Source organism: Apium graveolens, chromosome 8, assembly GCF_009905375.1.
Source record: "Apium graveolens cultivar Ventura chromosome 8, ASM990537v1, whole genome shotgun sequence".
NCBI classification, from domain to species: Eukaryota; Viridiplantae; Streptophyta; class Magnoliopsida; order Apiales; family Apiaceae; genus Apium; species Apium graveolens.
The window spans coordinates 4,384,512-4,456,600 of NC_133654.1; the positions used below are offsets into that span (position 1 = coordinate 4,384,512).

The 72,089-nt window shown below is 34.3% G+C and overlaps 5 protein-coding genes and 1 pseudogene across 10 annotated transcripts in view; 4 read left to right on the forward strand and 2 right to left on the reverse strand.

The window, feature by feature from the left end:
- Positions 1 to 11,400: 11,400 nt before the first annotated feature.
- Positions 11,401 to 15,059, reverse strand: LOC141677776 (uncharacterized). Its single transcript, XM_074483841.1, has 2 exons — positions 14,730 to 15,059; positions 11,401 to 11,818 (listed from the first exon to the last, which is right to left on the reverse strand). Exons 1-2 carry the CDS (start codon positions 14,958 to 14,960, stop codon positions 11,612 to 11,614), a joined length of 438 nt encoding a protein of 145 aa, XP_074339942.1. The 5' UTR covers positions 14,961 to 15,059; the 3' UTR covers positions 11,401 to 11,611.
- Positions 15,060 to 18,732: 3,673 nt separating this feature from the next.
- On the forward strand, positions 18,733 to 29,020 carry LOC141678257 (triacylglycerol lipase 2-like). Of its 3 annotated transcripts, XM_074484529.1 has the most exons (9): positions 18,733 to 18,903; positions 20,297 to 20,410; positions 26,426 to 26,569; positions 26,676 to 26,786; positions 26,908 to 27,051; positions 27,329 to 27,369; positions 27,496 to 27,581; positions 28,016 to 28,111; positions 28,647 to 29,020. In XM_074484529.1, exons 1-9 carry the CDS (start codon positions 18,739 to 18,741, stop codon positions 28,961 to 28,963), a joined length of 1,218 nt encoding a protein of 405 aa, XP_074340630.1. In that variant the 5' UTR covers positions 18,733 to 18,738; the 3' UTR covers positions 28,964 to 29,020. The 3 variants fall into 3 exon arrangements, with proteins under 3 accessions (XP_074340630.1, XP_074340629.1, XP_074340628.1); XM_074484528.1 differs by lacking the exon at positions 26,908 to 27,051; XM_074484527.1 differs by lacking the exon at positions 26,426 to 26,569.
- Positions 29,021 to 33,844: 4,824 nt separating this feature from the next.
- LOC141679164 (putative late blight resistance protein homolog R1A-3) lies at positions 33,845 to 42,803 on the reverse strand. The gene is made up of 6 exons (XM_074485673.1): positions 39,803 to 42,803; positions 36,892 to 37,108; positions 35,746 to 36,273; positions 35,115 to 35,185; positions 34,539 to 34,686; positions 33,845 to 33,910 (listed from the first exon to the last, which is right to left on the reverse strand). The coding sequence occupies exons 1-6, from the start codon at positions 42,679 to 42,681 to the stop codon at positions 33,845 to 33,847; spliced, it is 3,909 nt and encodes a 1,302-aa protein (XP_074341774.1). The 5' UTR covers positions 42,682 to 42,803.
- Positions 42,804 to 44,236: 1,433 nt separating this feature from the next.
- LOC141679165 (uncharacterized) lies at positions 44,237 to 46,148 on the forward strand (annotated as a pseudogene).
- Positions 46,149 to 57,396: 11,248 nt separating this feature from the next.
- LOC141680220 (uncharacterized) lies at positions 57,397 to 66,936 on the forward strand. 3 transcript variants are annotated; one of them, XR_012558288.1, is made up of 10 exons: positions 57,397 to 57,534; positions 60,755 to 60,808; positions 62,224 to 62,286; positions 62,379 to 62,485; positions 62,567 to 62,699; positions 63,104 to 63,263; positions 63,987 to 64,076; positions 64,824 to 64,972; positions 65,058 to 65,114; positions 65,193 to 66,936. XR_012558288.1 is itself a non-coding variant. In XM_074486508.1 (9 exons), exon 1 carries the CDS (start codon positions 57,726 to 57,728, stop codon positions 60,411 to 60,413), a length of 2,688 nt encoding a protein of 895 aa, XP_074342609.1. In that variant the 5' UTR covers positions 57,541 to 57,725; the 3' UTR covers positions 60,414 to 60,580; positions 60,755 to 60,808; positions 62,224 to 62,286; positions 62,379 to 62,485; positions 62,567 to 62,699; positions 63,104 to 63,263; positions 64,824 to 64,972; positions 65,058 to 65,114; positions 65,193 to 66,936. The 3 variants fall into 3 exon arrangements, 2 of the variants coding, with proteins under 2 accessions (XP_074342609.1, XP_074342608.1); XM_074486508.1 differs by lacking the exons at positions 57,397 to 57,534; positions 63,987 to 64,076 and adding an exon at positions 57,541 to 60,580; XM_074486507.1 differs by lacking the exons at positions 57,397 to 57,534; positions 64,824 to 64,972; positions 65,058 to 65,114; positions 65,193 to 66,936 and adding an exon at positions 57,541 to 60,580.
- Positions 66,937 to 68,663: 1,727 nt separating this feature from the next.
- LOC141676471 (kinesin-like protein KIN-13B) overlaps positions 68,664 to 72,089 on the forward strand; it is a 5,128-nt gene continuing 1,702 nt past the window's right edge. Inside the window, exons 1-8 of one of the 2 annotated variants that reach the window (XM_074482123.1) lie at positions 68,664 to 69,089; positions 69,576 to 69,806; positions 70,063 to 70,218; positions 70,460 to 70,567; positions 70,960 to 71,037; positions 71,133 to 71,214; positions 71,468 to 71,627; positions 71,705 to 72,007. In XM_074482123.1, coding sequence (XP_074338224.1) covers positions 68,964 to 69,089; positions 69,576 to 69,806; positions 70,063 to 70,218; positions 70,460 to 70,567; positions 70,960 to 71,037; positions 71,133 to 71,214; positions 71,468 to 71,627; positions 71,705 to 72,007 — 1,244 coding nt within the window. In that variant the 5' untranslated portion in view covers positions 68,664 to 68,963. Of the gene's footprint in view, positions 69,090 to 69,235; positions 69,479 to 69,575; positions 69,807 to 70,062; positions 70,219 to 70,459; positions 70,568 to 70,959; positions 71,038 to 71,132; positions 71,215 to 71,467; positions 71,628 to 71,704; positions 72,008 to 72,089 lie in introns of those variants that run through there. The other variant, XM_074482124.1, reaches the window with a different exon arrangement.

Genomic DNA, 72,089 nt, shown 5'->3' on the forward strand with positions numbered 1-72,089 from the left:
GAGAAATACAGAACACTTCCAGATATATCCTGATCTAGAACCCCCAAAATCCAATAAATCAACATATTGTTACACTGATCCCAAGCCTTGTATGTCGCATCAGTACTAGCTGGTTTAACAAAAGTTCCATCAACAAAATCAGTCTTATTTTTAGCAGCAAGACTAATCAACATTGATCGTTTCCGATCTCCATATTCGTTTCCATCAAATTTCAAACAAGTTTCATTCCGGGATTATCAGAAGGATGTATATAAAATGCAGAAGATGCATCTTGTGAAGGATCAATTTGTTATTGTTCAGACATAATATTTTGATAATAAGAATAAATTAATATCAAGAATGAAAGAAGAAGGATTCTGATTCTCAAAATTTATAGAAATCAAAGTTCTGGAGTAGAAATCAACATATCAATCAACAACTGGAAACAAGAAATTAGCACGAAACGATAAGCAAGAAACGATGAATTAACACAAATCGATAAGCAAGAAACGATGCTTCAAACAAAAAGAGATAATATCAATGAAAATTTGAGATGTTCATTATCAAATTGTAAACAAACTAATCAGAACTGTAACGAACTAATCGTCAGGAACAACAACAAAAATCAATCGAGTGTAACAACAAGCTAATCAATCTGTAATTAGATCTATCAGTGTGAATAATACCTCGATTGAGTAACGAAATTACATATGAGAATCATCAAGATCGTAATACGGAAGCTCTGATACCATATTAAATTTTAAATATGTAACATTCTTCACAATTTTCATTAGAACTTCATACAATCTCATCTCCAATGTTCAAGTTATTTACTGATTACAAACTTACTTGTTACCAGCACTACTTGTTTACATTTCTTGTTGAGTAAGTCTTGAGTATGAAATGACTAACTAACCAAAACTTATAATCTAGTCTGATCTTTATACGAGGCTGTAAGTTACAACTTGTGTTGAGCTGTCATTCTGTTGTAACAGAATGTTGGATGTCTGATTCTTTGCTGACAAGCGATGATGCGTTGTGAGGTCACATATATCAACAGATTACATAGTAACTCCATAAAATCTTAAACCTCTATTCCAGATTATTCGATAAATTAGTAACACTAATTAAACAATGTATATTTAATGAAAACATCGTTAGCAATCAATAATAACATTTTATTTGTACATACGTCTCCTCCAATTAATAACATAAATTAAGGTAACAAAAGATGTATTAGATTAAATGAATATATTGTTACCGAGAACGGAGCCAAAAAAGAATAATGAAGCAGGAACCCATAAATAATCATTATTTTGGATTAATAATTGTTTCAAAAGTATGAAATATTTTAATTTTAAAATTTCCATTCTGTTTGTATTTTTTTGACAAGAAATTTGGTTGTAGAAAAATGTTTTTAAAAAAATAATTAAGGGCTATAAAAAAAAGTGACCAAAATACTTATTTTAAAGTTCATACTGATTTTCAAAATTGTTGTCTTAATTGCCCACATAAATATGTTTTTTTTAAAAATTATTAAGGGATATAAAAAATAAAAAAAATGACCAAAATAACTATTTTAAAGTTTTGCTTACCCAAAATACCGATTTTCAAAATTGATGTCCTAATTGCCCACCTAATACGCCTCGTATAGAAGTGTGTCCACCATTTCTTGCAAAACTCCCTATTTCCAACTAATGTCTACACAAATAATCAACTATACATGTCGATGTCGTTGGAGTACGTCGTGAGTAAGCCGGTGGCTGTGATGTATACCATCAATAAAGTTATTGGCGAGGAGTACATGTATACAATCAAGAGTCATAATCATAAATTCTCTTCCCGTGGGATTCGAACCTGTGACCAAGATGATAGTTATCCCCTCTTTTAACCAGTTGAGCCAACCCTTGCGGACCTGTATACACGTTTTTGTCATATACATCATATTATTATTCTAATTACATCCCAGGGCAATTACAAGTGACTTCTAAACTTAAGAAATATGTATGCTAAATTCCACCCCAGCCTCCCACAGAATGATTTGGTGTACAATATCATGTATTGCATTATGAGTTTTAAGTATTCCGTCTATATTGGGAGTGGCGTATCTTTGATATACTACTTTGGCAATAGTGTGAGTTATCATATACGGCATTTTTATCGGCGTTCATGTGGGATGCTGCAGCGGCAATGACATATATTGCTAATACAGTTCAGTACCTTTCGCATATGAGTGACGCGCTTTTCAGATAGGCCCATAGTACCTTTCGCATATGAGTGACGCGCTTTTCAGATAGGCGCATAAGATGGGTAATGAGGGCGAAATCCTCAGCTCGTGGGTATTTAAGGCAGGGTTAGTGTAACTTGGCTAAAAAAAGTCCTTCATCCAAAATAAATAAGCTAGAATATTTAATTTTGATTAATAACAATGACTTCACATATTCCACAATGTACTTTTAATATACAATATTTATACAACAACAAAAACTCGAGTTACAACTTAAATATACAACGAGTATATTATTCAACAAATAGAAAATATAGCTTTTTAATTATGTGCTACGTTTAGCTTTTTTTAATACAAGAAACATGAAAATGATTTCAAGTGCATGTGCTTACCTAATTTTCATCAAAAACTCTCCTTAAATATTAGTTTACTCCACTATCTTATTACCATAATATATTTCTCATAAAAACAAGAAATACAAGTAAACAAATTTATGCTCACACTCCATATCTATTATGTGCATTCATAATATATGTTATTTATACATGTCAGTTTTTACATTCAAATTGTATTTCCATTCTAAGTTTTTTATAATATATATTGGCATTTCAATTAATTAGCATAACTTTGTAATAATTTATTCTTGTTAAAAAATAAGTTATTATAGATCATCGGGATATGAAGTATAAAAAAACATGGTAGAGAGGAAGAACCCGGCCTACTTGGCCTCACCCTCGCTTCCAAATGGAGCATGATCGCCGGACTGTTCATTTATCGCTTATAAGTTATTTATGTTTTATTAGTCTGTAATAGTTTATCGATAAGTTTTTATCGATTCAATTTATAAATCTATTTTATAATATATAAGCTGAAGTGCATTGTTGGTACAGACATACTTTTTTTTAACTTTTTTTAACTTTTTGTTTTTTTTATTAATTTTAGTTTTAAAATATATATTTTTAAATGTTATTTTAATTTAAAATTTATGAATAAAAATAATTATATTTTAAAAGAAATATTTTAGTTTATTTAAATAAAAAAATTCAGATTGATAAGTAAATTTATCTACTTATATAACTTATAAATCTTTAGTCATTTATCACTTTTAAGTTACTTATTCATTTTAAATCATAAATTACATATTTTAAAAAATTTCAAACAAATGTCAGATTTATTTTTAAATTGTTAAAGGAATATGAGAATCAGCTGCACCTCCCTAACTGCACCTCCCTACAAAGGTATGAAACTTACACCAAAATGGTGTAAAAATTACATCATTTTGATATTCAACCCCAACCCAATACACTAAATCTTGCACCATTTTTGTACTATAAATATTATTTTATTACTAGAGTATAAAATAAAATATAAAAACATTAAAGTTGGTAGGATACAAATGAAATAATTTTGTTTTATGTAAGGAATACAAGGATAATATTGAAATTAAAAAAAATCAAAAATTTGGTGTAACATTAAATTTAGTGTAATTTTTTAAAATTGAGAGTTGGGTTGGAGAAAAAATTTATATTAAAATGATGTAAAAGTATAAATTTGAAGTAGGATTGAAAATGCCCGACAAGGCAGATGTGTTGGACTAATCACGCCACTGTTAACTTTACAATTATAAGTTAAATATATATAATTTTTTTTAAAATTATAAGTTACTTTGTAATTATCAACTGATCGCATTAAGAAGGATTTTGAAACAATGTTATGTGCGATGCTTCGCTTGCACTCCCCTTTCTCAAGGATTACACGGTAAGCTGGTAACTCCGTAAAATGTTACACCTCCAATATTATCGATTATTCGATAATTCATTAACATGAATAAAAACAATGTATATTAACTAGGACACCTTACCAATCAACTATATTATTATATATATATATATATATATATATACGTCTTCCCAATTAACACAAATTCACACACTTAAGGTAATAAGATATATATATATATATATATATATATATATATATATATATAAGATTAGATGAACATATTGTTTTCCAATAAAAAACAGCAGAATAGAAACGCAATATTTTTCTAGGATTAACATGAATAAAACACAATATATATTAACTAGGACACCTTACCAATCAACTATAATGTTTTTTTATATGTATATACGTTTTCCCAATTAATAACACAAATTCACACCCTTAAGGTAATAAGAGAGAGATATATATTAGATTAGATGAACATATTGTAGAAAGATAAAAATGTGAAGAAGTAAACTAAACTTTCTTCTTGATCAATGTGAAGAGTACAGGTTTATATACAAGACAGATTCTAACTAAATTTCTATGTATAATTACCAAGATAACCTTACTGTACCCAATACTTTATATACTGCTATATTTCAACAGCCTCCCTCAAATTGGTAGTTGAAAATTTGTTAACAACTCCCAATTTGACAAGTAACTGTTTTAATCTGTGAGAAGGTAAGGCTTTGGTGAGAAGATCAGCTGGTTGTTGGCAGGAGGACAAATATGTTGGCATAATGAACCCTTCTTTCACTTTATCTCGAATTAGATGACAATCCAATTCTATATGCTTTGTACGCTCATGAAATATTGGATGATCTGCAATGTGAATTGCTGAATTATTGTCACAATACAGTACAATAGGTCTGGGTATTCTGATCTGTAATTCTGACAAGAGATTGTAGACCCACGTTACTTCACATATAGCATTAGCCATGCTTCTGTACTCTGCCTCTGCAGAAGATCTTGCCACTGTATTTTGCTTTTTATATTTCCAGGATATGAGTGAGTTTGCTAGCATAACACAATATCCAGACAAAGATCTTCTTGTCATGGGACATGATGCCCAGTCCGCATCAGTATATACTTTAAGTTCCAGAGTACTATCTGAGGAAAACAAAAGACCTTGTCCTGGAGCATTCTTGATGTATCTGACCAGTTTAAGTGCAGCATCTCTATGTGTGTTTGTAGGTGCAGCTAAGAATTGACTAAGGATATGTACTGGATATGCAATATCTGGTCTCGTGATGGTTAAGTATATGAGTTGACCAACTAACCTTCTATAAGATGATGCTTCTCTAGTAGATAATGTCATTCCAGTATCTGACCTGAGATTATGTTGAGCCTCCATTGAAATAGTACTTGGTCTTGTCATTAACATTCCAGTATTAGTCAAGAGATTCAAAGCATATTTCCTTTGATGCACATAAATTCCTGACTTAGATCTGCTTATTTCAAGCCCAAGAAAATATTTCAGTTCACCGAGATCTTTCAACTTGAATCTAGTGCTTATATATACCTTGACAACATTTATATGTAAAATGTTGGATCCAGTTACTATAATATCATCAACATAGACAAGAAGCATGATAAAAGCATCTGATGAGTGTTTATAGAACAGAGAGCTATCTGTCTTGGATTGAGTAAAGTCAAAAACAATCAAAGATTCTACAAACTTATCAAACCATTTTCGAGGAGCCTGCCTCAAACCATAAAGGGACTTAATCAGTTTGCAAACTGGATTTCTCCCTTTGAATGTACTGGGAATATGAATGCCAGGAGGGACAGTCATATACACTTCCTCATGCAATTCTCCACTGAGAAATGCATTGTTAATATCCAGCTGAGTAAGTGACCAATTTTGAGCAGCTGCTAGAGCAAGAATGAGTCTGACAGAGGTCATTTTAGCAATAGGGGCAAAAGTTTGAAAGTAATCTAGGCCATGAGTTTATGTAAAGCCTTTGGCCACTAATATGGCTTTATACCTTTCTAAAGATCCATCAGGATTATACTTTACCTTATACAACCACTTACATCCTACAACTTTCTTTCCTGGAGGTAACTGAGTTATGACCCAAGTATTATTAGCCTCTAAAGCATTAATTTCAGACTGCATAGCTGCACACCAGTTTGGATCAAGAACAGCTTGATAGTACTGAGTAGGTTTCGATATTATGGATGACACTTGAATTGTTGAATTAATAAAAGACCGAGGTTGAGATTTAGACAGCAAAGATGGTAGACCGGTGTAATCAGAGTATTTCTGAGGAATGTGTCTAGTTCTAGTAGGCCTGTGTGAGTTAGTAGGAAGAACTTCAGGAAAAGATGAATTACTATGATCAGTAGTAGAAGTGACTGGAGGTGAAGTGTGTAAGACTGAAGATAAATCAGAGGATAAAGAATTTGACTCAATAAAGGGTAAAGAATGAGCTATATTAGTAAGAACATCAGTCTGAAGAGTAACAGTTTTCAGTTGAAGAGGATCAAGAGTATCAATGAATGATGAAGAAGTGGGAAACATAGTGTGTTGAATGGAGTGATCAGAAGTCACAAAAAGAAAAATAGATTCATAAAAACAAACATCTTTGGACACAAAATATTGACCTGTTTCGAGATTCATAAGTTTGTATCCCTTTTGATTATGAGGATACCCTAGAAATATACATTTAAAATCCCTTGGAGCAAATTTATCTTTTCGAAGAGATAAAGACGAAGCAAAGCACAAACAACCAAAGACACTTAGATGTTTATATGAAGGCAATTTGTGAAAAAGAGCTTCAAAAGGAGTTCTATGATCAAGAATAGACGTAGGGGTTCTGTTAATAATGTATGTAGCTATAAGTAGACAGTCCCCCCAAAGATGAATGGGAACATTGGACTGAAATTTTAAGGCTCTGGCTACTGAAAGAAGATGTTTGTGTTTTCTTTCAGCTCGACCATTTTGTTGAGGCGTTTCAACACAAAAGTGCTGGTGAACAATACCTAGAGAGCTAAACAAGGTGTTCATTTCTTTGTTAAAGAACTCAGTACCATTGTCAGATCTTACAGTTTTGACCTTAGCATGAAAGTGTGTGTCAACATAAGAGAAGAATTTCTGAAATAGACTATGAACCTGGGACTTATGAGACAACAAGTAAGTCCAAGTGCACCGAGTGCAATCATCAACAATTGTAAGAAATGCATTACACGTAGAGTAAGTTTTGTGCCTGTAAGGCCCCCACAAATCACAATGAAGAATTTCAAAAGGTTTAGAAGCTTGACTGTCACTATTTGGGAAAACAGATCTACAATGCTTTGCAAAATGACAAACATCACATGGAAGAAGTTAATGAGTACTAGAAGGAAATGATATTTTCTCAATATGTTTGAGAATATGTATTGGTACATGACCGAGTCTAGAATGCCGCATTTGGTAGTTTACAACTTGAGATGTAGAACAAATTATACTTTTCTGATAAGCACTAGAGATTGTATCTGCAGGAGATCTTTGTGAAGGAATGAGAAGTTTGTATAGATGGCCTTGAATTTTACCAATCCCCTTCACATTCTTCTGCAAAGAGTCCTGTATGATACACAGATTTGACAGAAATTGAACACCACATTTGAGTGTAGATGTCAGTTTGCTGACAGAAATTAGATTAAAATGAAATGCTGGAACAAATAGCACATCATACAGAATTAGGTCAGAAGTTAGATGAATAACAGCTTTCAGTTTAACTTTTGTTTAGAAACCATTTGGAAGACATATATCAATATTACATGAGGTAATATTGCTTAACAAATTATGACAGCATGTTATATGGTCTGTAGCCCCTGAATCTATTATCCAATCAGTTGAAGAGTGACTATTGACTAAACACACAGCAGTCATGTAAGAGCAAGAGTGTGATGATGTACCTGACTGAGGTACTTCAGAATTTAGAGTAGAGTTAACTCCTTGATTCAGCAGATTCAGTAACTGTTGATACTGAGAATTAGAGAGAGTAGCATTTGTAGTAGTTGATGCAGATGCATCAGAGTCTTGACTGTTCTGATTTCTTTCAGTGATATCAGCAGAAGCAATCTTTGATTCAGTGTTAGTTCCTAAAGTTGTTGCTGTAAGCTGTGCTATTACTTTATCAGTATTTGTTACAGCCCTTGTTCTAGCAGGAAAACCAATAAGGTGGAAGCATCTATCCCTGGTATGATTGGTACCATGACAATAAGAGCATTCCATAGTACTTCTTCTAGATTCACCTCTCCTAAACTCAGGCTTCCTTTCACCTTTCACAAAATTAGGCTTAAAATTCCTATTCTGTACAGATTTGCTCATCAACACTGCAGATTCAATAGTAGGTTGCGCCAGATTTATGGGATTTCTCTGCCTTTCCTCTTGTTGGAGAAGTGCTAAAACTTGTGTCAACTTAGGCATAGGATTCATCATGAGCAGTTGTCCTCTGATATTAGTATACAATTCATTCAATCCCATCAAAAACTGTGTGACTTTCATCACCTCATCATATTCCTCTAACTGAGACTTCGCTTTGCAGATACATACACAGATACATTTAGGCACATTTGAGGCATTCACAAAATCATCCCATAACATCTTAAACTTTGTGTAATAAGCAGATACAGATAGAGTTTCTTGATTTAATGCACTTAAGGCTTTCTACAGTTCAAAAATTCTAGGACCATTACTCTGTGTATATCGCACATGAATGTCATTCCACACATCAACAGCAAGAGGTATGAACACAAGACTTGATCTAATTTCAGGTATAATCGAATTGAGTATCCAAGTAATGATCATATCATTACATCTTTGCCAATGATCAAAATAAGCAGAAGTTTCATTTGGTATCTTAAACTTGCCATTCACAAATCCTAGTTTATTCTTAGCAGATAGTGCTAGTGACATGGATCGTCTCCACTCATTGAAGTTTTCACCATTGAAATGTGTAGTAACAAGAATTAAACCTGGATGATCAGATGGATGTTAGTACAGAGGATGACTGACTTCAAGTGATATTGAGTGATACTCGCTTTCTAGATCAGCTTCTATGTTGTTGTTGTTGTTGTTGTGACCTGTATTTTCTTCCCTGTGAGGCGTATCATCAAGAATCGCCATGATAATCTGCAGATTTTGAAGGATTTGGTTGAAAGACTGATTATATTTTAATGACTTGTAGTTGTTTGATGATTTGTCTAACAGAATCTATGATCTGTGTTTAAGAAATGATGAAATTTAGCTATGTATGAGCTTTGATCTTGAAGTTTTAATGGCGGAAAACAATGTAACAAACTCAATCACAGGGATGAGTTTGTTATAGAGAGAGAAAAACGCTCTGATACCATGTAGAAGATAAAAATGTGAAGAAGTAAACTAAACTTTCTTCTTGATCAATGTGAAGAGTACAGGTTTATATACAAGACAGATTCTAACTAACTTTCTATGTATAATTACCAAGATAACCTTACTGTACCCTATACTTTATATACTGCTATATTTCAACACATATTGTTTTCCGATAAAAAACAGCAGAGTAGAAACGCAATACTTTTCTAGGCGTGCAAGTTATGAAAAATTAATTATTATTTTTGATTAAATTATTGTTTTAAAAAGTATAAGAAATATTAGTTTACTCCATTATCTTACTAGTATATTACCCGTAATACAAAAATACAAGTAAACAAATTTATGCTCACACTTCATACCTATCATCACGTGCATTTACATTATGTGATTTTTACATGTCAGTTTTTACATACTAATTGTATTTCGATTTTAAGTTTTATATAATTTTAAATTGGTATAAATTATTGAAGTTACCTATATATTATCGCTATTATATTGAGATAAAAATTTTGCATATAGTGGGTTATTAATTTATAAATTATTAATTAATGAATGTTTTATTATATTACTATATTAATATACACATTAAAACAAAATACAAATAAACAGATTTATGCTCACCCTTTATACTTATACTGTGCGTATATCATGTAACTTTCATGTTTGTAATATATGCATGTCAACTTTTGCATGATTTTTATTTGAGGATGATGTTACTGAGATTAGCTCAAAAAATTTACATGAGATATACAATAAATCTATTTGTTTATGGAAATTGTACATGGAGAATTGGAGATACACTTGACCCTATCTAAAATACCTAAAATATGTCATAATTTTATTGAATGTTTTTATAGTTATATAACAAATAATTTTCTGGCCTTTGGAGTAAAAAAAATAGCTATAGGGACCGTGGAGATTTTCTGGGTCCGGAAAAATCACTTTTTTACCCTCTTGTCATGGACAGCTGACATTGTTCGCGGGTGAGACTTGATGTTAATGCAGTAGATCCACTTTCACTTGATAAATAAAAATCATTTCAGGTCCCAACCGTGAACATTGTCTGCGGTCAATCTTTCCGGATCCCTGACAATGTCCGCACCGTGGGGACAAAAAACTGTTTATTGTATATCCTGACTAACCGTTGTCAGGGACCCTCCCCTTTTTATATTACCTAGGAACTCTTTATTCTCTTTTTATTTATTCCCCATAAGCTTAAATCGGTATCTCGATTCTCGGCTATTAGCAGATTTTCAAATGAAACATTAAATTTTAAATTAAAAAAAAACATGAAATTTCATGGAAATAAAACACTAACAATTAAATAATACATGTTAATGTTAGCAAAATAAACATCACATCACGGGTTTAAAACTCAATTTTATGCTTCTCCTGGTTTATTGGAAACGTATATGTTAATTTATTATTTATTGACAAAAAAACTGGAAACGTATGTTTTAATTTATTGTTTATTGACGATAAATATAAATTTATAGTATACAATAAAATAAAATATAACTATTTGTTCGAATCATATACTATCTATTTTTAAAATTAATGAAAGAAAATGTTTAAATATATTCAGCTCATAACCTTAGAGGGCGTATGGAAACTTGAATTTCATTTCAAATGAGCGATTTCAAATGATAAAATTTGAGTTGTCATTTCAAATTCTCATGTTTATACAATGTCTTGAATTTGAAATGAAATCCAAATTCAAATTTCCAAACAGCTTATTTGATCAAATCCAGAAGTTCAAATAAAATCAAATCCAGAAGTTCAAATAAAATCCAGTTTTCCAAACGGGCCATTAGATTATTCAATTATTAAATATTTATGTACATCATCTATCGGTTAATGTTTTCATCATACCATATGGACAACAAACCAATATAAGAGTTTGATTTTTTGTCTCCTGCAAGAAATATACCTGGTTACTGTAACTGAATCTTAGAACTCCCCTGTCAATGCCATCTCTCAGGCTAAACACTGGATGATATATAAATTTAACTGTCTATGCAGATGTTGAACTGGAGGTGAAGTGCTTCAGTTCGGTATAGCATCGTCGCGTGTAAGAAGACAACTAGCCTCGACAAAAATACGACTACCACAAGAATGTTATTTCTGTTTGGAAGTATTTCGAGAAACTACTACAAATACTACATATAACGAGTTTCTTAAATGACACAAAAAAGTTTACAACGGCTTGTTAGATGCATTTCCTCGTGCAGCTCAAGCTCCTTGCAAGACATGGAAAGGGCAACTCATCAAAGCTCTAAAGAACAAAATTTGGGAAAGTCTCACCACCGAAAGGGAAACCATCTGCTTTCCGGCTTGTCCCCCTCCTCTTTCTCGGGATCTTCTTCTTCTTCTCCTTCTTTCTTTTCTTCTTCTTCCTCGTCTTCTTCAGGAGGATCGTATGGCATTGGAGGCGGCAAAGGTTTTTTCATCGGGCTAAACTGAGGGAATATATCAGGCCTTCGCCCAGGCTTAGGTCTCTCCCATTCCTGACCAAAACAAAGAATACAGAGCCAAAAAAATAAATTAACGAATAAAAAGAACATGCTTTATTATGATGGACAACGGTCAGATGGCAGAGCAGAGACCTTGGAATACAGTACAGTAATACCCAAATTCCAAATTCTTCAACAGAACTCCTTCAAACATTAGGACTAGAATCATATGCACAAATCCGTCATAACTCATACCATCCAAACACAATTTTAAATCATAGGGCAATTGCTTATAGCTGCACAACGTTTGAGGTATATCATAATATTTTAGTGTGGACACAGGAGAGTAGGAGACTAATGACAATTAAATTTCAGTAACTTGTACAAGATTTGCATACTATATGTATACATACATATTCGAAGATGTAAATCTATACTATACTATTATAAGCAAGACATAGGATAATTTGGTTGGTTGGTTCACACTTTCCTAAAAAGTTTGTAAACACGGGTTACAGGCTAGTATACAATTATACATATAAACATTTAACAAAACTGATGCTTTGGAAAATCATTTCATACTTGCCACCATCAAATACAACTTATTTTTCTTTCGGAACAAGCATATAATATACTGATCCAACATGCATCAACATAATAGAACTCGTACTATATTACAGATATGCTATATGTATGTCTCGCAAATTGTATAAATTGCTTACATAGAAAATTACATCAAGCATAAAATTATTAATTGGGCAGTGATCAGGCATAACAAGAACTTGTATCTGGCCCATATGTGGTTGAGTTACTGAACATTAGTAGGACATGTAATGCCTCTTCTAATTGAACTTGTGACGAGCTGCATCTAGAAAATAATGAGGTCAACTGAATAAATCATTTAAAAATGAGAAGCGGGTAAGGGAGACAAATAAATTATTAGAACATAACATGAATACTTCGTGTTACATAGGGAAGAGAACAAGTGAAGGGGACTAAATGGAGTTCAGTGATTGAAGATTCGAAGATGCCTATTACGTACCAGAACATGAAGCCAAAAATCACATTTACTCATGCTTATACCCGAGAGGCGTCTTTGACAAATTTACGAAGCTCACCACTAACAATGCTATGGGAAATAAGGAGAGGTGCCTTAACAGGAACGTCTTCTGACATGGTCAGCAAAGAATATAATGTCTCTTGACAGTCATGCTTTACTTCCCTATTATCCTCTCTCTTACCAGAATCTCCTTTTCTCTAATTAATTTTATCTTACTTACATATGCCTCGGCAGTCGGTACAATTTGCAAAGACTGTAAATTAGGTGAAGGACCAAGTGTTACAATTTCATAAAGAGGCTAACCTACCACACATATTATGCATTTTGGAGTTGAACGACTCCAGCAGGAAATGTATGCATCAAAGACATAGAAATGTGTGACTTTTAGAAATATTTTGGGAGCCTGAGCATGACGGGGATACTGCACATTGCAAAAATGCATATAACCTAATGTGCATTACTGTCAGATGCAATGCAACTACACGAACAATGTATGTTTATGCAAAAACTGTTGCACATCCCAATAGTTACACTAAACAACAAAACTTTTGCTTGCGCAAACTCTATTTCAATCATCTTTCATGCATTGTGATGCTTCTATTACTTTTGCAGTTTTGCCTCTGTCCAAATCGTTAATTTGGTTGTACATTGCAAACATGTGTAATACTCAACAGCATCATTGTTCTAGAACAACAAGATTACTCATGCACTGCCTCTTTGTATAACAACTGCCACACATATAAGGATGCTCAAAACAAGTACATATATTTGCCGCTCAAACCTCTCTTTAATCATCTTTAGTGTTTAGTGATGAGTCAATTATAATACTCTGGGCCTTCTATAAGATTATGTTAAATAGCAAGCACTTCTAAATATGGTGATAATTTGCCCCCCCCCAAACCAATTTTCTTAAAATTCTCCACTACTACCTTAGCAATGCAAACTAAAATAGAGTCAAAAAAATACTACACTTCTACGAACTTATATTGAAATTAATTAGTCCAGGGAACAAAAACTTGTTAAGCCCTTAATTCGACATGGACAATTGCATTGTAGAAAGGCAAAACAACACATCACTACATTAGTACCAAAATTCAATTTAAAGATACTAACTTTTTACCACATTGATCCAAAAAAAAGCATCCAAACTTTAACAAATTAAAACACAATTCAATTAAGAAATTGAAAAAAATCCATCAATGCCAAAATTCAATGTCAACATACAAACTTTCAAACCTATATAGTAGAAAAAAACGAAATTTGAGCAAATTAAACACAATTCAATCATCAAAAACTCAAAAAAAAAACATGCCACTACCAAAATCCTATGTCAAAAAACAATTCAATCACAAAGACACTAACTTTCGAACTTCTAAATCATAAAAATCCAAACTTTACCAAATTAACACACTATTCAATCATAAAGACACTCACTTTCAAACTTCTAAAATCATAAAAATCCTAACTTTACCAAATTAAAACACAATTCAATCATAACCTTCTAAATCATAAAAATCCAAACTTTAATAAATTTAACACACAATTCAATTACAAATACAAATACACTAACTTTTGAACTTCCAAATCATAAAAATCCAAACTTTAACAAATTAACACACAATTCAATCACAAAAACACCAACTTTCGAACTTATAAACCATAAAAATCAAAACTTTACCAAATTAAAACACAATTAATCACAAAGACACCAACTTTCCCACTTATAAACCATAAAAACCCAAAATTTACCAAATTCAATCACAAAAACACTAAATTTCTACCTTACAAGTCATAAAAAATCAATCTTTAACAAATTAAAACACAATTCAATCATAAAAACATAACTTTCTTACTTAAAATTCATAAAAACTCAATCTTTAACAAATTCAAATGAAAGAACCATACAATTGGAAAATCAAGAGGATTGCGGCGCGTCAACTTCTCTTCCTCGCCCATTCTAATCATCGCCGCCGGCCGTTTCACAACCAACCTCGCTTTTCCGGCGAAATTTTCTCGCCGGCGAGCCGGAAAAATCAAAACCGGAGATGAATAAGACGATGAAGATATGGACGGTGGAGAGGGTTTAGAGATTAAAGGCGGTGAGATTAGAGTTGTGGTTGAGCAAAACGACGTCATTTTGTATAAATTGTGTGTTTTGTCTTGTTGAGTTGGACTCGAGAAGAGAAGATATCTGCCGCTTTGGTGGGCGGTGGTGGTGTTGATTGTTGAGTCGAAATATACGATTTTATTTATTTCTTATCGAACATATTTATTAATTTTTACCTTTTATTTTGAAAAAAATACAATTTTTTTTTTCTGAGAATCACGACTTTGAAATCGATTGACGTGGCGTTTAGCGATGCGAGATACGGGTTATTTTTTAAAGTTTTTTTATACATGCAATTATAATGTTTTTGGTTATTTTTTTATTTGTAAATGTTGTATGATATATAACGTATATAAAATATAAGTTAATTGTTTATGAATGTGTATCATTTGCAAACAACACATACTAAATTACACAACGTTTGCAATATAGTTCATTAAGCAAAACATATATATATTATTGTTTGTGTTGTATATTTTGTATTTAATGAATGAATATAAATAGAATAGAGAGTGTATGTTTAAAATTAAACAATTATGCTTAATATGTAGAATGTCGTTGGTATGTTTACAAAGAAAAAGTTAAAAATTAACATATATGTTGAATATAGAGTTGATCAAAAAAATTAAATTTTATATAAATAAATTATATGTACTGGTTTATATTATTACTCAGTTATCTACTAACTTACAATTAATTTACTCAATTTAAAAAGATAAAAAATGAATAACTGAATTCAGAATTACTTGCGACCATAATATACAATAATGTAAAATTTACACTACTGTTAATATAAAAGTTAATTTTAATGAAAAATGTTAGTTTTTGAAATTCAACGTATGTATGTTTGGAAAAATGTTAATTTTTTTACACTACTGCTAACAAAATAAGATTAAGTTATATTTGTCTATGTTAACATGTAAATTATCGTATGTTACATTTATTAGGAAATTACGATGGTTTCAATTATTTATATGCTAAATATCTGAATTATGTACATATATAATCATTATTAACATCTAATGAGGCAATTGATTACTTAAATAACATGTATTTATAATTATTCAAAAATTAAAATTATGTAATAAATAAATCGCAATAATTTATATATGGTGTTCACATTATCACCAACAAACAATTCATATCTATTTTTTACGCGACCGAGTATCAATCATGATTGTAACATAAAAATAAATTATATAGTGTAAGACTTATTATTGATGTTCATGATTTTTTCAAGAATTTGAAAGAAAAATTGTAATTATATTGCTATTTAAACTATTTTTAAGTTTCTTTCATTACAACTCTAATATTTCTTCATATAATAATTTGATAATATTGTATACTATTCTCCTAAAATTAAATATTTTTCAATTCGATAAAGTTTTATAAATATTAGTTAAACTGGTTAATTCCTTCAAATTATTGAACAATATATATATATTTTTAAAATATTATAAAATGCATTGAATCAAATGCTGCAATATAGTATAAATATAACTTTTATTTGAATAATTCAAAATATTGAAATAATTCAAAATATTTGTACAATATTATCTTGATCAATGAATATTGTTTATTTAAAAGAATTCTTTTTAAAATGCTAGTTCGGGCTTGTTGTTTATCTTTATCATCGATTGAAGGAGATAAGTGCATTCCAATTGGTAGAACCCTTAGCTAAAAAGGTGTAAAACATACCAAAAATAATTATTATTGATATTATGTAAAAAATTGTTATCTCCAATAATGCATTTCCATTAGCTATAGTTTTAGCCAATCTATCTATGTTATCTATATTTGTCAAACGGTCTGTATTGAAATTACATATCATCTATTACCATAATAAAATAAGATATTCTATTTATAATAACTTGAAATAATAGTAACATACTATTTTTAAAAAATAGTTCATCATTATTGCCAACTTCACCGGAGTAAATCAGTTTACACGTTCAGCGCTAACAGCAGCTGTTAGACCAAAAGCGTTTTTTAGACAGCAACTTTTAGAATTTACCAAACACCTTTCTGACATTTTTTTAGCAAAAAACTGTTGTAGTTGTCTGCAACAACAATAACAAACGGGGTCTTAGTTTGATAACAACTTGGAATTTCAGATTTCAAATTACTCTAAATAAGATTATAGTTAGAATTCTTTTTTATATCTCTCAAATATAATCTCTTAAAAACTGATTAAGTTGACTACGTTTTTTATTAGATAAAAGAGACAAAACCCCAACAGCTAGAGAAAATGAGGAGAAGAAGAAGAACGAGTTCAAGTTTTCGGTACTTGTACACGTCTCCTCCGCTCAAGTTTTCGTGTGGATACCTTTACGGCATAGATCGCGCAAGCATGATTTTAAGCAAGGACATCCATTAGACAACCATAATCGTAAAGTTTCGTAAGGTAAACATCTCATCCATGAATTAAATATTATTTTTCGCATGGATCCTGCATTGGGTTTCAGATTTTTTCTGGTTTTATAATTTTTATTCTTTATTTTTGCTGTGTTTTATATCCCAAAACCGAACATTATATGCATTCCCAGGGCTTCTTTCTGAAAGTTTCATAATGGAAGATTTTGGATGAGTTTTGGGGGCCAAGATCAAGGTTGTTTCACTAGGCTAAATTATCTATTCGATGGGCTTTGAAATGAGGATTGGACCGGGTCATACTCAATACATAGACCCCTTTTACTACTCTCTCTGTTTTTTATTACATGACGTTTGACTTTTCTGCACACACTTCTAAGTGATTTGAGTCTTTGACCGTATAGTTAGAATAATAATCTTTAATTTTTTCTTTTTGTGAATAAAAATATATAACTAAAACTTTAATTTAGAAAAAGAAAATTTTAAAAAAAATATTATTTTATCTATGTAGTCAAATTACTTAGAATTGTGTGTAAGAAAGTCAAACGATATATAAAAAAACAGAGAGAGTAATATGCAGTCTTGAATATCAAGATTCAAGTGTACATGTTCACATCGATTTAATTTAATGCATCATTTAATTTAAAAATTCTCTTAAGAAAAATTATTATTTTATTGCCCTAATTAGACGGAACCAGCAGAATTTTTTTTGATGATTTAATTAATTAATTTTTCTATTATTATTTGTATTATTTTTTGAAATGGAGTGCGCATTACGTATCATATATTATGATTTTCAAATTTGTGGGATGATATTCATGTTATACAATAAATGTGTATCAAACTTAAAATCTTCTTATGATAATACGTCTAATCTACACTTTTTATTAATTATAAATTCATTCTAAAAAAATAAAACAATACCAAATTATAAAATTTTGATTATCATAAAATAATTATTTTATCACGGATTTGGGTTTAATTTTGTGCAACTGCATAATTATGTAAAATTAATTTATCTAATATCACTTATTTAATTATTGCTCTCGTACACGGTACACTCAACGTTAACCATTACGTACAATTCTCTAATATTTTAATGATTCATTAAAATTGTGTGTAATCTCAAAAACAACTACTCCCTCCGTACCTCCCAATTGTTATCGTTTCTGATAGAGTGTCAGTCACGCATTTTAAGATGAACAAAAAAAAAGTTCTTCAACTTTTTAAAAAAAAATTATTTTTCTGAATAAAAGTTTAAACATTCTATTTTTATTCAGAATTTCTTTTTTTAAAAAAGGTTATAAAACTATACTTTTGATTCATCTTAAAATACGTGACAGACACTATCCCAGAAACGATAACAATCGGGAGGGACGTAAGGAGTATTCATTTATAAGTAGTTATTTCATTTTCAAAGGAGTGTGTGGCTAAAATATGGTTGGGCGTGGATGGTTAATAAGTGGTGTGATAATAATTCTAGCAATTTTAGCAAGAAGCGATTTACAAGAAGTTCAGTATGATAACACTGCAGCACCACCTCGTAGTATATGTTCCGGCGACCTCAGCTTCACTAAAGGTTACAAATGTGAAGACTATGATGTAAGTAATTTCGTAATTATATCACATGCATTATCATTTTTTATATTACTTTTGCGTAAATATATAACTTCAAAGAAAAATAATAAATATTAGGGTTTTTTTTAAAAATACCCGAACTCTAAAAACATTTTTGTAAAAATACTGTCATTTTTTTAAAAAAATTTGCAAAAATACTATTTTTCAAAAAAATTACAAATATACGATTTTTTGACAACTGAAATCAACTGCATGCAACCTTTGACGAGTTTTTACAACTACATGTAGCCTCAAATCAACTAAATTTTTTTTATTCAACTAGTTGCATATCTGGTTGATTTTGGTTTATTCCGTATTTTTGCAAAAAAACAGAAAATAGTAAAATCGCAAAAAAATATTAGAAAAGTTAGTATTTTTTGGTAAATCCTCTAAATATTACTTCATTTGTTGTTAGATATGTATAATTTTGTCTTATTTAAGTAATATACATATCCAACTGAAGTTTAAATAGTAATATTTGAAGTTTATTTATCAGTTCACATTTCAAATTAATATAATTATAAACGGTACAAATTATTTGTAATAATATAATTATATATTAAATTAACATTACCAATATGTTTTACGTTTATAAAGTCATAAAAATTATAAAATAATAAAAGAAAAATCCGTACATCATACAACATGATTTAAAAAAAAATTACATCCAAAAATTTGAACTACTTACAAAACAATATTAAAACACACACACAAATATATATACTCATTCATTCTCAAACATGTTTTAATCGACCTGATTATTATAAAGATATATTTAATTGAAACCTATTATTTTAAAGTTTTATTCTAGTTAAAATAAATATATTTTTTTATTTTTTTAACTAACACATATATACTATTATTTGTTTTTAATTTAATACACTTGTATTCAACAACATAACAAATATTAATAAGGAAACCATGCAATTTATGCCTATTTAAATCCATTACAAATCAAAATTTATCTTTCAATTTAGCCAGAATTATAAAAAAGGTTGTAAATTTAATAAAGTACAATTTAAATGTAATTACTCACTCAATCCCTCACAATTGTTATCATTTTTGTGAGTGTCCGGCACGCATTTTAAGATGAATAAAAAGTATAGTTTTATAATTTTTTTTTAAAATTTTCTTTTTTCTGAATATAAATAGAATGTTTAAACTTTTATTTAAAAAATAAAATTTTAAAAAAAAGTTAAATAACTATACTTTCTCTTTATCTTAAAATGTGTGTCGGACACTCTCCCATAAACCTTAATAATTGGGAGGGGCCAGGGAGTACTATTTAGGACATTTGTATTTCTAGAATTCTAATACACAATTGTAGATATTGAAGTATAGATGTGTTATGTGTATATCTTTTGTTATTGTGCTTTAGGTGATAACAGAAGACGGATACATATTAAGATTGTTTAGATTCCGTGAAGGACGAACGAAAAAGAGCCAAATAAAAATGAAGCAATCGGTCCTCCTTCAACATGGTCTATTAGTGGTAATTGCAGCTAACCTGATATCCTTTGTTTTCTCACCAAGATATAATTTATCAAATTTTGATTAATTGATAAGAATATGAATTTAATTTTGATGAGATAGGCCAAATGTCAAGAGTTTTCTATTGTCGTTAAGTTGTAATATCTTATCTATTATCGGTTCAATTCTTACTCACTCCTATATTTTTTAGAATAGATATTTACCATTCTAGGTTTAGGGTTGGAGGTCGGGACCCGATATTTTTTAAAACAAATATTAATTTGTAAGAAATATAAATCTAATTATTTAAAGAAAATCGATAAATAGGCTCCAAAAATACATGGGACGAGAAAACTCCGGTAAACTCAGGGACGGAATTAGAAATTTTTTCGGGGGACGAGAGGGAGAGGGGGAGGAATATATAACGTTGATATCATAATATATTTCGAAATGGTTAGGAAAAATTACAGAGAGAATAAGAGATGAAATAGGTTTGTTCCTCTTAATATTATCTCATTTTATTTTGACGGAGTATCAAAATTATTAATTTTAGTGCCTACAGAAGGTCTCTATTAGAAGCTATATACAATTTCGTGTATTGTTATTTTATTTTAAGTATTTTTTAATCATAAATATATCAAAAAATGGGAGGAATAAATAATAAATTTTTAAAATATTTAATAGAAAAATGTAAAATATATAAGTTTTGGGGGGCGACAATCTGTGCCCCTCTCACTCTTATTCCGTCCCTGAGTACAACTACAAGTATGTGTTAAACTGAAAAATAAAATGTTATCAAGGGGCATCTTTGATTAGACATGATTTCTATTAAAATTTAGTATATACTATATGTTAAAACTAATTATTGTAGACGGATTATATTTTTAAAATCCTTAGATTGTATATATGTAATTATCAATCTAAACGCAAGGCAGAGAAAATAAGTTCCCTCTGTTTAATATTATATTGCATTCGATTTTTTGCACATACTTTGATGTGCTAAATAAGGTCGTTTTATTTATTATTTTTGAAATTTTATTTTCTTGAAATAAAGTTGACAATATATACAATTCATTAAAGAAACCAAAATGTAATATTTACATTCAAAATATTCCTATCTTACATTCAAAATCATACACAATCATAATTTTATTTGCTTTTCTGATAATAATATCTTATTTCTAATTATATAACAATTATATGACTGTACATATAATTATAAATTGACAGTATTTTCTAGTAGTTACAAAAAAATTAAGTTATTTATATATAAACAAATTGCTTGGCTGTAAATTTTAATCTCATTCTGTTATACGGTGCTCATATATTAATCAACACTTGATCAATGTTTGCATATTTCCATTTAAACTTATAATCAATTTTTAACTTTTTGCATTTTCATTAAACAAATTATCAACAATAGTGAATCTAATAATTTCTCTTTGATTTCTCTTTAATAGAAAAATCATTAGAACCATGAAACTTAAGAAGGATCCTCCTAATATATGATATTCGTATTAGGTTTGGAAGAAATTTTAAATGGAACAATGTTTAGTTTGAAAATATGGCATAATTTACTAAAATATAAGCATTATTTTAACATCGGCCTTCGATATATTTCAAATCGATATTATACAACTCATGACCAACGTTTGTAACAAATCATGTTACACTTTGATCAGTATATACTAAAGTAAAATATAATTTACACAACATAATTTATAAATACCACGATAAATTAATTCATGTAGGTAACCACACAAGCACTAAAACTCATTTTCATGCGCGGAAATTTAAAATTCCTTAATATGCGTATTTCTTTTGAAAAAGGAATATAATTCAATAATGAAAAGCTACATAGCATCTACACATCTAATCAAAATTGAACAAACACATAATTATATTGTTATTGAATCATTCCTTCTTTGGTAGACAACCAAACGATTTTTAATAGATGTCTACATGATATAATGCTCCAACTGTTATTTTGAGTCATCGACCATAAGTGCATCACCATTAAAATCTTATCAATGAATTCAGACTTAATTGCATTATAATGCAAAAATATAACTCATTGAGTCAAGAAATACAACTCATTGAGTCAATCTTCCAAAAATGATGCAATTAAGTCTGCATCAAGGGCTTTGTTGCTTCTTCATGACTTGACTCAATGAGTTGCTTCTTCATGCTTTGTTGTTTTTTCATGACTTGACTCAATGAGTTGTATATCTTTTGTGGTTTCCTCTCTTGGCCGGGGTCGGTGCTTCTTCATGCTTTGTTGCTTGCGAAGGACTGTTGCCTTCCTTTTGTTGTCCTGGTGGGTTTCTGCCATGACTAACCCCTGGGTGTAACATGTCTCAACAACTCCATAATCTCCTTTTATTTCCCCGACTCCCGTCGGGGTTGGGAACTTGATCTTGAGATGGGGGATTGAAGTTATCGCTTGCATCATTGTTAAAGCTGATCTGCCAATGATTCTATTGTATGATGAAGGAGCATTGATTACATAAAACTTGATGACATGAGTCACTTGGTTAGGAGCAGTTCCAAAAATGACTGGTAGATATAAAGTTCCTTGAATCGGGAATAAGTTGTGTCCGAACCCATAGAGTGGGTCCTCCCGGCACTCGTTTGAGCGGACGTTCCCTAAGTGCATTCGATCCATTGTGTGCTTGAAGAGAATATTCACTGAGGAACCATTGTCTATGAGCATTCTTCTTACTTCATTATCAAAGATGTCCAAAGTGATAACCAAAGCTGCATTGTGATGAGGGTTGACTCCTTCGTAGTCCTTAATGCTGAAGGATATCACCAGGTCTGGGACTGATTGGATTGAGAGCACTTTTTCGCCGAAGTCCGGGCTCCGAGGTGGGGAGTGAGAGCCTCCTAGGACTACATTGACTACATTCTTTCCTCTCTTCTGTGCTTCCCCCCTGTTGTTGTTGTCCCGGACTAAGTACTTGTTCATATTTCCTTTCTTCACTTGGTCCTCAATGAAGTACTTCAGTGATAAGCAGTTTTCAGTCTTGTGGCCATGGGTTTTATGATAATCACATTGCCTATTGCAGGGCCTGCTCTCCGGAGGAGTTTGCATTGGATTTGGAGGATAATAGAAGGGCTTGTCTTTTACCTCCTTCAAGATTTCCTCCTGGGTCATATTGAGAGGAATCCAGCCCGGCTCCTGCTTTGGCTTCCGGGGTTGCTTCGCGGGTTCTGGATCGCTCTTTGACTCCTGCTTAGGACCAAGTCTCTGAAAAACCGGAGTAGTTTGTCTTTCTTGGCTTTGTTGGTTTTGCTTGAACTTCTTATCCTGATGGTAACCCCCTTTCGGTCGGTCATCAGTATTTTTGCTCCTGGACCCCTTATTCCGGGTCATCCTCATTGCCTGGAGCACATCTGTTTCCTTTATGAATCTGGCAGCCATGGAGTAAGCTGCTGCAGACTTTGCGGCTCCTTATTGATTAGCTCCGCGATATATCTCTCATTGTGCTCTGGGTCCAAGTTTCTCCTGAAAATGCTCAAAGTTTCCCTCTCATCCAAGCCCGAGACTTTGTTGAGTGCTTCCTGGAACCGGCGCATGTATGCAGAGAGGGATTCATTGTCATGCTGCCGGATTGTCTCCAGGTGACACATGTGCATTTCGTGCGTTTTGTTTGCCCGAAATCTTCGAAGGAAGGAGGCGCGAAACTCCTTCCAACTATGGATGCTGCGGGAGGGGATCCTGCTGAACCATCTCTCAGCCCCTCCCTTAAGAGTTGAAGCGAAGAACCTTGATTTCGTCAGGTCATTGTAGTAATATATTTGCGCTATATGCTCAAAGTAGTCCAGGTGCTCCTCCGGGTCTCCTAGACCATCAAAGGAGTCAAAGTTGTAATTCTTCAAGTCAATGGTCTCTAAGGAGTGACTGAAAGGAGTTAGTGTTTCTCCAATTTCTACTCATTAGTAGAAATTGCAATTCATCTTTATTTGCAATTCATAAATCATATCTTTCAGGTCCTTCTGCTTTTCTTCCTCTTCATCATCAGAAATCAGCTCCGGAGTAGGGTCTCTCCGGGTTCTCTTGCTCCTGGACTTGGCCAGTAGCTTCTCTTCTTCAAGCTGCATTCTCTTTTGGATGTTTAGCTCAAGCTTTACTTCTTCCTCTTTCCTGATTTGCTCCCGAACCTCTTCCAACTTTCTTTACTTAGCAGCTTCTGCTTCTTTTTTATTGCCTTGATCCTTTTTGTTTTTCTTCCCCTTGGCTCCAATTCGGTCAAAAACAGATCTCTTAGATTGCTGGGAGTCCCCAGATTCTTCCGGTTCCTCCTCGAGTTCGGCTTCTTCCTGGAGCCGTATTTGCTCCTGCCTGTAGAGCCTGATTGCTTGTGCCAGTTCATCACTTGTAAGGTTGTCCATATGCTCTTCAGCCACCGGGATATTGGTGTATTTGTATTGGTTTAGCTCAATAAGGCTTCTGGCGTCCCTGACGTTTACAATTCTCTCCACGACGGGAGTGTGTTGCAATGGTTTCTCCTGAAACACTTTGGCTCCTGCATCAAGGGCCTAGGAGTGGTCCGGCTCCTGGACCTGAGCGCTAGCAGATGGTCTCCCAGAAGTATGCTTTTCTGGCCTTGCCATTTCTCAACAATACCAACAACAACTAACAACAATATGCTACAGAAAGTATCGATCTAAGCTTGCTTTCTGAAAATTGCAAAAACTACCCAGAATAACAAGCACCAACAAATAGCTTCCTGGGACTAGTTTAAACAATCTCCTGGGACTACCCAATAATATGGTAGAACAAGTATAGCAGGGTTGTAGAACACAAAGCAATATTCAAACTAGAGCAAAATCGGGGTTCTAAAACAATTAAAAGCAACAATAGCACACACAAACGTGGCTCTAAATCAACGAAACGGGGCTCACACAAACGTGGCCTAAAATAACAAGCACACACAAACGTGGCTTAAATAAACAATATTCATGTTTATGAAAGAGTTGGTTGTTTGGGTTCTTACAAGTTGAATAAATGGACTCTTTAAAGAGCTTGCTGATGAAGGTGAATCCAGGGGCACCGAGACCCAAGGATGGAGAGCCCCTTCTTCTAGTGCCAAATGATAACTTCTGGTGGTGGGGCCGCTCCTTCGACGCCGTGCCTGGATCCTTCGCCGCTGTAGAGGTGTAGCCGTGGTGGGGTTCCTACAAAACAACACCGGAAGGGGGGTTTGGGTCCCGCAGTGCCTCCAGCGTGAGAGTAAGAACTCGCTTTTGGGGAAGATGAAGATATATATGAATGCAAGGTGGTTGTGTGTGTATATGAGTGTGAGAGAGTGATTAACCCCAAAATCTTACCTTCTTGGGCTATTTATAGCCCAAGGATAGGGTTTTGGGGTTGTTATCTTTAAATCGTAGCCACCGGTTCTGGGAGCGGAGGACACCTGGCTGGAGTGGATGCTTCACACGTGTCAGTGCGAGACTGGCTGCGGAATGTTCTGAGGATCCTCTGGCACGTGTCCTGATTATTCCCATGATTGATGTGTGACAGTTGTCCCCATCATGTGCTTGAGCCAGTGTCTCACGTGCTGGGATTTATCAAGGTTGAGCTTGCGGGACTGGGCTAGTCAGGGCTGGTAGGATGCAGGACTAGACTGAGTTGGGAGTCCGGGACTAGTCCTTTCAGGAGCTGTATGGAGTTAGGAGTCCAGGACTAGCCCCGCAGGAGCTATATGTACTATCACTAAACAAAATCCTAATAAATTGAGAACTTATTGAAGAAAAATAAGATATGAATTAAGATTAATAAAAAGAAGAAAAGATGCGTAATTTTTTTAATATGAACATGTAAGATGAGACGAAGGGAGTATTATCCCTCGTATTGTCAGGATAGGCGAATATGGATAAGCTATTGAGTAGTAGTAATTTTGTAATAACATTACTACAAGGGGCAGTATAGTCTTTTACTTACTAGATAGAAATTAATAACATTACTATCATTAATAGTTTAATACTAATTTTTTAACTCCTAGTTATTTTATTTTAACATTTAGTTTTGCAGGACGGACAATCTTGGTTTGCACTAAGCCATGCAGATCAATGCTTACCATTAATATTGGTTGAACAAGGCTATGATGTTTGGATTGCTAATACTAGAGGCACAATGTATAGTAGACAACATGTGTCCTCAAAGTTAACTTCATCTGTATGTTTGTATACTTTTTATAAAAAAAATATAATACTAAAATCATATATATTTTACAAATAAACATATGTTATTGATTTTTAGAAAAAATATTATGTTGTTACAGGATTATTGGGATTTTACCTTCTCTGAAATGGGAAAATATGATTTACCAGCTAATTTAAATTTTGTTTACCAACAAACTGGACAAAAAGTTCATTACATCGGTCATTCTCAGGTATAAATAACGACTATAATTATCAAATATATATTTTGATTGTTTTTATAATTAAACACACGCACATGCCATGATTGATTGTTCACTTCTATATAAAATAAATGTGTCTATATATTGTCAGGGAACGACGATGATGTTTGCTGGCTTTAATGAATGGAGAGTAGAAGAGAGGGTGAAATCATTGACAATGTTATCACCAGCTGTTTTTTTAAACCATATGCCTTTTGGACTGGTTAAAATCGTAGCAAAAGCCTATATTGGCGAAGTATGTTTATAATCAGTTTTTTAATTTCTAACTTCTAATTTACATAGGTTGAGAGTAATTCAGTAGAATTATCTTGAATATTATAACTAACTTTCATTACAAAATGTGTCATACTCTTGAATCTTACGAACTTACGACTTTTTGCGTCCTACAAGTTATTTTTGATTATTAAGAGAAAATGTTATGAAAGATATCATGTTTTATTTTATTCCAAAAGTTTTAAAATAACTTTATAAAAACAAATATATTAATTATTGCATAATTTTTTGAAAAACAGATTGCCGGAGCTTTTGGTCTAAGAGACGTGAATGTAATGATGTGAGAACATAATATTATAACTTACACAGTATACATTTACACATCAACCTGACTGATTTTTCAATTTATGGCCCATGAATTTTTATTAATAGCTACTAATATGTCTTTTTGGGTTAATTTCCACAGAGAGCCATTCGGTACAATGATTCGAGCTTTTTGTGCTGTTCAAGGGTCAAACTGTTTTGAATTGATTTATTTTATACTTGGATCAGGTAACTTAAGATGGATCATGATGATTATGAGGTCGTTTGGTTGCATATTCAAATATATAGGAAGTGTAAATATCAAGTAGATATTATAACATTCTTTGTTTATTATTTTTTCAAATATTTAGAATGTGTAAATATCAATTAGATATTATAACATTGTTTGTTTGATATTTATAAGATAAATTAAAGTTATATGATAATTGAAATACCCACACGATATTAGAAGTTACTTATCAAACCTCATCCTGCTTCCCTATGAGAAGTCGACATCAATATAGTAACCAAACAAATTTTTAATTTTTTAATAAATATAATTTCCATGGTACATTTGAATTCCACAATAAATAGTTTCTATATTAAATCAAACAAGCACTATATATATCATGATGATTTGTAAAAAAATATTAGATCTTATGGTTTTTGTTACATTTGTGAAGGTCAAAACTGTTGTCTCAATTCTTCAACTATTGAACTTTGGTTAAAAGTGCAACCACAAGCCACACCGATCAAGAACTTGGTGCATTGGGCTCAAGGTCAGTGATATATGCACTTCTTTACTTTTGTGATAAAAAAATATTATTTTTTATTTTCAGAGGTAATATCTAACTATTATTCTTTCATGTAGTTTGTCAAAGCAACGAATACTGGAAAATCAATTTTTTCGAATAAGTTTTGTGATACATGAGTCACTTATGGATCATAAGATTGAAGATATTAATCAGATGGACGAATTAAAAGAAATTGTACTCACTCCGTCATATTTTACTTGTACAGCTGTTTAACTTTTCACTGGTCTAATTGGTCAATTTTGATCTAAGATTGAAACTCATCCGTTAATTATTTCAAGGAGCTAATAGTTATATTTTAAAATAGATTAGATGTAACTTTTAATGATAATTTTTTTAATGTTCTCAATTATTTAATATATGAAAATTTCAGTCAACAAGTAATTAAGGACGTAGGGAATATAATAATGTCGATATGAATTTTATTATGGGGGGAGTATAAGACTGTCGATATGCATTTGATTATCTTACTTATAAGTTATAAGTCTGGTTAATGATATAGGTGTACGAAAACATGTATTTGGACAATATGACTATGGTAATCCGGCTACAAATTTGGAACATTATGGACTACCAGAAGCTCCAAGTTATAATCTCAAAAGAATTCCAAAGGATTTGCCTCTCTTCCTCATATACGGTGGTCAAGATTGGCTTTCCATTCGAAAGGATGTCCACATTTTACTGAATATATTAAGATCATACCGTAGTGTTCGTGAACTTTACGTTGATTACTATGCACATTTAGATTTTATTCAAGGAATAACCGCAAAAGATGTTGTTTATCCAGATATTGTAAGTTTTATTCAGGGAATACCTTAAGGTTGTATTTGAGATCATAAATCTATTTTAAATAATATGAATTAAGTTATCACTTCACATTCTTAAATTTGTACTTATATTTGAATGCCCCATGTTAAATGCAATATACATTCAACTTCTTTTCATTATCTCAGTTGTACCAGATCCAAAATTTACATAATTGTATAGTTTTGTAAAAATTGTATGACTGTCACCGAAACTTCATATTGTGCATCAGTTAAGTTAGTTACTGGTTGAGTTTTTCGATTCTGTATTCTGGACATGTAATAGCAACAAAGATAACACAATGCAGATGATCTAGAGCTTTGCTAATAAAAGGGATGAATTCTGAAATTCCTTTCATACTCCTGCTATTATTTGTTAGTCTACATATAATTAAGGAAAATTTTCCATGATATTAACTGTGGTAGCAGCATTATCAAAGTTACATTAGCAAAAGATTAATCACCTTGCTGTAATTTTATTTCGTATCATCATGAATTCATGCTCGATTTTCTCAGTGGCTGATTAATGTATACTAATTTTTTTCCTTTTTAGCTGATTCCAATATTTAAAAGTAAAAAAATATATGTATTTGGTACCATTCAGAGGTCAGAGGTCAGAGGTCAGAAGTTTGACAAACATATATTTTGTCACCGCTATTCATGCTGACTCGGTCCAAAGAGGATAATATAATATTAACGTGAAATTAGGTCTGCTAGCAAGTTTGTGAAGATGCTCCATTATTAACTCTTTAAGCATACATTTTGTCTAAGGTTTTCTAGATTCCTTTATCTGAAAATCTTAAAACCATACCAATTTTCGTGAAAATAAACTTTTAAATAATCATACAAATTCTACAATATTTTGCACAATTTCGTGCTTTTGGAACTCTCAATTCCTAGACTATGCTCGCAACAAAAGTACTTGCTTAATAGTCCAGAATTTACGCAAAGGCCTAACCTTCAAATACATTATACATAGTTTCTCCGAATGTAGTAATACACGGGAAGAGGACTAGTCTGAAAAGTCTCCCGGTATAAACTAGAAAAAACATTAGTCTATACTATCTCGGAGGATCTATGTTACTCGAAATCTTCATTTTACCTACAAGTGCCGTGTCAGACACTCGACACTCGGACACAGATACTCGCACTTGAACACTTATTTTAGTCCAAAAATATGTATATTTTCTAATATGTACATGAGTCCGATACTTGGCCAAATATCAGGACACTTTATTACAATTCTTGATTATGAAAGACAATAGATCAAACACTTAAACTACACAACTTTTCTAAAGCTTACTGTATAAAACTCCATTAAAGTACCGATCAATCAAGCTTACAAGATCTTACTCTCATATCTACCTTCTAGCTACACTATCTCTATTCATTCATCTATATTTTCTATCAAGCAAGTTCAGAAATGTTGCAATACAGGTCTTATATGTCTGTCGCACAAGACCAGACTTCTAACAAACTTTACAACTAATTTTTCTAGTGAAAAGACAAGTTTAGCCCTTGTTTGACTTCGGCTTTGACTTCAGATGGATAGTCAACATCCCCCCCTCAAACTTGGCTGACCATCAGACATGCGCAAGTTTGTTCAGTAAAGACTTGAACTGTGTCGATGGCAGAATTTTGGTGAAAACATCAGCGAGTTGCAAGGTAGTTGGAACATCCTTCAAGAACTTTGTCCCTAGTAAAATGGATGTCAATCTCAATATGTTTTGTTCGTTCATGATGAACGGGAAAGTAAAATGGATGTCAATCTCAAGAACTTTGTCCCTAGTAAAATGGATGTCAATCTCAAGAACTTTGTCCCTGTTTTGTTTGTTCTTAGCAATGTGGATGGAACTTTGATTGTCACAATGTAAAGTAATTGGTCTGAGATCACTAACTCCTAGCTCCTCAAGAAGCTGAACAAGCCAAGTTATTTCTGAAGCAGCAGATGACATAGCCCTGTACTAAGCCTCAGATGAACTTTTAGAAACAGTTGCTTGCTTTTTAGACTTCCAGCTAATTGGAGAATTATAAAGTAACATCAGATAACCAGAAACTGATCTTCTTGTATCAGCACATGAACCCCAATCCGAATCAGAATAAGCTTGTAAAGAAAGTTTGTCAGAAGCTTTCAGGACAATACCTTGACCAGCTGTGGAACCAACATATTTGAGAGTATGTATCAAAGCATGATAGTGTGGCATTCTTGGTTGCTGCAAAAACTGACCCAGATATTGGACATTGTAGGAAAGATTAGGTCGTGTATGAGTTAAAAAATTTAACTTCCCAACCATACACCTATAAAATGTTGGATCATCATATAAAAAACCATCATGGGCTGTCAATTTCAAATTAATTGGTAATAGAGTGACCACATTCTTGAATTCTGTTAGACCAGCATCATGTAACAGTTCCTTTGTGAATTTCTTCTGAGTCAGCATAATACCAGATGACAAGTAACTAACCTCAATTCCAAAGAAAAAACTAAGCTTACCAAGATCCTTAATATTAAAAGTGATATCTAAATAATTTTTTAAATTGTGAAGGATATGTAAATCATCTCCAGTAAGGATGATAACATCCACATAAACAGCAGCAATGGCACACTTCAATCCATCTTTCCTAATGAACAAAGAATAATCATTTTTGGATTGAGAAAACCCTTTACTCAATAATTCTCCCAGCAACTTTGCAAACCATTGTCTGGATGCTTGCTTAAGACCATACAATGATTTAATCAGCTTACATACCTTGTTGTCAGGATTAAAATACCCTTCTGGAACAACCATATACACTTTCTCATACAAATCTCCATGAAGGAAGGCATTGTTAACATCTAACTGAAACAATGGCCAGTTGTGGCTAGCCGCAAGTGCAAGTAAACATCTGATAGTAGTCATCTTCACTACAGGGGAGAAGGTTTCTAGAAAATCAATCCCCCAATTTTGGTTAAACCCCTTTGCCACCAATCTGGCTTTAAACCTTTCAACCTCCCCATCTACTTTGAGTTTGATTTTATACACCCATTTACAACCAATGGGCTTCTTAACAGCAGGTAAATCAACCAGAATCCAAGTATTGTTTTCTTCTAAAGCTTCTATTTCTTTTTCTATGGCCTCAATCGATTTAGGGTCCTTAATAGTTTCTTTATAATTGATAGGTTCAACTAAAGATTCACAAGTAGCAATAAGAGACTTATGTGTGTCAGGAAAAACAGAATAGGAGACTAGATTGCACCAATGACTCTCTTCTTGGTAAACAATTGAATTGCATACATAGTCACTTAGATAAGAAGGTAGAACAATAGCTCTTGAACTTCTTCTGATATGAAGATCAGAAGAATTGTCATTTTGTGAACCATCAGAATTATCAGAATTGAAATCAGAATTAGAATGAAATTCAAAATTTTGATAATCTGAAGTGTGTGACTCATTCTGAAAAACTTATGGAATATTATCAAAACACTGAGGAGAAAATTCAGTAGATGTGGGAAGAAAGAATTGAAATTTTGTGGAATTTTTATCAGAATTAGGAATATGGAAAGGAAAATGTTGTTCATGGAACAACACATCTCTAGGTATAGTAATTTCTAGAGTATCAGTATTGAGAACTTTATAACCTTTCTGTCCTGCAGGATAGCCAATAAAGACATGTAGAATAGCTCTTGGTGCAAATTTGTGTCTATCATGTTTCAAAATTGAAATAAAACATAAACATCCAAAAGTCCTGAAATGATCTATATGAGGAGGAAGACCTTGTAATTTCTGGTAAGGACTGATATTTTTCAATACTGATAAAGGCATCTTATTTATGATATGAACAGCTGCGAGAAGGCACTCTCCCCAGAACTGAATAGGAAGGTTTGATTGAAAAAATAGTGATCTAGTTGTGTCTAATATATGTCTGTGTTTTCTCTTCACAACACCATTCTGTTGTGGAGTATAAAAACAATTTTCCGATGAATAATGCCTTTTAATTGAAACAGTGTCTTCATACCACCTTGACAAAACTCAAGTGCATTATCAGTCCTAACTATATTAGGAACAGTTTTGAACTGATTGTGTATATACTCAAATAAATCACTTGCAATTTTCACAACTTCTGACTTATGCAATCATCCACTATAGTTAAAAAATATCTATAGCCACCATGTGTAAATTCTCTACAAGGTCCCCAAGTATCAAAATGCAGTAATTGAAAAGCTCTTTCAATTGAAGTATTGCTATCAGGAAATGGAACTCTTACTTGTTTAGCTGTAGGGCATATCTGACAAATACTTTCCAATTTGCAAGGCTTATCAAATATATTAGCAATATGATGCAACATAGCAGGTGGTAGATGACCCATCCTTAAGTGCCAAAGTTTTATCTTATTCTCTTCATCTTTACTATTTTTTCTGTGGTTGCTGTATTAACTTTGGAGGAGATAATCTGAGATGACACTTTTTCTTCTTGTCCCTCCAAGTAATACAATCCATGTTTGAATTTACCAAGAAGCTGTGGCCTCTGTAAAAGGCCCTGAACAAAACATTCTTGATCATTAAAAGTGATTGAACAATTCAAATCTTTGCAAAGTTTTGGTATAGAAATCAAGTTATATTTGAAGTCAGGTACAAATAACACATCAGTCAGCATTAAATCATTTTGAAGTTGAACTGTTCCCATTTATTTAATGAGGACTTTTGTACCATCAGGTATAGTAATATATGTTGCAGGCCCTTGAATATTTTCAAAAGTGGAAAATATAGATAGGTCACTGCACATGCGGTCAGTTGCCCCACTATCCACAATTCAATTGAAACCAGTAGAAGATATAAGGCAATACTTACCTGTTGCACTAGCAGTCTTTGAATGATTATCTCTGTCTTCTGATTGAGTATCCTTAAATATCAGTTTCATCAATTGTTGATATTGATTTGCTGTAAAGACAACATTGTCTTCTCCTTTATTTTCTCCTGATTGAACTACTGCTGCTTTCTTTTCTTTATCATGCTTTAAATTCTGTGGATAGCCATGAATTTTATAACACCTCTGTATAGTATGTCCTGGAATTTTGCAATTTTCACAAAAAAATCTGCTTTTGTTGTCATTCTGAGTAAAATTCCTTTTATCATAACCCTTACTCTTGAACCTTTCTGAGAACTGTCTTCTGTTAGCAATATAAGAAATACCACCATCTACAACTGAAACAGATTGGTAAGCTTTCTTGTGATTTTCTTCTTGTACTAGCATCATGTAAACATGAGAGATAGTTGGCAGTGGACTCATTACTAGAATGTTCCCCCTAATCATCTCAAAAGCATCATTCAGCTTCATCAAAAACTCTATCAACCTTCTGTCTTCTTATGATTTTATCAGTTTCTGAGTAATTTGACAAGTACAATTTGTGCAATTACAACTCTGGATTGGATAAGCTGCATCTAGTTGATCCCACAACATCTTGATCTTAGTATAGTAATTCGAGATGTTATCATTTCCTTGCCTAATTTCATACAATGACTGTTGCAATCCATACAAGAAAGTTCCATATGCTTGACCATATCTATCAGCTAGATTCTCCCAAATTTCTTTTGCAGAATTGAAATACAATACACTCCTAGCCAAATTCTGATCCAAAACTCCAAGAATCCAAGAAATCATCGTACTATTACATCTTTCCCAAGCTTTGTATGATAGATCTGTAGTTGCAGGTGTTGCAATTGTTCCATCAACAAATCCACATTTGTTTTTAGCCAACAAACTGATGAGAAACGATCTTTTCCAGTCATTATAGCCAGTTCCATCAAACTTGATTGAAACTAATTTCATTCCAGGATTATCAGAAGGATGCAAATAAGAATGAGATGAAGGATCTTGAGATGGATCAATTTGATGAACGATATTAGAAGTTGATGCAGACATTATTGCTTTCTCAATCAACAAGAAAACTCAAGGCAAATGTAATCTCGAGAGAGTAAGATACAAAAACTTCAAGAAATAGATTATCAAATCTCGAAAGAAATTATACAAGGAAATAGATGAACAATCTATCAAGTTTCAAGAAACTATCAATGTTTACGATGATTCACAACTAAATCTTTCAACAATCAAAGAAGAAAGTAACACAAATAATTAAGAATCGAAGAAACGAGATTCATGATGTTACCAAAGAAGACGATCTAAATCAACTGGATAATCATGAATTTCTTGACATTCAGTCGCAGAACCGTGAACTGGTGCTCTGATACCATATTGCAATTCTTGATTATGAAAGACAATAGATCAAACACTTAAACTACACAACTTTTATAAAGCTTACTGTATAAAACTCCATTAAAGTACCGATCAATCAAGCTTACAAGATCTTACTCTCATTTCTACCTTCTAGCTACACTATCTCAATTCATTCATCTATATTTTCTATCAAGCAAGTTCAGAAATGTCGCAATACAGGTCTTATATGTCTGTCGCACAAGACCAGACTTCTAACAAACTTTACAACTAACTTTTCTAGTGAAAAAACAAGTTTAGCCCTTGTTTGACTTCAGCTTTGACTGCAGAGTTGACTTCAGATGGATAGTCAACACACTTTTAGAGCCGAGTCTGAGTAACATAGGGTATATGATCGAATGAGCTCGAATTATAAACAATCCTAGGATTATAATCCTTGAAGGAAACAGTGTCTCAGCCCTAAAACACAGTTCATGATGATGCCTACTGGAATCGTGAAGCTTCATGTTTCTGTCCTGTCGCGCATTGGTTTAGTCAGTCCAGGATTGAGAAGGATTTTAAGTGAATCATTACCAATGCTCTCTTGCACTTTCTGCATATCCTTTGCAGAATCTGTAGCTGCATCACTGTAGCCACTTATCTCAAGCCACTCAAGCGTGCATATATTACCGAATTCTTCTGGAATCTCCATCAGATATGGACATCGGTAGACCTGTAAGTTCTGTAGTACTGAGAAATGCATACGACTAGCTGTCCAAGTCACCAAATCCTGTTCATCGATCTTCAAAAATTCGAGAGAAGGGAATGCTTCTGGAGTTGGTTCCCAGTCTTTACCGACAAAGGCATGAAATTTCAGCTTGAGACATTTAAGGTTAGGTATCATCTCGAAGATCCAAGCAGCCTCCCAATCTAAACAAGTATTGGACAAAGTAAAATTTTTAAGACTTCCGGGGAATATAGTTGAAATGCTCAGTCTTACACCTTCACGAAAAGGAATTGTGTTTAACAACTTCAATGTTTCGAGCTGCATTAAATGGCCTAGATCAGGGCATTTCAAATCGCCCCTCGTTGTTGTCAATAGTCCACAAAGACTTAGCTTTTGCAAATCCTCAAGTGGCTGACTATTGACATGGACCGCAAGTTATCTAACAGTAATTCTCAGTTAGTATTGAATCAAGTCTTGGGCAATTTACGTACCAAATCTATTCCTTTGGTGAAATATCTAGAGGAAATAAGGACTCGATTACTTCACTTCAAGGTAGCCTCACTCCAAGGGGTCCCAAGAAACTAAAACCTTAGAGCCGATTCTCTGGTGAGGTTAACGACAAACGAACAAATGGTTTGTGAAGGTCCTATATATCATGTAGTACTATCCTTCCCTATGGTATCCTCTAGTATATGCACTCCACAATCTTTGCTTATCCTATCGTATGGCCCTAATTGAATGACTCCCCTCCTAATATACCTACAACATGGCATTCTTCCTAAAAACCGCAAAGCTACCTAATCTCTAAGGGGAAAGGTCAGTCATTATACGCTTATCGATGACCAGCTCTATCGAAGGTCCTTTCTAGCCCTTCTTCTCAAATGCATTGATATAGACGAATCCAATTACTGTATGCTAGAAGTTCATGAAGGACTTTGTGGAAGTAATTCCTTTGATGAAGCTCTGGCTCATAAAGTGTCACGCCAAGGATTTTACTGGCCTTCACTTCGACATGATTGTCTTAATTACGTTAAAAGATGTCCCAAATGTCAACTTTTTTCTACGGTTCCTAGGCAATCTCATGTTCTCCCTACTGACATTCTCTCTCTCATCACATTCAACACTTGGGAGATAGATATCATGGTTCCCTTCCCTCCGGCTCGAGACAACAGTAAATTCCTCATTGTCGCCATCGATTACATGATCAAATGGGTAGAGGCTAAGGCTGTAGCCCATACTACGACCACTGTTTGCAGAAAATTCCTACATAAATACATTATCACCTGCTTCGGCATATCTCGTACCCTAATTACCAATAACGGCCGTTGGTTCATTGATGGTGAGTTTGAATAATATTTGAATGCTTATGTTATTCAACATTGCAGGTCCTCCGTAACTTATCCCCAATCTAATGGACAAGTCGAAGTTACTAATCGTGGTCTTTTGCAAAGCTTGAGAAAAAATCTACAGGATAAAAAAGACTTTATGGGCCGAGGAATTGCCCAATATTCTTTGGGCCTACATAACTGATACCTGGAAGCCCACGAAAGAAAGTATATTCTGTCTCACATATGGAGCTGAAGCTCTGATACCCGTGAACCATCCATGCACTGAGTCGAAGAGTTTCTTTGCCGGTTATCTTAGAATATGATATTTTGGGCTTTGAATTATTGAAGTTGTATTCGGATGATGCTGAGTTTAAAGATTTATGGGTCAAGTGTAGTAGAAATCACCCATCTGCAGATTTCCATGTTCAAGATGGCTACTTGTTTAAAGGTAATCAATTATGCATTCATTGTCCTTCATTGAGAGAAAAACTTATTCGTGATCTTTATGGTGGTGGACTTAGTGGACACCTGGGCCGAGATAAAACCATTGCTAGTTTGGAGGAGAGGTACCATTGGCCTCACTTGAGAAAAGACGTGGGTGCAATTGTGAGAAAATGTTATACTTGTCAAGTTTCTAAAGGATAGTCTCAAAATACTGGTCTTTATATGCCTTTACCTGTTCCCGATGATATTTGGGTGGATTTGTCCATGGATTTTGTGCTTAGGCTCCCTCGTACTCAACGAGGTGTCGATTCTATATTCGTGGTTGTTGATAGATTTTCCAAGATGACACACTTTATTGCATGTAAGAAGACTGCGGATGCATCAAACATAGCCAAACTGTTTTTAGGGAGGTTGTGAGCTTACACGGAGTGTCAAAGTTTATTACTTCAGATAGGGATACAAAATTTCTTAGTCACTTTTGGATAACTTTGTGCAGGATGTTTGGAACAACTTTAAATAGGAGTTCTACTGCTCATCCTCAAACTGATGGGCAAACTGAGGTAACTAATCGAACCTTGGGAAATATGATTTGAAGTGTTTGTGGTGAGAAGCCGAATCAGTGGTATTTGGCTTTGTCTCAGGTGGAATTTGCTTACAATAGCGTTGTTCACTCTGCAACAGGAAAGTCACCTTTCTACATAGTATATACTTCTGTTCCCAAGCATATAGTTGATTTAGTCAGGTTACCCAAGGCACCGGGAATTAGCGTAGCAGCAGAGAATGTGGCTCAAGAAATTAATTTCGTGAAAGAAAGTGTCAAGGCAAGGATTGAAGCTACAGGAAAGAAGAACAAAATTGCCGCAGACTGCGAAAGAGAGTCTAGGTTTTTAAAGAGGGAAATGAGTTGATGGTGTTCTTGCGTAAGGAGAGGTTTCCGGTTGGAACATACAATAAGTTACAACCTCGAAATTATTGCCCGTTTAAAGTGACACGGAGGATCAATGACAATGCTTATGTTGTGGTTATTCCAGATTTCATGAACATCTTTAATACGTTCAATGTGGCTGATATATATGAGTACCATGGGGATTCTGTTTTATATTATGATGAGAACTTGGGGTCGAGTTTTTCAGAGGTGGAGGAGACTGATGTAGGACAGCTTGCTGCGAATATTGAGGATGCTAAGGATCGGAAAAAGGGCACAAGAAAAGGGAACACATGATCACGCTACTGAGAAGGGATGATGGCATGATCACGCTTTGGAATGGCATGGTCATGCCAAACTAGAAAATTCCAACAGTTGATACTTGGTGGTTGTGCATGATTATGTCATGTTGTCTTATAATAATTATTTTATTTTTAATTCGGATTTGGTTTTATTTATTTTGTTTTAGGGTTTTATATCCCTACCTATATAAACATCAACATTATATATTATTATCTTATTTATTAATAAAAAATCCTTGAGAATTTTCTCATCTTTCTGGTGGATTCAGAGTTATTTTTTCGAATTCGTACTTGCAAATTGGTGTTTGTTCTTAAGGATTAGCGCTTGCTTATCCTACGCTTCCGTGTTGCGTCAAAATTAAAGTGAAGTTAGGCATGCTGACAAGCCTGTAAAGATGCTCCATTATTAACTGATCAAGCATACATTTTGTCTAAGGCTTTCTAGATTCCTTTATCTGAAAATCTAAAAACCATAACAATTTTCGTGAAAATAGACTTTTAAATAATCATACAAATTCTACAATATTTTACACAATTTTATGCTCTTGGAACAAGTACTTGCTTAATAGTCCAAAAATTATGCAAAGGCCTAACCTTCAAATACATTATACATAATTTCTCCTAATGTAGTAATACACGGGGAGATGATCTGTTTTACTCGAAATCTTCATTTTACCTCCAAGTACCGTGTCGGACACTCGACACTCAGATACGGACACTCGGACTTGGACACTTATTTTAGGCCAAAAACATGTATATTTTTTAAAATGTTACCGAGTATAAGTATCAGGACACTTCTAACCGAGTTTGAGTAACATAGGGTATATAATCGAATGAGCTCGAATTATAAACAATCCCAGGATTATAATCCTTAAAGGAAACAGTCTCTCAGCCCTAAAACACTGTTCATGATGATGCCTACTGGAATCGTGAAGCTTCATCTTTCTGCCCTGTCGTGCATTGGTTTAGTCAGTCCAGGATTGAGAAGTATTTTAAGCGAATCATTACCAATGCTCTCTTGCTCTTTCTGCATATCCTTTGCAGAATTTGTAGCTGAATCACTACAGCCACTTATCTCAAGCCACTGAAGCGTGCATATATTACCAAAGTCTTCTGGAATCTCCATTAGATATGGACATCGGTACACCTGTAAGTGCTGTAGTACTGAGAAATGCATACGACTAGCTGTCCAAGTCACCAAATCCAGTTCATCGATCTTCAAAAATTCGAGAGAAGGGAATGCTTCTGGAGTTGTTTTCCAGTCTTTACCGACAAATGCATGAAATTTTAACTTGAGACATTTAAGGTTAGGTATCATCTCGAAGATCCAAGCATCCTCCCAATCTAAACAAGTATTGGACAAAGTAAGATTTTTAAGACTTCCGGGGAATATGGTTGAAATGCTCAGTCTTACACCTTCGCGAAAAGGAACTGTATTTAACAACTTCAATGTTTCGAGCTGCATTAAATGGCCTAGATCAGGGCATTTCAAATCCCCGGTAGTTGTTGTCAATGGTCCACAAAGACCTAATTTCTGCAGATTAGGAGCTCGAGCTAAGATATTTTTACAAGGTCTAGTAGGGCTTACTAGCGACATGCACCTCAAGTTCTGCAATAAAGTAGACTCGTCTTCAAGATTAGAGGAATCCAAAAGATTTTCGCCTGATTTGATACAAAGATGTTTCAGGTTTATTAGCTTCCACATTTTACCTGGAACAACGATATCCATCCTCGATGTCATCATAAGTGTCTGGAGTTCTCTAAGCTGTGATATAGAATCCGGAGGGTTACCTGATCTAAATCGAATTTCCAAGTACCTTAAGTGTACTAGTTGCAATAGTTCAGTTGGAAATACAAGCAATTCTATGGATGATAGATCCAAAGACCTTATTTGTTTAGAGGTATCCCATAAAACTGATACATGTTTAAACATCGACTGGGATAGTTCAGAAGTATAGCAAGAACAGTTTGATGGAATAGCAAGGACATTAGTGCTGAGCAGAAGTTGACACTTTGGAGTCGGATTTACTAGAGAATGAGGACATGAAAAAGAGTGTTTATTGTGCCTGTATAAATCTGGTGAAAAGTACTCTTCCTCGGCTTTTCTTAAGCACAAGTCACGCAAGAGGTCATGTATGTGGCATGTTTTGATTGCATTGCTAGACCCTTTCTTACCTACAATAACTAGACTTCTGTTAATAAGATCCATCAAGTAGTCTTCTGCAATATCCTCTAAACTCCTATTTGCGCCATCCTGGCTTATAAACCCCTCCGCGATCCATAACCAGATCAACTTACTTACCGGGATGTCATAGTCTTCTGGGAATGCTCCAAAGGACAGAAAGCAAGGTCTCAGGTGCTGAGGCAGGTGGTCATAACTCAGTGCCAGTGTATTCATGTATTGATTATAATCGCTTAGAATGTATGAACTTACGTGTTCTTCAATCTGCGCCCACCATTCTATCTCAAAATTGTTCTTAAGTAGTCCAGCAATCACAACAATAGCAAGAGGCAAACCATGACATTTCTTTGTAATGCTCTTTCCAAGTGAACTCAAATTCCCAAAGAAATTTCCATCTCTGAGAAGTTTTCTTTTAAACAAATCAAAACTCTCCTCTTCTGTAAGAAAACGCAAACATAGCGGATTCCCATCAGACTGTGCATACAAAGCAACTTCTTTGAGCCGGGTAGTCAGCATGATTCTACTACCATTATTGTCATCTGGAAAACATCTCTTAAAATCATTCCACGCGTTTATGCTCCATATATCATCAATCACAATAAGGTATCTCCGAACCTTTAAAGCACGATACAAGGCATGGGCTAACAAATCATCATTCATCTGAAAAACCTCATTAGTAATCTCAGTAACAGACCTTAAAATACTAATCAATAAATCCCTCTTAGAATAAACCTGAGAACAAGTCACCCATGCTCGAGTATAAAAGTACGATACCACATAAGGATCATTGTAAAGTTTTCTAGCTAAAGTAGTCTTACCAAGTCCAGCCATCCCTACAATTGAGATCACTTCAAGCTTCTTCCTTGTGATAGACGCGAGTTGTTGAAGTAAACTACTCGCCTCTTCTTGGAATCCGACAACAACTTCCCCCTGTTGAAACTTGTTGCTGTCAAAAATCTGGGAAGAGAAGTCTTGGGCCAAATATTCCTCTTGTCCTGCCTCCTCAATATCCATACAATAATCCGCTTTGAATGCAGGTAGTTCAAGATCCAGAGGATCATCAAAATTAAAACATCGAACAAATTCTTCCTCCTTGTATCCATGGATCCATTTGTTCCTAAAATCAAACATAAACTTTGAAGCCTTAAAGAACACAAACACTTCAACTGCTAGTCGGTCTCCAACACGACCAAGATCAGGAGGATCAGCAAAATTTAAAAGGCCAACACTTGTTCTCACATTCTTATACTTAAGTATCGTAGTAACGAGAACATGCAGTGTTCTGTCTGCCAGCAACTCAGAAACAGAATCCTCATCTGTCAGCCTATACCATCGCGATGTTTCAGATAAGTACTTGAGCCTTCCAACAAAAAATGCAATCTGATTTCTTTGTACAGGAAGCCAGTTAGGATATGTAAGAAGCCTGTTGACTTCGAAAAACAAACGATGAAAAAAATGATCTCTTATGGATTTAGGAGCTGCAGGTTTTTTCCTGTAAGGTCTGATCTCTTTTCTTTTCTCTGCCAAATCTCTCCAAGATTCTAATCTCTTTCTCCTCCATCTCTTTCTGCAGAGAAAAAAAGATATCTTTTCTTGAATGACATCTATGTGTTTTTTAAGCTCACTGATAAACTCCATGACAATGAACAAGTTCTTAGACTTCCCTGCAGAAACCTTTAATCTACAAAATTAAAAACTTGGTTTATGATGCAGTTGAGTATAAATTATTTCTCTCTGAATAGTCAATAATAATGCAGTTGGAGAAAATTATGAATGGCCCATAAATGTATTCAAAAACTTGGACTAAATCATTGCTAAATTTCAAAGATTAACGAGTCAACCCTTTTTTCTTTAATTTCTTGATTTCTGAGAGGGATGTTACTGTTGCGAGAGCGACAAAGATAGACCTGCCAATATGGACCAAAAACCCGGACCAAACCGAACCAAAATAACCTGCTATATTAGTCGCATTAGCAAGACTTCAAGCCCCGGTAGCTCAGCGTAACTTTTTTTTTATTTTGGTGCGTACTTTTTGATAATTAATCACACACGCCCACACCAAAGTCGAACTCTTGATAATTAGTGTCACTAGTTACTTATAAAGTTATCATTAAAAGGTTATATCTTAACGAATAAATAAGACTGCACATTAGGGGTACAGTAATAATAAACTTTGTTGATCAAAGATCATTATAGCATCTCCAACAAGCTCTTAAGTGGAAAAATAAAGAGCATTGTTAAAATTGGAGCTCCAAGACACTCTTACAATTAAGTGGAAAAATAAAGAGCATTGTCAAAATTGAAGCTCCAAAAGACTCTTACAGGCTCTTTAGAGCACATGCAACGCAGTCCCATTTGGGTTCTTGGGACGCGCAATGTGTCTTGGAAAGAAAAAAATAGAGACCAACTGTATTGGAGTGAATTTAGAAAAGAGGTCCCGTCCCACCACCCCAGACCGGTCCACTTCATTTGTTTTTTTTATTATCTCTCTCCTGCATATCTACTGCATGTTTTCTTTACTGTCAAAAAGTAATTATAACGTTTACTTTTAAACGGTAATATTTCTCTCTTATAAATACCAATTCTCAAACCCCTATTATTCACACTCCTTACTTTTCAAAAAATTATTAGCAAAAGATGAATCCAAATAATACCTCATCTTCAAATCAAAATTCAGATCCTCAAAATTCAAACCCTCAATTTCCATATCCATATTCAAATCCTTATTTTCCAAACCCACAAAATTTAACCTTTAATTCTCAAAATCCGAATTCTCAATACCAATTTCCACATTCTCAAAATTCTACATATCCATTTTCATATCCTCAAAATTCTCCATATCAGTTTCAATTTCCTACGTATTCAAATTCACAATTTGAAACCCAAAAAGCACCTATCAATTTTCAAAATTCTCCCGAAACGCAAGTCCCAGCCTTTGGTCGCGAAAATATTATTGATCTGAATGATGATTGTGAGGAAACCGAAGAGGTACGAGAAATTATTGGTCAGTGAAAGTGGGTTGAGGATAAACTCTTAATCAATGCATGGTTGAATGTGTCAATTGATCCACTAATCGGTACTGATCAAAAAGCCGAAGCATTTTGGGACCGAATTCATCAGTATTTTGAAGAATATAATACTGGTGTGATTAAGAGAGGAGTTGTGGCAATAAAAAAAAGGTGACAACGAATAAATGAAGGTGCTCAAAAATTTGGATCGTGTTACGACGAGGCTTAGCGAAATATCGGAAGCGGTTCGAACTTGGACAACATAATTGAAGATGCTCATGCACGTCATTTAAATTATTACAAGAAAAAGTCTAACTTTAAGGGTCATTGGCGTGAGCTTCGTAAACATCCCAAATGGAGAAAACCTGCAATTAGTGCAAGTTCTAAAAGAACTAAATTAAGTAGTTATGGAGCGTACTCATCAGAGGGAAATAATGATACACCAACATCTGATGATTGTGAACCGGTTCGTCCTAAATATACAAAAGCTGCTAAAAGAAAGGTAAAGGGGAAGGCAACAGCTGCAGAAGTTGAAGAGTATGAATATTTACAAGTTAATGACTTCAGAAAGATGAACATAATAGATACAATAAATGAAATTTGTCAAAAAGAAATTGAGACGCAACAAAAGGAGCTTGAGGCGAAGCAAGCTGAGATGGATTTACAAGTCATTTTGGCGAAACTACTAAGATGAATGATACTCAGCGGAAGGCTCATGCAAAATTGCTTGAAAAAATTATGGCAAAAAATTAGTGTTTATCATTTCTTGTTTGTTTTTATTTGTTTGTAAACTAGCCGTTGGAAGTTAGTGGTTGTTTTTATTTGTTTGTAAACTAGCCGTTGAAAGTTAGTGGTTGTTTTTATTTGTTTGTAAACTAGCTGTTGGAATATATTCGTTTTTGCCTTCTATATAAAAATGATATATCATCTTTTTCAATTAATATCAACATTAATCAAACACCCACACTAGAAAGCGTCACTGAAGAATTCACTGAAGAATTTATTGAAGAGTTTTGGGATGACACTAAAAATAATCGCCGACTCGAGCTCTTTCATAAAATATATGGACAGAATTCAACATCCACGCCTCGAAAAAGTATTTATAGAGACCGTGAAGCAGGTCATCATCGTCTAGTGAATGATTATTTTTTACCAAATCCAGTATATCCAGAAAATATATTTCGACGAAGATTTCGTATGGGAAGAAATGTCTTTCTTCGTATTGTGGATGTTGTTTCAAATTTTGATCCATACTTTCAACAGAGGATTGATGCTGTGGGAAGAAAAGGTTTATCACCTTTACAAAAATGCACTGCAGCAATGCGTATATTGGCATACGGTGTATCTGCTGACGCTGTTAATGATTATGTTCGTATTGGAGAGAGTACTGCGGTTGAATGTTTTAAGAAATTCGTATCCAATGTAATTACGATATTTGAGGGTGAATACTTACGAAAGCCGAACTCAAATGACATGGAACGTCTATTACAAATGGGCGAGGCTCGTGGCTTTCCTGGTATGATGTGCAGTATTTATTGCATGCACTGGCAATGGAAAAATTGTCCAAAAACATGGAAATGAATGTTCATGAGTGGTCATAAAGGAGTTGCAACAATTATACTGGAAGCGGTTGCTTCATCTGATCTATAGATATGTCATGCATTTTTTGGAGTTGCTGGATCAAATAATTACATAAATGTTTTAGATCGATCAACAGTATTTGATGATGTGCTACAAGGTCGTGCGCCAAAGGTTAATTATACTATCAATGAAAATAATTATAATATTGGATATTACTTAACAGATGGAATATATCCGGAATGGGCAACATTCGTTAAAACAATACCACGTCCACAAGGTGAGAAAAGAAAATTATTTTCAAAATATCAAGAAAGCCAACGAAAAGATGTTGAACGAATGTTTGGTGTGTTACAGTCCCGTTGTGCAATTGTACGTGGTCTGACACGCTTTTGGGACAAAACAGATCTTGGGAGAATTATGAGGGCATGCATCATAATACATAATATGATTGTCGAAGATGAAAGGGACACATATGCCACTCGATTTGGTCCATTACCGACTTATGAGATGCAATAAATGGCTTATTACAACCAAACTTAGGTAAAACACCTTCTGTGTCGTATGAAACATATATTTAAAACAGCATGCAGATGCGTGATAAACGGGCACATCGTTAGCTACAAAAAGACTTGGTTGAGCATATCTCGCAGTTCCACGAGAATCATTATTTTTTTATTATAACGTTTAAAATATAATGTTTTCTTTTATGCTCTTTTTTATTTCATGATTTTTAATAATATGATGCATTTAATTTTTAGGACATGTTTTTTTATTTAATAATATTTTTAAAATTTTTAATCCCTTTTAATTTAATTATTACAATTTTAATATTAATAAAGTAAATTTAAATTCAAATTATAAAATTATTTTGTTAAATATTTATAATAATAATAATAATATTAGAGACCCTAAAAATCTGGAAAATAGGCTTTGCACGGGAGGGATGGGGGGTCATTTTTTTACAAACCCGCTTACGTTGTGTTTGGTTCAACGGAGGGGAGGGATTTTAATAGAGGGAAGGGAAGGGGAGGATAGGGATATAGTTTTAATTATGTTTGGTTGAAGGAAGGGAGGGGAGGGGAATTAACTCATTTTTATGTTTGGTAGAGAAGGGGAATGGAGGAGTTTATAATTAAAATTACATATAAGTCCTTTATATGCATTTCACAGTTCCTCGTTTCCTGCATATAACATGCACCAATAATAAATATTGTAAATATACTTCATGTAAAGTTTTATAGTAAACTATAATATGTAAGCACTTATACGTATAAATAGACATGTGAAATCAAAAATAATTGGCCTATTAATAATGAATTTGGCACATCACACCAAGATAAAAATAGATGAATTTGAAATAGAGTTATGCAGGATAAATATTTTGATTTTTTACCCGAAAACCACAAGTAGAAGGCAGAGGAGATGAATAGGTGAGAGGTGATAATGGATTGACTTATTTATGATATATGCAAGTGTTAAGAAGGTGTAAGGTCATTTTTGTCAATAAAATTTCTCCCCTCCAAAAATCCCCAAATTGGGAGGAAACAAAAAAAGACCTGCAATCCCTCCCCTCCCCTCTAAAAATATGAACCAAACATATTTTGTATTGCAGGAACTCTCCCCTCCCCTCCCCTTCCCTCTATTTTCTTCCAATCAAACAGGGGCTTAGGGATGATGTGACAAATTATGTCAGTTGGGTGAAGGGGAAGTTACCCCAAACACTGCGGTTGCTCTTAAAATCTTAAGAATCTCTTTTCTCTCCTCTCTTTTACGAGTCAACCACACTCTTAATTTTTATATTTTATTATAAAGTAATTCAACCACCCACTTTCTCTCTCTACTTTGTATTATATTCCTATTAAATAAAGATATTTTACTATTAAAATATTATTTAAAGAGTGAATATAAAAAATGTTGTTGGAGGTGAATGTACATTAAGTTGTTAAAAATCAATATTTTATAATATATTTGAATAGTACCTTAAGAGACTGTTGGAGATGCTCTTAGTAACAACAACTGTGGTCAGATTGGTGGATGATATGTCATCGATTAATTTTTTTTGCGATGTCAAATATTTATGTGATTAATATTTTATTGAAATAAAAATGTTAATTAATTATATATCAAAATTTAGTTTTATCATATTTCTTATTTTTGTAATAATTCTATTTTTGTTAATGAAATAAACATTTCTCTCTTTTTTTACATTTATTTTCCCTCTTATATTCATAAATGAAGTTTAAATATTTGTAGTTACAATAATTTGAAGTATTATTGATAAAGTTGATATAACTAAATTAGAAAAAAAAATTATTAGTTATAGAATTATGAAAAACACAGTATAACATTGTTTACTTAAAACTCTTACATCGTATATGATTTTTTTTTATGAAGCACTTAAACACTAAGGGATGTCCTTGACAACAGAATTTTTTTTAAAAGATGGCGTGCAGTAAAATGTTTAGGTGCTAAAATGGTCTTAGATTAAAGAATAATGAGGTTCCATAACATAAATCAATATTGAGGACCAGCAAGACAAGCTATGCAAACGAATCCGTTTATAGAATTAATCAAGTTGACATTAATCTATGTAGATGTATCCAGGCCCGGTCCAGAGCCAGGTCCACCAGGTCACCCGCCCTAGGCCTGGTTTTTCTGGGGGCCCAAAATTTTTTAAGCCCATATAGTATAGTTATAGTTCCGTTCTTTTTTATCGAGAGAATCCAGTATCCAACTTTTTTTTTGCAACATCTCCCCTCATCCTCTCGGCTTTTGTCCTCTCCCCTCTCTGCTTTTGTGTTTGTCTGCCACGGCTGTCCACCACCAGTACCAAACTTCCATCCAAGTAATCAATAATCTCAATTTCAATTTCTTTATTATTAATATTGTAATTTATATGAGTACAATTATATTTATATATAATAGTCTATAATATTTTATACATACAATTAGGGGATATTTAGGGTTTAATTCATGGCTCATTTTTATGCTAATTCAATGTTTATATTTTTATGTCTTTTTTATGATTTCACAGCTATATTCAAGAGTAGAGCAATCTTACTTGAAATTTCAAATTGTGAATGCTTTGGAGTTTGGATCTTGAAATTTTCAATTCAAGGTGATATTTTTTCTTTACATCAATTAGTTGTTTTATTTTTCCGGAGTACAATGACACCAAAACAACCATCCGGAAATGAGAAAAGGAAAAAAAGAAAGAGAGTAAACGAGTTAGTAGAGTCATAAAGAGGAGTTATGGAGAACTTTGTTATTAAAAAGGTAGAAACTTCAAAACAAGAAGTGAAAATTTGGAGGGTTCAGGAATTGGTAATGAAAATTTGGAGGATTTAATTGTAGAAAATGAGATTGTGAATGAGGAGGAAAATGTAAGGGTTGAAGAAGATGAACCATGTCTTCGTTTTACAGATATTTATGATCCTAGAAATTGGGATAATCTAAGCAACAATGAGAGGGATATTTTAGTTGAAAAAGGGCTTATAAGGGAATTAAATCTCACATTTCCACTAGATTATACTTCAAGACATTTTTCATATGCTTTTTATTCTAGAGGATTAAATAATGGGGAGGTTGTTGATAGAAAATGGTTGATTTATTGTAGACCGGTGGATAAGGTCTATTGATTTTGTTGTAAGTTATTCAAATCTCATCAAATTATGGGTTGAGAGATTGGAAACATCTTGGTGAGAGGCTCAAACAACATGAAAATAGTGTTGAGCATATCACTAACATGAACAATTGGAATGAACTAAAAGTGAGATTGAACAAAAATCAAAACATTGATAAAGATCTCCAACAAGAAATATCCAAGGAGAAAGAATGTTGGAAACAAGTGTTGATAAGAATAATTTCGGTTGTGAAATGTCTTGATAAATATAATTTGGCTTTTAGAGGGTCTAATGAGAAACTTCACCAAGAAAGTAATGGCAACTTTTTGGGAATAATCGAGATGATTGCGGAATTTGATTTGGTAATGCAAGATCATGTTAGAAGAATACAAAATCATGAGATACATCATCATTATCTTGGCAACAAAATTCAAAATGAGTTGATTTCTCTTTTGGCTCATAGTGTTAGAAGTTCCATTTTAAGTGTTGTTAAAGAGGCTAAATATTTCTCGATTATTCTTGATTGTACTATAAAACGTCGTGTCTTTAGAAAAAAATAATTTGATGAAAATGATGATGGTGAAGAAGTGAGAACACTTGAGGAGTCTTTTCGAATTGATTTCTTTGTGCGATTGATTGATATTGTAATTAGTTAATTGAGGAATCGGTTTGAACAATTACAAGCATTTGAAAGTGTTTTTGGGTGTTTGTTTGATCCACAAATTTTGAAGTCTTTGGGGTATGATGAAATACAAAAATGTTGTAGTAATTTGGCTACTACTTTCTCTCATAACCGGTTGTCAAATTTTGAATTGGATGTTTTAGTATATGAAGTAGAAATGTTGCAAGTTTATGTTCCTGATGACTTGACATCCGCGTTGAGATTCTTGAGTTTGTGAGATCTTTGGATTGCCTTCCTAATGTTGCTATTGTTTACCTAATATTATTATCTATACCTGTGAGTGTAGCATCAGCTGAAAAAAGTTTCTCCAAGTTGAAATTATTGAAAAATTATTTGCGTTCATCGATGTCACAAGAAAGGTTAAATGATCTTGCTGTTTTATGCATTGAAAGAGATATGTATCGTAAGGGACTTTATCGATGCAGGTACCAGACAAATTAATGCGAGAGAGGATATGGATCATTAAAATTTATGCCAAGAAAACGAACGTTGGACTTGAGAATAAGATAGTCACCATTGTGATTTTGAGAGATACTCGGTCCATCCGTCCCTCCCAAATAAAGTTAAAAAAGTGAGTAAAGTAGTGAGACCGATTAATATTATATGTATAAAGTGGGTATAGTGGAAAGAAGTAGTAGATGTAGTTATTTTAAAAATTATAAAAACTTTACTATTTTTAGAAATTTTGAAATGCAAACAATTGGAAGGGACATCAGGAAAAAAAGTATAAAGAAATGGGAGGTAGGGAGCAATACGCTTGAGGTGAGTTTGGGTAAAATAAGGGTCGTGTAATAGAGAATTTCATAATGTACGGACAACACAAAGTGGCTGTTTAGGAGCTTCACATTTTAACTTATATAGGCTTAAAGCCCATTTCAAATTTCATGGTACCGTTTGTCAACCTAAAATGAACTGTCATAAATGCTGAAAATCGTGGAAAATCTGAAAGTTGATAGGAGGATACATTCCCATTTTCATTTTGCTTTTCATCATTCATGTCAATTCTGTATGTTTACCAGTTGTAATGGTAATATTTATATATATATATTATAATTTTATATATTTTAAAATTTTGTCTTTTATTTTTATATTAATGTATTACAATTATTATATTCAAATTTTAAATTTTTAACTTCAAATTTTAATCTCCAAATTTCTAATTATTTTAATTTCAAAATTTTTGAATATATTTTAATTTTATTTTATCCAGTTTTAATCGTATGCTTTTATTTTAACCCGAGATCATTATACCGACCAAACTAAATCAATCTAATAGTATAACTTTATTTTCGTCGAGATAAATAGTGTATATTATATAGTTTTATCTCGATGTTATTATCCTTATTTTTTTTATTTTATATTCATGTATCAAAGTTATTAATTCATGTAATTTATAATTTATATTTTATTTTTTTCTCAGAATAAGTATAAATTATAAGTTATAATTTACCAAATACATTATTAATTTATAAGTCACTTATACGTAAATTTATCCAAACACTTAAATAACTTATAAGTTATAATCTTCATATCACTTATATGATATTTTTCAAATTTAAGTCATAAGTTACTTTTTTTAAGAAACCCAAACAGACCCAAAATTTTACCAACCATTTGACTTGAGGTCGCGTCAAGATTTCTTCAATGATTAATTTTTTTCAAAGAAAGTCGCATTAATAATAATAATAATAATAAGGATTTTTTTTCATAAATATCCAAATTTTACAAAAATTTTACAAAAATAATGTCATTTTTTAAAAATATTTACAAAAATACGTGCAACCATTTTTGCAACCACGTTTCCAACTTGATATTATAAAAAAATTACAAAAATACATTCTCTAAATTTCAACCATATTTATAATTTAGGATATAACATAAAATGCAACCTAATAGTTACACAATTTACACCAATATATCATGCAATATCGTATTTTTACAAATATTTTCAGAGTAAAATAATATTTTTGCAATTTTTTTGAGAAATTAGTAAAATCGCAAATAATTTTACAAAAAATAGTCTTTTTTTGAGAAAGAAGATGCAGTATTATTCATTACTCAAATCTGCTAACAATATAGCAGCTAAATCAGCAGGGACAAACTCCCCACTTGATCGACGACCTGAATAAGAACAAGTTGTCCTTGCCAACCAATTGGCAGCCTTGTTCGCAGTTCGTTTGACATAGACAACAGAAACATTGTTTAAAGAAGCTAGTAGTCTCCTACAATCTGAGACAATCAAACCAAACGGAGAGCTCATATGCAATGCTTGACAAATAGCTCTGACAACTACTTGACAATCTGATTCAATAACAACTCCGTTTTTTCCATTTTGCTTAACCCAGCTAAGGACCTCTTTCACACCAACTGCTTCCTCCATGCTCGGATGCACATTCCCCAGAATCAACCTAGAGTTACACTCAACTACATTACCGCTATGGTCTCGCGCAATCCAACCAATTCCAAAGCTATCATTCCCACTAACGACAGATGCATCTACATTGACCTTCATCGTATTAACCATTGGTAGCGTCCAGTGCTCCACAGAAGTACAAGACTCTTCTGCTCCGTAATCATCAGACTGAGCACGACTCCATTGATGAAGGTACATAATAGCAGACCTAACCACCCCATTAGCTACAGAACTTTTGCTTTGCCAAACTACTCCATTCCGGGCATGCCAGAGAGACCAGCAAATCATGGCTATTTGACAAACTTTATCCCTTCTATATCGATTCAGAACATCCAAAAACCAGTTGTAAAAATCTGAAGCTTGAATCCCCATAACCTCAACATCAAATCGATGCCAACAGAGGGACGCAAACGGACATTCCACCAAGCTGTGCATAATAGACTCCTTGTCCCCTCTACAGACTTGACATTCTACAGTAACATCCACGTGTTTCTGTCTTAACTGAGTCGAAGTAGGTAATATCCCCATACATGCCCGCCATAGAAGATGTTTTACATTAGCAGGAATTTTAAGATTCCACAACGACCTCCAAAAACCAAAGTTATTAGACTCATTCCATCTACCATGCAGTCTTTGCAAGAAATTATAAGCACTCTTGACAGTATAGTTACCTGAAGCTTCCATGTTCCAGTAATGTTGATCAGGTCCTACCTCGTCACTGAGCATAACATTCTGAATAAGTTGCTTATCACGATCATTTAACAGATCATCAAGAATCTCACCATCCCAGACTCTCTCCCCGTACACATTAATTGGTTAACTTTAGCTCCTACTAAGCCTGGGTGAGTAGAAGTGATGTAAGGATTATCTACGCAAGGAAGCCAAGGTTGATTTAAAACCTCGACAGAAGCTCCATCAACAATGCTCCATCTACACCCTTCCTTAACTAAAGACTGTGCCTCCAATATAGATCTCCAGACAAAACTAGGATTATGTCCTAATGACGCTGTCAGAAACGAACCATTAGGATAATATTTGGCCTTAAACACCCTGTTCACAAGACTAGAATCATTAGCCATCAAGCGCCACCCCTGCTTGCCTAACATAGCGAGATTAAGATCTCGTAAACTTCGAAACCCCATGCCTCCTTTGTCTTTATGAATAACCAACTTATCCCAGGACAACCAATGAATACCCTTCCTTTGAGCTCCCGACGCTTGCCACCAGTACTTGCACATAATTTGTTCCATATCCTGGCAAAGTTTCATAGGAAGAAGAAAAACATTCATTGCATAACTAGGTAAGGTCTGGGCAACAGATTTAATCAGAACTTCTTTACCCGCTTTTACCATCCATCTCCCACTCCAACTCTCTACTTTACTCCTCATTTTTTCCTTCAGAAAACCCTGAACAACCGTTTTATTACGACCCATGGTGCTAGGAAATCCAAGATATCTGCTGTGTTCAGTAGCAGTCTGCATTCCCAGAATTTCCTCCACCCTTCCCCTCTCACTCACATCATTGTTCGTACTAAAGAAAATAGACGATTTGCTGGCATTAACCTTTTGCCCCGATGCTCCTTCAAAAACTGAAAGCAATTTCTTAATGTTTCTAGCTTCCATCTCATTAGCTCGGCAATATAGATATGAATCGTCTGCAAACAACATATGAGAAATCACCGGAGCCCCTCTAGCAATTTTACATCCACGAATCCAACGCTTTTCCTCAAACTTTTTGATTAGACTAGATAGTCCCTCAGCACACATAATAAAATGATAAGGGGACAAAGGGTCCCCTTGTCTAATACCACGCGTGGGAGTAATAGGTCCAAGGCAATGACCACCATGATTAACTCTATAGCGAGCCGAGGTTATACTACCCATCACCAGATCAATCCATCTACGTTGAAATCCCATTCGCTTCATCACAGCATCTAAAAACCCCACTCAATTCTGTCGTACGCCTTACTCATGTCTAACTTTAAAGCCATATAACCATCTCGCCCCTGTTTCTTCCTTTTCAGATAATGGAGCACCTCAAAGGAAATCAAAATATTATCTGTAATAAGACGACCAGGAATAAAGGCACTTTGAGTATCTGATATAACTTTGTCTAGCAATCCTTTCACACGATTAGCCAAAACCTTGGTAATCACCTTACAAAGAACATTGCAAAGCGCTATCGGCCTTAAATCGCCCATAGTTGTAGGATTTTTCTTCTTCGGAATAAGCACAAGGTTTGTATCATTTAAATTGACTAGCATAGTACCTGATACGAAGAAATCCCGAACTAGTTGAATCACATCTCTCCCCACAACCTGCCAATACTTCTGGTAAAACGCAGGCGTCATCCCATCAGGCCCTGGAGATTTATCTGGGTTCATACTAAACAACGCCTTTCTCACTTCTTCCCCTGTAATCTCCTGCAATAGCTCTATATTATCATTTTCGCTGATGGTTGGATGAATGTATTCGATAACTTCCTGCCACCTAACTTCAGAAGAGGCGAAAATTTCTGAAAAATAATCCACTATCACATTTGCAAGCCCATGATCCCAATCAACCCAGTCTCCGGAATCATTCTTTAATTTATGAATCAAATTATTCTTATGGCGAGAGTTGGCACTAGCATGAAAATACTTAGTGTTTTTGTTCCCAGACTTAAGCCACAGCTGTTTCGACCTCTGACGCCAATATATCTCCCGTTGATCCAGAATATCAGCTAACCTTTGTTTCGCTTCCTGAAATCGACTACACGCAGCCTCATCTCTACATCCTTGGAGATGCTTAATGGTTTGTCTTGCCTTCGTTATTCTTTCTCTGAAATTTCCAATAATACTCTGTCCCCATTGCATCAATCTATCTCCGCACCTTAAGATCTTTTCTTGAATAGGCTGACCAACATACATATCCCACACTTCCTTAACAATCTGGGCACACACTGGCTCCTTCTTCCAAGCATTCTCAAATCGAAACACCTTCTTGCCTCTAACAACCTCTCGCACACCGGGGTCTAATAGGATAGGACAATGATCTGAAGTAACAAAGTCCATGTTAAACAGTTTGGCCCCTTGAAACGAATCCATCCACCTCGTGTCACCAAAAGCTCGATCAAGTCGAACTTCAACCCAATTATCAGTTCCCCGACCTCGCTCCCAAGTAAACTGATGCCCAAGCAAATCAATCTCAAACAGATTACAATCCGATATAGCACTTTGGAACCCCTCAACTAACCTGTTAGGATAAGCTAATCCCCCCCTCTTATCTGCCTGAGAAGTAACGTTGTTGAAGTCCCCCATCAAAACCCATGGCAAATTAGATCTATCCTTTAAAATCCTCATCAAATTCCAAGTGTTCTCCCGTAAGCTTCTATTGGGCTCCCCATATAAACCAGTAAGCCTCCATTCAGTCATACCAGCTACTCGAGTTGTAATATCTATATGGTTTTGAGAATATCCCATCACCTCAGCTTCATCTACATCCCTCCACAACATCGCCAAACCCCCTCCTCGCCCTTGACAAGCAACTGAAAAAGAACCTCCATACCCTAAACCTCTTCTTAAGCTCTGAACTTTATTATCATCACACAATGTTTCACAAAGGAAAATAAAATTAGGACGCTTCTGAGATACAATCTCTTTAAGGAATTGAAATACCCTTGGGTTCCCAAGCCCATGGTAGTTCCAACTCAGACAACTCATGGCTGTAGGCGAACCCCGACCTCGAGGCCCGCCTTTTGCAAGTTTTTTGGATCATCATTCTCAGACTGGATCATCACTGTATCTATGCTTTCATTCGGGCCTTTTCCACTTGGTTGGGTTAGCCTTCTACGCTTAAGGTCCATTACATTAAGCCCATTATTATCCCCCTCAAAATCCTCTGTAACCTCCTGACCCACCTCGTTTCCCTCCGTAGCATTTGAACTAATAATATTTCCCCCGCTTTTTGAGCTGATTTGCATAGACTCATTCAAGCGTATCCCACGATTATCTCCCGTTTGTTTTAATTTCATAATATTCATATCTGTTCGAGTAATATTTTTCGAAATTGTCGGTAACAAACCTGCTGTCATGCCTTGCGTATCGCTCTGACTTATCACCTCGCCTCCATCTCCACCAATTCCTCCACCGGAACGCAGCCACTGTGCCCCGATCGACTTCACCTGTTTCCTAAGAGGGGCCTTCATCCATATCCCGTATGGCTTGATAATCTTTTCTGCAGGAGTGTCAAACAATCGAGCACAGAATTTTTCAGAATGTCCTAGCAAACCACATATAAAGCAGAATGTAGGGATATTTTCATATTTAAAACTAATCCATATCCAACCTGACTCCGTTTTCTTCAACTTCATCTTCCGTTTTAGTGGTTTATTCAGATCAATGGATACTCGAATTCGCATATACTCTCGCCACACCCCAAGGATATTTTTATCATCTGACTCCACAAAAGTCCCAATGTAATTCCCCACCCCTTGAATAACCTTCTCAGTCATGTACCCTGGGCTGAGATCATGAATTTGAATCCACAAATCCAGTGAATTCAGAGCTACAGCACGCGGATTCTCCCCCTTCTTCAACCTTGCAAGAATTAAGGCTCTACGATTAAAGGACCATGGACTCCCTGCTAACACCCTTGAAACATCAATTTCATGATAAAACTGAAACAGAAAACGATTGACATCCAACTCTTTGATATAAACTCCTTTTCCCGGTTTCCATAGGGATGGCAACGTGTGTTGCATTGCCAGAAAATCAACTGCTCCATCTGTAATGAAACGTCCCACCAGACACCATCTGTCATCAAACGCCACTTCCTTGGTCGGCTCCTCACACATCATTCCTCCTTCATCCTCATCCTCCAAAGTGATGTTTGCCAGATCATCAATAATACTGCTGCTTGACGCCAACGAAATGAATAGAACCAGTTTAACGATATACGACTTACTATAGACTTTTAGACTGCACAAACCATGTCAAAAGACAAGACGACTTCATAATTATTTGTAATTATTATTTTAAGTATGTGGTCAATAAGGTCTCCGGTCTTCAAAATTTTGAAATCTACGCTATGCAAAAACAAAAAAAAGTCTTTTTATCTCCCGTATATATACACGATTCAACACATATTTTCTGCAAGATTTCCCAATTTATCTCCCACGTGTACGTGCAATTCGACACGCAAAAAGGTACTCTAATTCGATTCTTTTTTATATTTCGAATCTTCGATACATATATATAAATTTTGTTTGTGCGTAATTACATTTAAATCACACTTTTATCATGTTTAATTACACTTTAATTCATAAATTAGGGTTAGTTATTTTCTAGGGTTTGAGCTAGGGTTTGTTATTGTTATTGTGATTGTTGTGGTGTGATCATGGCTGAAGATTTATCCGATAGCGATTCGGATGATTTAGGTTTACGAGATGACGTGGAAGCGATAGGTAGGGCTTGTGATGAGGTAGTTTGTGATGATTCGAGTGATTCTGATGAGGAATTGTTTAGGAATATTAGGATGAGGTATTCGAGTGATGTTGTCGATGATCACGAGGAGGAGGAACCGTTGAATTTGAAACCTATTTGTGTGTTGCCTCCGGTGAATTTAGATAGTGATGATGATGATGATTTGGATGTTCTTAGGGATTTGCAGATTCTTAAGGATATTCAGAGGCGGTTTACGGATGATAATAGTGTTGATGAGTGTGATGGTGATTTGCAGATTCTTAAGGATATTGAGCGTCGGTTTAGGGATAATAATGTGAGTGGGAGTGAGGACGGGGGGTCGGGGGAGTCTGTTGTTATTGATTCGGAGAAGGAGAGTGAGGAGGGGGGTGGTTTGAGGGGGTTGAATTCGAGTGGTGGTGAGGTGGAAGTTGGTGATGGAGGACGTGTGTCGGATGGGGATGTGGTTGATGATTTTGGGGATTTGGATAGGGGTACGGGGTTGCCTAAAGCTGCTCAGGCGTTTCTTGACGCGATTAAGAAGAACAGGATGTGTCAGAAGTATTTGCGGAGTAAGTTGATGCATATTGAGTCGAGAATTGAGGAGAATGTGAAGTTGAGGAAGAGGGTTAAGGCTTTGAAAGGTATTCAGTTTAGTTGTAAGAGGAGGACAGGGCTAGAGTTGTCGCAGAAGAAAGATGCGTTTCTTCAGTTGATTGAAGGTCCAAAGGTGAGGGTTAAAGTAAAAGTGAATGCGAAAAGTACCCGTGTTATGAGTTATGCCCCTCGGGAGAATTCTCATGTTCTGAAGTATAAGGCTATGCTTGAGAAATTTTCGGATTCGATGAATCGGGATAGGTGGAGTAAACAGGATGATGAGAATCTTGTGAAGGGAATAAAGCAACAGTTTCAAGATATGCTGCTTCAAAAGACATATCAGAACGCAGAGCGATTTTCTGATTCGAATGTGTTTGATAGCATAGTTGCATCAATTAGTGATCATGACATTACTGACGAGAACTTGAAAGAATTCTTGCCTAAGGTTGATTGGGAGAAATTGGCTTCCATGTACACGAAGGGGCGATCCGGTGCAGAGTGTGAAGCGAGGTGGTTGAACTGTACAGATCCTTTGATCAATACAAATATATGGACAAAATCAGAAGAAAAAAAGCTTTTATACATAATTCAGCATAAGGGGATTAGCAACTGGATCGGGGTTGCAGCATCATTGGGAACGAATAGGACACCGTTTCAGTGTCTGGCACATTACCAGAGGAGTCTAAATCCATCTATAATGAAAAGGGAGTGGACCGAGGATGAGGATGATAAACTCTCTGCTGCTGTAGCAATATATGGTGAGAGTAATTGGGAGACTATTGCTTCTTCTGTCTTGGAAGGACGGACAGGTACCCAATGCTCTAACAGATGGACAAAATCACTTCACCCAAAGAGGAAGAGGAAAGGGAAGTGGAATCCAAACGAAGACAAGCGTTTAAAAGTAGCTGTGTTGTTTTTTGGGGCTAAAAACTGGAGAAGTGTAGCTAAATATGTGCCTGAACGCGATCATGTGCAGTGTAGGGAAAGATGGAGTAATAGTTTGGATCCTTCTGTTACGTTCGATTATTGGTCTGAAGAAGAAGATCGAAGATTGGAAGAAGCTTATCAAGAATATGGACCCTCCTGGAATAAGATTGCCTCGTGTGTGACTAAACGTACTGACAACCAGTGTCTGAGAAGATGGAAGATTCTGTTTCCGGATGAATTCCCTAAGCTTCAAGTGGCTAGAAAAATAAAAAAGCTAGCTTTACCTTCAAATTTTGTGGACCGGGAAGCAAGAAGACCTGCCCTTGGGCCTAGTGATTTTGTCCATCTGCGATTGTCAGATTCTGTTCCTAAAGCTAAAAAGCCGGACTCCTGTCGAAAGAGAAAGAAAAAAGTAAAAGGTTGCTTAAAAAGACGGACTCCTGTGGACTCCAGGAAGATTCCTGTGTCTTCTGTAAATAGTTATGTTTCTAAACTTAGATCTGCAAAGCACAAAAAGGTTGCTCAAGAAAGTTGTGAGGGTGACGAGCCAATTGGAATTTGTGCTACAAAGAAAAGAAAGAAATTAAAACTATCTGGCAAGAAAACTAGATTAACTGAACATGTAAAAGAAGCTCACGTACACACGGAATCTGATGGAGAGGATGTTAACGAGAACAGTGATGATGTCGAACCGTGTTTGAAGTCACCCGGTAGAAGATCGGAAAGGATGTTAACGAATGGCGATGTTGCTGAGCTCACTGTTAGGGATGAGGAAAGGCCTCTGAGGTGCTCAACACCAGAAATTATGGATAGTTTGAACTCGAGGTCATCCACTGTTTGCAGAAAAAGGCGCAGAGGCAAAAATTCTAAACAATTGCGAGATGTAGGCTCTAGGGATGACATAACAGGTTCCCCTGTTACCAACCAGCCACGAAGAAGCCAAAGACTTTCGTCATCTTCCATAGAACTTTCGAAGAATCTAACTCGTAAGTGTGCTAGAAGCAACGAAATGGAGGATGCTTCCAATATTATGGTGTTGCTGCCAAGTGGTCAGCATCTGAGTTTGAAGAACTTGATACCTCAAATGAATCTGTTGTAGGTGAACACCAGAGGTCGAAATGGTTACAGACTCGATAACTTCACCGCAGGCAGATGTCTGATACAAAAATTGGGAGGATTGATATCACTCTTGCTAAATTTGTTTCGGTATGAAGATGAGGAACATTAGCTCCTTTAAATTGCGAGGGAATTTACAATTTTTTGAGGGTACATACACGATGCATATGAATTTTGTAATTGAATTTTGTGGAATACAATTATTAAGTTGTATTACAATATTGATTTTTTTTTTCACTTTTATGTTTTTTGTGTAAATATTTATATTTGCTTCTATCGGTTGTTTCAGAATTCTTGACGTTTTCTTAATATATTTGGTTGCAGAGGTGGTGAAAGCTCTACTTGGGCATCTTGATTCTTGCCATTCTATTTATATATGTAAGTTGGTGTGTAATTTATCCTAAATGTGATTCTAAGTGGGGTTATTTGTCTTTGTAAACCGATGAAATTTCATAAAGCGTAACTTACAACTTGCCGTTTTTTTAACCTTTGAATAAAACTGAGATATATCACTTGTGTTATATTATAAAATAGTATTTTACAATTTAATTTTTGAAAGTAGACACCTTGAGATGAGTCCGGAGGCCACTTGCCTGCAGCTGCTAATTTGACAATTTGTTAAGGGGGCGCAAAGCTTCCTCCTTTTCTTTTGTCTGTCACTTTTGATAAAGCACATGAATTGAAATAGCAGTTCTTGCTTTCTGGGAGAAAGGTTTGCTTTGTGATAGGGTCCTGGTTCACGATAGGAAGAGTGATGACTAATAAGAACAGAAGGGTCTTCCTTTGGAAATAAATCTAAATGGTTTCCTGATAGTTGAATTTTGTTAAATATATAGAGCTCCATATCATCTGCACTATTTCTACTATTTGGGTGCTACACTGTACCCAGGACTTGGGAACACTACAATTTTCCTACGTTACCCGGACTCTTCAATTTTTCCCTCATACCCGTGTCCATCGAACATGACATGGGTGTGGGTATGGGATCTGAGTCGGATCCTTCATATGGAAACCGGATACTTTGACTTCAAAAAATATTGTTCAAAATAATTTACAAGGCCTCACAACGACTTAATTATGGATAGGAATGTCAATAAATTACTATTTTCATGTTATTCTTTTGATTTATGCTATAAAAATGACAAACAATTGTGTATGTGTTTTATTTATTTGGCAGAAGACAATAATTTACAATGTGTAAAATAAAAAGTAGGTATAATTTCACTTATGTGAAGGTTATATGCCGAATCCCCGTACCTGTGTCCAATTTCGGATCCACATCCACGAATCCTAATTTTTTAAAAACTAAGAGTCTGACACTTGAATCCGCACTCATGTCCGATACTCGTACCCGAGTCCGGGTAACTTAGCAATTTTCCCTCTGGAGGGTTAGTAGCATGTAGAAGTGTAGGCACTCTAAATACCAAATCTTGTGATGCTATGTGCAGACTATGTGTAGTTATGATCCTGGTAAACTATTCTGCACAATCATTGGGTCCTATTTCCAACACAAAATATCATAGTGTCATGCCCAGTGTTTCGTGTCCTTGGCCAATCATGAATAGGTCATGTTTTTACCAGAGAGGATTTAAGTTGTTATGTGCGGATTATAGAAATATAGTCTTTTGTTCTTTTACAAGAGTTGTCTTTTATACTAGCACATAAAATTAACTAGACATCTTTTTCTAAACCAGATAATTTTAGAATGGATATGATTTGCTCATGCTCATTTGTAGTTTATTCTGCTGGCACCTGTATAGCTATGTATTCATTTTGATGGTACTTTTCTTTAGGCTGGCAGAGTAAATTTGACTCACTTGAAGGTTTATGCAATTGATGTCGATGAAGATGATGAGGTAAGAATATAAAAATCCGGTTTTACCTTCGACGGATTTTGATCTTATTCAGTGAAGTGACACTAAGTTGCTACTCCCCAAAATTTGTGCAGCTTGATGATGCACCAAGTGCTACAAGATTGCAGTATGGACGGATTAAGGTCTGGATACATGTTGCAGACCCGAGTAGTCTTGTTCAACCAGGTAGCGTTTTGGACAGGTAAGTTGACTTGATATACAACTCGTAAGTATTATTTTGAAGATTTTTAAATTTGGATGATTAAGGTTCCATGATCTGTAGGGAGGCATTTAAAAGAGGAACTTCGGTGTTCTTACCAACTTCTACTTATCCCATGTTCCCGGAAAAGCTTGCAATGGAAGGGATGGGCATGATGCAAATTAGGGGAAATTGGTAAAACCAGGAAGTAGGACCAGTAAGTGCTACCATTTTTAAAGAGTGCTTTATATTATAAAAATAATAATTAACTTGAATGTGGACACGGAAGTCTCTTGCAAGACTTGAAAGTTGAAACTTCACTCTACCCAGAAGTAGGGGAAAGAGGTAACCATTAAAATTAAGCCCTTGGGTTTTTTATATAATAAAAATAATAATTAACTTGAATGTGGACACGGAAGTCTCTTGCAAGACTTGAAAGTTGAAACTTCACTCTACCCAGAAGTAGGGGAGAGAGGTAACCATTAAAGTTAAGCCCTTGGGTTTTATATGCTATTTTAACAAAAAGTCTTGTGAAGGAACCTTGTTACTTAACATGAACTTCTTTTAAGCAATGTGTTCGCATTTACATGACTGGAATTGATGCTTGGGTGCTTTTTGCAGCATTGCAGAGTACCAAGTAGAAAACTCAGTTATCAAACCAACTTATATGCTGATGTATGAGAGTGCTTCAGAGCTTCTTCATTTGTATTTGGAAAAGGAAGCTGAACTTATAATTTTATCTGAGGCTGTGTCACTTAGGTTACAATGGCGTCGGGAGCAGGTTGGCTTTCAGCATCATCATATTTTATATGTACAGTTTTTTGAATTTGAAGATTTGTTGAACTGACTTATTCCACAGGATACACACACAGGGGTTTAAGCAGGGTTAGAGTAACGAGGGGGAGGGGGTAATTTATTTTATTATATATATTGATCGGAAATATATTTAATTATATATGAAAATAAGGGAAGAAAGTTCACTGCATCCTTTTTTTATGCATCTAAAAATAAGGTATACTTGTATCTTGAAAGAAGCCACATCTGAGGGTAGTGCATTGATTTGGTTTTCATTAGCTGCCGATCTTTTATTTATAGCTTGCTTTATGATCTACTTAGCATGCCTTCCATTTGCTTTGCTTCTTCAAATTTCACTAAAAAAAAGTAAATCGCACCCTAATATCATGGTCGTGCACGGCGTTATTTTGAAAACTTGCCTTCGAATTGCTGCAGATACTTGGTTTGATAGATTTTGTATATCTTGAGTGCAAGTATAATTAGTATAAAACATCGTACACGAATTTTGTTCTAACTAGTCTAAAATGGCTGAAGCTCTCTTTTGAGCAGTTCATTGCCTATTTCCATCTTCTTTTTCCTTTATTTTATGTTCCACCCCTTTAAATATGCTCAAGCTCCTTGATTTCCTTACAGATCGCCTCAATATCATATTAAAGCCAAGTGAATAATCATGTATTCACACCTAAACTCATTCGTTTCCTCTTTCCAGAAAGTTACATCCTTGAATGATCACGTGGAGTCTGCAGCTATTCCAATAGGCAAGAAAACTGATTTGAAGGACAAAATTTTTGAACTGCAGGTTTTGATTTATTTTTCTGTTAAAGTTTATTACCTTATTAACCTTTACACTATTCTATCATTACTAATTAAACACACATTTCACTCGATTATGAGAACCAAGTGATAAAGTGGAAAAGAAGCCATTGCCTATTGCCTTGTTCTGTGCACAGATTAAAATTTAATTTATTTTCCTCCTACTTATTTTGGGAAAGTTATGAAATGGAAAGAAAAAGGTGCGGCTACTATGATCTGCATGGTTGCTGAAATTAGTTAAGAAAAAATTATGTGATTAATACGTGTTTCTATTCTCCTCCTTCTGTTATATATATAGAATATCTGCTCACTTGGAACTGTCTTATGCCTTTATATGCTATCTCTGCCACAATATTCATCTACAATTTTCACCTCTTATTATTGACAAGCGTGTACATATAAGTACATGTCATCTGCATAATTTACACCTCTTATTATTGCCTTACCTGCGACTTCGCTTAATAAAGCATTCCCTCCATGTGCACACTTCATGCATGTTTGTTTTACATGAAACTGCTCCATTTTTCCCCTGCCAAACATGTGGATAGCCAAAATATACATCTCATTAATCTAGTACATAGAAAACATCTCCTTGACTGAACAAACCTATTAAATTTTATGAGTATTTGGAGAAAAAGTAACAATGAGCGTGAGATAACTGTTGCAGCTGAGAAGTGGGATATCCTTATTAAAAGTATTATTATCTTTGCCTTTGATCTTTCATGTATGTCAGAATAAAATGGTGTGCTATCTGCATTAAGAAGACTTTTGCGTTGTTATTGTGGAGCGATCTTGTTGCCACTTCTGGAGAAGTGCTGTTGGGTATTGCTAACCAATCTTCCGTAGTTGCAATTAAATCCCTCAAGTTTGGAAACTTTCAAGGTAATCATAAATTTTTTATGTACATGATATTTACACATGTGATAGTGGTACATTACGTTATAGGTGTGTCTTTGTCTTCATTTAGTTGAAGGGTTTTAATGGTGGATCCAGAGACACCTGCGTATCAAAAGTTGAAATCCTGGTCAGTTGCTACACCATAAGTGATAGCTTGTTTTTACTCTTGAAATACATCTTAAGTCTTATTTTGTGTCATTAGCAGGTATGATTCTGGAAGCACTAGCTTGTGCCCCTCTTCCAGGGGCGAAGGTCATCTATGTACATTGGTAGAGTATCCCTATTATACATTACATCTGACCCATCCTTGGGTGGGGAAAAGGTAGGGAAAAGGTACAACAATTTTTGTTTCTAAGTAAGTCCAACAGCTTCCTTAAACTTGCTCTTAAGTTCAAAAATAAGGAATATGACATAAAATTCTACTCCAACAGTATCTTGGTGGCTCTTTATATCACTAATAGATCACCTTCATACCTTATCTTTAAGAGCAACTCCAAGAAACTCCTTGCATTTTTTCTATAAAAAATATTATTAAATTGCCTCTTAAACATTTAGGAGCTAAAATTTAACTTTATCTTCAACAATCCTCTATAAACTTACTCCCTATTCATTTTTTTAAAATTAACTACATACAAAAGTAACTAAAATCTTTCAAATTGAATGCATGAGAATGAGTGAAATAATATAATAATGATTGAGGAGGGGTTATTGGCTCATCTACAATGAGGAAGCTTTTGAGGATCCTAAAATAATAAATAGTTGCAAGGAGTTTGTTGGAGCTAAGTTTGAACTTTATTTCCTCAAAATTTGACTAAGGAGCCTCATTTAACTTAGTGTTGGAGTTGCTCTAAGGAACCACTAGGCATTCCTTATATCATTTTTATCAATAAAAAAATCATTCTCTCTCTTCTCTTTACTTCTTTTCTCTCTCTCTTTCTTCTATATCTTTTCAAATTTATTATTATAATAATAATAAGGAAGGTGTATAAGGATCATTGTTGAAGTTGAAATGTAAAATGATATGTTAAATCACTAGGAGTTAATATTTTATAGTATTTTTAAGGAGCCAACTAAGACACCGTTGGACTTGCTCTAAAGCAATTAAAACTTCATGATCGTATGGGTTCAGTGCATCTTATTATCATAGCAAAGAAAACTTCTTCATGTACAAAGTATGTCAGAGATGGCCTCATCCATTAGAACTAGAGGGAAGAAATGGTGTCGGTCATGAAAACAGAACCAGACAGCTGAAGCAAAGAGAATGATGATTTCTTGTGATGATACCGGTGTCTACTTTATCTTCCTAGCCACTGGTTTGTTACTTCCTCTTTTCATCTTTAATTTGTCTGGAACATGAGAAATGTATACAATTGCAACTTTAGGAGTGCTTTTTCCTGGTCCTTCAAGAGATATGATTCTAATATATCTGTTGCCGAGCATAACAAAGCAAGAAAAGGCGACGTTGAAGAAGCAGAGCTACTAAAAGCCATAAAAATGTTGTAGGCTAAAGTTCTAGCTTCATCCAAAGCTATATTTCTATAGAGTAGTGATGCGCAGAACATTCTCATGAACCCGATCCTCTATCAACAGCTGAAAGTAGTGCTGATGACTCTGAGGGTACTAAACAGGTTCACGATCAGTCAGCGTCAAAGCTAAATATGACGGAAGAAGATAGCCTGAACTGAATACTCCTGGAATATCGGATATTGCTTTGTCTACAATTATGCTGAGCAGGATTCATCTGGCTATGGCACACGAACAGGGATATGCTAATTTTGAGAAAACGAAAACGCCCATAGGCTTTATTATTAGTAAACTTGTTCCTCTAATGATGTATTCCTTTAAATTTCTTTTGCAAAAAGTTATTCAAGGAAATTACAATCTAGAGTATTCTGCCTATACTATATATCTATTGACTTGAAATTTAACAGTGAATTGTTTTCGTAGTACTCACACTTGTCAACCCCAGGCCCAAAAACGCAACCATAGTGTTCTGTCCCCAGGCCCAAATACTATAATATACTCCCTCCGTCCCAATTTATCTGTCATGTTTGACTTTTTGTGGTCAAATTGACCAAATTTTAACTGAAAATTTTATATAGTATATGATAGAAAAAAATTATAAAAATTATATCATTAGAAAGTATACGTAATCTACTTTAATATGTATTTTTCGGTTTTTCAAAATAATGAAAGATTGATGTTTAATTTACGGTCAAAGTTGAGTCAATTTGACTACAAAAAGTCAAAAAGGAGGGGGTATATTGTTAAGGTTGAGCAAAATCAAACTGAAATTGAAAAACTCAACCGACCCGTATAATTTCGGTTCGGTTTGGTTTGAGTATTTTCAAAAATTTTGGTTAATTCCGGCTCTGGAGGCATAATCATACATTCTTCTTTCGTGAAATTCGAACATGTGACCAAGAGTATAGCTATCTCCTCTTTAACCAACCGTGCCACCTCTTGCTACTTTCATATTTATATAAAGAGTTATGGAGCGTCCTTATTTTTAAATTTCTATATACCTGGCCTTTATATAGTGCAATTAAAGGTGAATAATATATATGAATATGATACAGAATAAAAATACACTTTGCCAATTTTTGGGGCAATAAAATGGTAATGGTGGAGCATTATAAAGTTAAAATTAATGTGGACATTTGATTATGCAGGGATTGTGGTTAGTAGTAGACACGGATGTTTAAAAGAGAGGGGACAAAAATTTAAATTAAAGTCTGATGGGGGTCAATTATTTACAAATAATTGTTTTTATAATAATCGTACTGGTACTATTAAACAGAGGCGCGCAATCAATGGAAAAACGTGACAAGCAATACTACTACTAATTCACATTTTTGAGAAAAACATGGATTTTCTAATAAAGAAATAGAACACAACAGTTATTCTTTAATTCACTAAGATCCATTTTTTCGATTTCTTATTTTTAACTAATCTCTTCTTTTTTTATAATATATACATTTTAATCATAAAATATTATATAAGAAATGTATGTAGTGAATGTTCTTACAGATGAATAGATATTGATGTATTTAGGGAACAAACTAAGAAGTTATTGGAAACGCTCTTACGAGATCTAAACATTCCACTTCGAAAAAAGTTAGTTAATAGGCTTTAAAATTTAGCAAGAATTTGTCTTTTATTATTTGAGTGTGAAGGAAAAATTCGAATATTTTAAAATTCTGATTACGTCACTATGTATATACATGTATCAATACTAATTTAATGAATTATGAGAGCTTATAACACATAAAAACATGTATTGCGCCTTGTTATTTTCAAAAAATGAATTATGAGCTTATAGAACATACAAAACATGCATTGCACCTTGTTTTTCAAAATTTAAAAATAACGCATATTTTAAATATGTTCCTCAATACATAAAATGGATAGCATCACTCTTGATCAACAACAAACAGTCACTAATCTACCCGTACAACAATGTAATGACCGTGACTATAGGCTAACAAGGATTAGGGTCCCGAAACTCAAAATTTCCAAAAATTTCAATTTTTTTACATAAATAAATATGAATTTGAATAATTTATGTATGTTAGAACCTCGTAAACTGATTTCAACTACAGTCTCTCAAATCTCAGGCCTGTAAAATGAGTATATATTAACATGATGGAGAGAGATTTTGTGGTGTTGTTTAATGCATAGTTTATTGACAAAAATTTAAGTAATGAGTGAAAAAGCCCGGTCTTTGCTTTTAAAAAAGTTTCCAGAAACTTTAATGTTTCTTCATCATCCTCATGAAGCTTCCAACATAATCATAACTTGAAACATTCTCAGCTCCTAGTCTCTCTCTCTCTCTCTCTCTCTCGCTCTCGCTCTCTCTCTCTCTTCAATTTTTTTCAAGATTTTTGGTGTTTTGTAAATTTCTTGAATTGTTGAACTATAAAAGAACTTTTGTTGTTACTTTGAAATAAGTTGATATAAATAGAGGTTTTGAAGAATGCAAGCTGTTGGAAGACAAATGCAGAGATCAGGCTCCACTAGCTATCATCAGAGACAGTTATCTGACAATTTTCTTGAACCAGGTGGTGGTTTTAATAAGAACAATAAATGGCTTCAGTCTCAGGTTCCCATTTCATTTATCTTTTAATCTTATAAATGTTTGTTTGTGTGTGTGTGAAGTAGATGTATAGTTTGAGTACAGACATGTTCTTTAAGGATTATAAAGTTTTGGCTTTATAGGTGGTTACTGGTCTTATCTTGAACAGTTTAAAAAGTCATGCAATAGTAACTTTACGATATCTTTCTAGAGATAAGGTCTGCGTACATCTTACCCTCTCTAGAATATGGCAAGATATACTGGATATGTTTTGTTTGGTTTGGTTTATGTTTAGAGTTGCGGTGTTTAACTTGATTAATTTTGTCATCTGAAAAGGCTAGCGGCGCAACTTGTTGCTCACTTGTCTTTCATGTCGGTCTAATCGTTTAGTATTCTCAAGTTAATAAGCCTAATTAGTTAGTTCTGTTCCTTTTTTTCTCTTTCAATTTTTGTTTGTGTATTTTGATACCACTTGTTTAGTAATGAGGCTTTTGGGTGAAAAATTAATATCAGGATTCTGGTTTATATGGCTACAATGGAGGAGCTCAAGGTCCCAAATTTAGTAAAAATGTGCAAAAGGGTGGCATTACATCAGGAGGGGGGAATCAGAGTTCTTTAACTTCACCGTCAATGCCTCGTTCATCAAGCATGAGATTGTATGGCAGCAGTGGGCTAATGTCACCTAATGCAAACAGCCCCGGGTTATTTGATCTGAGCTCCTTTGATACCGAGTTGTTATCTGAGGTCTGTCTTCTTGTAATTTCTGATTCTCAATTTATAAAAAATGTCCAAGCTTTCATTATTACAGTATCACTTACTAATTGTTTCTGTTATGACAATCCCATCAAGTCAACAATAATGTAGACAGTAAAATGAATTCGTAAATATAAGTGGCTACATGTAAACTTTCTTGAAGCACTGAACTTCATATGTTGAATCCTTAGTTGCAAGGCTTAATTTGGTATAGTTTGCTTGATTGAATCACTGTTTGGTGTTGCAGGATTTACCTGTTCCTGGTAAATGTTTCGATGATCCCCACCTGCAGTTGTTCGCCAAACACACAAATGATTCTCGTGGTATGCCAGAGAGCAACCTTCAAAAGAGCTCTTCTGCAGAAAAAGAGAGGACTAGTAATGTTGCCAAGATCAAAGTCGTGGTATTCCTCTTTCTCATTTTATTTTCTTCTCAACGCAATATATTTTGCATTGTTGCAAATTCAACATATTTGATTGAGCACTTCTATTATGTCTGAATTTGGGAGAATAATAAAGAGAATGTCTAAAGATTCTTCAAAGACTCGTTTTTAGCCAACGGATAATGGAACAACAATGTATCCAATGCATGAATACTAACTTCTCTACTTATGATACTAAATTCTGAATATCATATAACTACAGGTTCGTAAGAGACCACTTAATAAAAAGGAGGTTTCTAAGACGGAGGAAGACATTATAGCTATCGAATCAAATACTAATTCAATCTCCGTCCATGAGAAGAAATTCAAGGTATCTTGCATAGTAGTTTCTTGGTGAAGAATTCTAATTAAAGCTTTGACATTGGCCTCGTGTTATTGAATGTTCAATCTTTACGGAACTTGAGTAATGTTAAAAGCTATCGATGTTCCTCTTGTTACTCTGCTAGATACTGCATGTCTGTATCATCATTAGCAAAATTTGTTTGATGTTTAAGCCCTTACAATGCTTCCCCTTTTAACACTCTTCATGTCAGGAGTTATCATACGCTTGTTCATATAGTTAGTGGTGTTACTGCTTGCTGAATTATTTGTAAACTTTGACATATTTCTTTCCAGAATATTCCCATGCATCTCTGAAATGTAGTTAATGCATGTGATGTGCAGAGTTATTTTCTTCTCGAGTAGCTAATCCAGCTTTTGCAGGTGGACTTAACTGAATATGTCGAGAGGCATGAATTTTTTTATGATGCTGTGCTGAATGAAAATGTCTCCAATGAAGAAGTGAGTACTTATGTACAAGATAATGCAATTCTCCAACTTTATATCTGTCTTTAATGGTTATACTGACTACGAATCCTCGTTCACTGTTGCTATAGGTGTACTCGCAGACAGTGGAGCCTATAATACCAATACTTTTTGAACGAACAAAAGCAACCTGCTTTGCATATGGCCAGACAGGCATGATCTGATTTTTTCTAGACCCTCCCCTTCCTTCTTCGTTCTTGCATTGCATCTCTGTGATTACTGATTTAAAGCATTGCTGCAATATTGCATCTCTGTCCATTTCTGTATTGAGTGGATTAAGTTTGTATGTACATTGATGTTAGGCTACTGATTTTATCTTCTGCCTTCTTTTATACTTGTTTGTGATACCTTGTGTAATCAACAGAGAAATAATCATCACAATTTTTGCTTCAATTATTATGCTCAGGGAGTGGAAAGACCTATACAATGCAACCGCTGCCACTTAAGGCATCCCAGGATATATTCAGGCTAATGCATTATAATTACCGGAACCAGGGTTATCAACTGTTTGTCAGTTTCTTTGAAATATATGGAGGAAAGCTGTTTGATCTCCTCAATGATCGAAAGTGAGCTTGTTGGTTTGTGTTTTTGCATAACTCTGTATACTAATGTAGCACCATAACCTTAACTAGTATGTTTGCAGAAAGCTTTGTATGAGGGAAGATGGGAAACAACAGGTCTGCATCGTGGGCTTGCAAGAATTTGGAGTATCAGACGTGGACACGATCAAGGAATTAATTGAGAGAGGCAATGCAACAAGGAGTACTGGCACAACTGGTGCAAATGAGGAATCCTCTAGATCACATGCTATACTGCAACTCGCTATCAAAAAAACTGTTGATGGGAAGGAATCAAAGCCTGCTCGTCTTGTTGGGAAGCTATCTTTTATAGATCTTGCTGGAAGTGAACGTGGTGCAGATACGACTGATAATGACAAACAAACTAGGTATGTATCGAAAATATTCTATTCTAGGAGATCCAAAAGGCGATAAAAGTTCAGAAATTTTTTTCTTATAAGGTATCAGTTG

Bases quoted from the DNA above. Each gene is read 5' to 3' on its own strand.
- LOC141679164 (XM_074485673.1), bottom strand. From the start codon at position 42,681: ATGGAGTTTATCAGTGAGCTTAAAAAACACATAGATGTCATTCAAGAA. The intron at 37,109-39,802 runs ATGAAGCTTCAC...TTCTGCAAACAG, and splicing joins ATGCACGACAGGGCAGAAAG to TGGTCGTAGTATGGGCTACA. The intron at 34,687-35,114 runs GTTGATTTAGAT...GTTTCTCATCAG, and splicing joins AAGAAATTCATGATTATCCA to TTTGTTGGCTAAAAACAAAT.
- LOC141678257 (XM_074484529.1), top strand. From the start codon at position 18,739: ATGGTTGGGCGTGGATGGTTAATAAGTGGTGTGATAATAATTCTAGCA. The intron at 26,787-26,907 runs GTATAAATAACG...ATATATTGTCAG, and splicing joins ATTACATCGGTCATTCTCAG to GGAACGACGATGATGTTTGC. The intron at 27,052-27,328 runs GTATGTTTATAA...TTTGAAAAACAG, and splicing joins CAAAAGCCTATATTGGCGAA to ATTGCCGGAGCTTTTGGTCT.
- LOC141677776 (XM_074483841.1), bottom strand. From the start codon at position 14,960: ATGACGTCGTTTTGCTCAACCACAACTCTAATCTCACCGCCTTTAATC. The intron at 11,819-14,729 runs GTATGGTTCTTT...TGTTTTGGTCAG, and splicing joins ATCCTCTTGATTTTCCAATT to GAATGGGAGAGACCTAAGCC.
- LOC141680220 (XM_074486508.1), top strand. From the start codon at position 57,726: ATGGCTGAAGATTTATCCGATAGCGATTCGGATGATTTAGGTTTACGA.